This window comes from Chelmon rostratus, chromosome 1 (genome assembly GCF_017976325.1).
Source record: "Chelmon rostratus isolate fCheRos1 chromosome 1, fCheRos1.pri, whole genome shotgun sequence".
Taxonomy (NCBI): domain Eukaryota; kingdom Metazoa; phylum Chordata; class Actinopteri; order Chaetodontiformes; family Chaetodontidae; genus Chelmon; species Chelmon rostratus.
In genome coordinates this window covers 27,143,868-27,215,695 of record NC_055658.1, presented here as the reverse complement: position 1 = coordinate 27,215,695, position 71,828 = coordinate 27,143,868, and the positions used below count along the sequence as shown (strand labels likewise).

At 41.5% G+C, this 71,828-nt stretch overlaps 4 protein-coding genes across 6 annotated transcripts; 2 read left to right on the top strand and 2 right to left on the bottom strand.

The window, feature by feature from the left end:
* Positions 1-30,277: 30,277 nt before the first annotated feature.
* kcna4 (potassium voltage-gated channel, shaker-related subfamily, member 4) lies at positions 30,278-32,365 on the bottom strand. 2 transcript variants are annotated; one of them, XM_041933555.1, is made up of 2 exons: positions 32,159-32,365; positions 30,278-32,101 (listed from the first exon to the last, which is right to left on the bottom strand). In XM_041933555.1, exons 1-2 carry the CDS (start codon positions 32,363-32,365, stop codon positions 30,278-30,280), a joined length of 2,031 nt encoding a protein of 676 aa, XP_041789489.1. The 2 variants fall into 2 exon arrangements, with proteins under 2 accessions (XP_041789489.1, XP_041789481.1); XM_041933547.1 differs by having other exon boundaries at positions 30,278-32,365.
* A 10,910-nt stretch (positions 32,366-43,275) lies between these two features.
* fshb (follicle stimulating hormone subunit beta) lies at positions 43,276-45,852 on the top strand. Its single transcript, XM_041935218.1, has 3 exons — positions 43,276-43,289; positions 44,731-44,914; positions 45,649-45,852. Exons 1-3 carry the CDS (start codon positions 43,276-43,278, stop codon positions 45,850-45,852), a joined length of 402 nt encoding a protein of 133 aa, XP_041791152.1.
* A 4,862-nt stretch (positions 45,853-50,714) lies between these two features.
* Positions 50,715-54,248, bottom strand: LOC121609381 (ADP-ribosylation factor-like 14 effector protein). The gene is made up of 5 exons (XM_041940995.1): positions 54,082-54,248; positions 53,020-53,215; positions 52,801-52,929; positions 52,220-52,260; positions 50,715-51,473 (listed from the first exon to the last, which is right to left on the bottom strand). The coding sequence occupies exons 1-5, from the start codon at positions 54,150-54,152 to the stop codon at positions 51,245-51,247; spliced, it is 666 nt and encodes a 221-aa protein (XP_041796929.1). The 5' UTR covers positions 54,153-54,248; the 3' UTR covers positions 50,715-51,244.
* Positions 54,249-58,625: 4,377 nt separating this feature from the next.
* Positions 58,626-71,578, top strand: nr1h3 (nuclear receptor subfamily 1, group H, member 3). Of its 2 annotated transcripts, none has more exons than XM_041937017.1 (10): positions 58,626-58,822; positions 60,353-60,435; positions 60,791-61,033; positions 62,483-62,749; positions 62,908-63,113; positions 66,120-66,299; positions 66,593-66,692; positions 67,074-67,187; positions 67,359-67,453; positions 67,816-71,578. In XM_041937017.1, exons 2-10 carry the CDS (start codon positions 60,393-60,395, stop codon positions 67,960-67,962), a joined length of 1,395 nt encoding a protein of 464 aa, XP_041792951.1. In that variant the 5' UTR covers positions 58,626-58,822; positions 60,353-60,392; the 3' UTR covers positions 67,963-71,578. The 2 variants fall into 2 exon arrangements, with proteins under 2 accessions (XP_041792951.1, XP_041792961.1); XM_041937027.1 differs by having other exon boundaries at positions 58,626-58,827.
* The last annotated feature ends 250 nt before the right edge of the window (positions 71,579-71,828 follow it).

Genomic DNA, 71,828 nt, shown 5'->3' with positions numbered 1-71,828 from the left:
AACACTTGCTGCCCAGTTTGCTAAATTAAACCGTGCTGGATTAAAATTAATCCAGACTCCGAACCAAGATTGAATTGTATTTTGTCAGAGGTTTGGCCAGTACACCAGTAACAAGCAATTAGTTTGAAAACAGCTTGTGGACAGCATGTTGATCTACAGACTGTCTGATCAGTTTGATTTATCAAGCATGGCCAGCCGCCTGAAACCTACTGCAGGGGAGACAAATCTGTCTCACTACTTAGTACTTAGTGTAAAAATGTATGATTGAAACATGAAGACGAATTGTCAAACACCTCTAAGAGTTGATATTTTGTTAAAATGTCATGCTGCTTTATATGTACTTTCACTGATCAGCAATGCCACATTAAGCAGTAAGATTTTTTCAAGTGATTTTGGTGTGATGTGATTCTACAGGACGAAAAAAGACATGAAACAGCTATGAAGGAGTAGGAGACTTCAAGGGAGCAGCCACATTGGTCACAAAGGCGACGAAGTAACCCCCCCCCCCCCCCCCCCCCCTTTCCTCCCAGTTCACTTGTAATTTTTGTCACTGCCAACTCGTCTGTTTGCCTGGGGAGGATAGACTACCATGTGCCTCCTCCCATACACACGGAGCTGCCAGCCGCCTACATGCAACAATTGCCAAAGAAGCACCACAGACACAATCCCCAACCGTCATCCTACCTGCAACCACTGCCAAGTGTGTTTGTTGTAGTGCTGTGGAGTGATGAAAGTAGTGCATACATCCATAACTGTGGGAGTGGAAATCATGTTTGCCCACATCTGATCTGATTGAGAAAAAAAAAAAAATCTGCATGCATGACTTTCTAAACCTGAAGCAAAGTGTGCATGTGCGAGTCTGACCTCTATCCTGCTGGATATGTGTTTAACCAGCACATAAGCCGAGTGTCACCAAAAGTCAAACGTTACTCTAGCTGAACCCATCCGGTACGGCTCACTGAGGATTGCTTTGTAATGAAGTGAGCACCAGTGCTGAGCTTTGCCTAAACACCGTTTGATGGTCTTGCCCTTGTTGCCCTTTTCTAACCAACCTCCCAGTCGCCTTGGCACGAGCAGAGGTGTGGCTGTATGAGACCAGACATCACGTTACTGCCCACTCATCATCTGCTCTTGCAGAGTCACGATCAGGCATTTTGAGAGTCACACAACAGCTCAGTTAAACAAAGAAGCGCAAAAAAAAAAAAAGCGGCTGAAGGACACTTCAGCCAAAAAGGGCTCACTCGCTCACTCAGTGGTTAAAAAACCACATTTTATCCACAAATGTAGTTGTCCAGTATGTTCAAAAGCTTCAGGTAATTGTGTTGGATTGAAATGGACCACACATGAGTCAAAGCAACAAACTGTGAGGTCCAAAGCGAATTCAGCCTCTGAGGCTGGAGAGGTTGAGAACCGATGACAACCAAATTTTACATGGTTACCTTGGCATCGTAGCCAGAGGTCATGTTTACCAAACGTTTTCCCATCATGACTGAATTTTTAAAAGAGTGAAGATGATTTTGACTGAATTTCTGACTCTGAATGAAAATACCCATGAGAAGGGAAAGACGCTAACCCTAATGAAAATCGCCTCTGCAGCCATCTCCCTTGATGTATTTGATTACACTCAAGCGAGCACCCAGTTCAAGTGCATGCAGACCTGGAGGAAGGTTTGAGTTCAGGCTCCAGCAGGTCCATTGAGTTCTATTTCATTTCTTGATGGTTTGTTTGTATTTTAATTGTAATTTTCTGATTCTGTAAAATTGCATGGTTCCTATTTGCCTGTTTGCCTGAGACACACTGGCCGCTGTGTCTGAGTGTCCTCCACTGTCGCCGCCGGAAAAAGAAATCATTCATCTGCCTCATGTGGTGTTGACATGAAAAGTGACCGCACAGTCGGTCAGTGTCTCCGTGCAGCTTTTCTCTCCACGTCCTCATAAATTCAGAATCTGTAAGTTTGTCCTGTATATGAAATGTTACTGTGATGGAATCGTTTTTTAAAATTAAATGCTATTAAATAGTCTACACTATCATTAAACATGAAAATGAAAATGGCAGGTTATAATAGTGTATGACAGAATTTTTACGGCCTTGTTCGTCACAGTGACAGACAGTGAGAAGGTCTAACACAACCTCTGACTGCAGCCATGTTTTGGTTCTGTCAGTGTGCTCCGCCTCCGAGTCTTCCCATGGCTGGACCACAACACAGAGTCTCGTCAAACAGCTGAATTAATTTGTCTGTCACATCTCCCACAGCGTCCCCTGTCTGCCCTAAATCATGCCTTCCTCAGACATCTTTATTTACTTTTCTTTCACAAGAAACCCGTAATGAGCATTGTCGCTCTGAAGTCTTATCTTCATAGTAAGTTTCTCTTTCTGGCCCTTCATTTGCTGCAAATGGAAAATGTAAAAATTTGCAACCTGGAAGGACAATTTAAGCTCATGCTCTGGCTTCTTTTAACATCTTGAGATTAAACATGGCAACCCTCATCTTTTATCGAGCAAAAATCAAAGCCCTTACACAAGTCTTTCCCACAAGTGCTGGCTGTTTCCCAGATGGCCAACTTCTTAGTGTCTCCTCTCCAACTGGCTACTTCCGTGCTTGTAATTAATTTTTTTCTAAATGTGAAACTGTGGTCATGCATCAGATAGACCTATCCATCCCTAGCACTGAGTCAGTGCAGGAAAAAACATATATTTACTGTTTTCTAATCCTCCCAGTTTGAAACCATATGTGCAAATGCTGCCTGCATGTGTAACAGTGTGTGCAAAGCTGCAACTTGACACATTTTAGTTATTAGAAATCTGTAAACCTGCCCAGCACGAGCATGAGTGCAGTGACTCACACATTGGCCCTGTTCACCTGTTTGGGTTGACTCAGCTCACCTCAACACTGCACTTGGCAATTTGAAAGGATGAATAATGAAGCAATGCTCCACAGCAGGCCACAGTACAGTGATATTAAATCTGTGGTAGTGTGGCGTGCACACAGTGAACTGTTTAGTCGGTGCATGTTGTGCTACAGATGCATTTTGAAGCTAGACTATTACTATTACTATCAGTAACCTGAGGGAGGAGGATTTTATTCACCTGTAATTCATTACAGTAGTAATTTCTAACCTTTTTTTTTTTGGCTTGCGACCCTTAAATGAAATTCATTTGTGACCACTCCACATGCATGATGGCCTTCGTGTAGGCATGGGCTGTGAGCAGTGCAAACCAAGAGTCATTTACCTCCCAGATTGTCTCACTTGAAGATGTTTAGGGGCCTTAAAAGGTGAAAATATCCAGTGTTTCACTCATTAAACAGTAAGTGACCCTTAAGGTTTATCTTCGGACCGGGTCGCAGCCCACAGGTTGGAAACCAGTGTGCTGCAGTATTATCTGCCTAACACTGATTTATTTCTTCCTGTCAGCAATTAAGCAGTAATAATAATGATATGCTAATGAATGTGTTCACTGATGTTTGGGAACAGTAGTCTTCTGCTTCAGGAGAAGCACTCATCACCATAACTGATACACACACTAGAAAACAAAGCAGTTTTTGGACAAACTCTTCTTTCCACTTTGACAGGCTTTTCGGTGCCGTGTTGCGAGAAGTAAGTGACAAGCCGAGATTTTGATAATCGCATTTTTGCTAAAAAGTTCAGATCAGGATACTCTATTGTGTCAGCTGGGAACAGGCCGTGCTTAGTGTGAGCAGAGGACGATCATTATCCTGCAGTTTTCCCACCGTACTCGGTGTCAAACCTCTGTCTGTTTCTAGTTGTGCCTTCTTCACATAATCCTTTCATGGTTTCAAAAAAGTATTTTTTTTACTCTTCATGCACGGAGCACTTACTGCATTTGCACTTAAGGCGTTGTGCTGCTTTCATGAAATTGAGGGAGATACAGCTCCCCACAAACTCCTCGGTCTCTTTGAACTCCTCCATTGTAGATCTCCTTCTGCTCTCATTTCAAAAAGTCTCTATGTTTTGAAAGTTGAAGTTTATTTTCTTCACAGCCTCTCCTATTTATTTTACTACTTCTACCTCTTTCTCTACTGTACACCCGATAATTGCAACCACTCCTTCGAGGGACTGCCTGAGACAATTCCTGCATCAACATTTACCAGGACTTCTATTATCCAATAATATGAATACTGTCAGTTTTGCAGGAATAAACAATACTCAGCAACTCAGTTCATGCGATTAAAGATCCATTGTGTAGGATTTAGGGAGATCTGTTGGTAGAAATGGAATATAAGTATAAGTATGTTCTTATTAGTGTATATTCACCTGAAAATAAGAATTCTTGTGTTTCCGTTAGCCTATAATGAGCTTTTTATATCTACAGAGGGAGCTGGTGCTCTTACACGGCATCTCCCATCGCCATGTTTCTACAGTAGCCCAGAACGGACAAACCAAACGCTGACTCTAGAGAGCGCCTTTCACTTTTTTCTGTAGTTTTGTGGCCACCATGGGTTGAGGGGTGACTGCAATCTCCAACCTCACTGCTAGATGTCACTAAATCCTAAACACTTCCTCCTGCTCCCTCCTCACATTAAAAGTGTTCAACTGGCAAAACACGGGATGGCTTTTACTTTTTATATTGTATTTGCAGGGACTGATGGAGGAAGGAGGAGCAGCTACAGTGAGATGAGGAGTTAACAGGCACCAGGCTGCACATCTCCAACACTAAGGTAACAACTTTACTGTGTCCTGCTCGCACGTTGCACAGCGGGAACTCAGCTCATGTCTTGCTCAAGGCAGGATGGAACGCAGCCAATTATTAACTGACTTTATTAAAACAATGTGAGTTTGTTTGGTTGCACAGCAAACAGCTGCACTTCTGACAAACTCACTGCTCAACGAGTGTTTGCTGCCCCCAGAATTATGGGAACTGTATGTAGTGCTGTCTGTTAGCGCAGTCAACCACAGGCATTAATTTCATCGCTGAATGTTGCATTAAAGTTAGTGACACCACAAAGCATGAATATGAGGCAAACTACACATGCTTCATCTTCTATCCCCACATAACAAGATTGCAGCATTTCTTTCGTCTTGGAGGATTTGTGTAAATATTTGATTTGCGTCAGAATCGTGTTGGATTTTTGTGTCGGGGAAAAAACACACCATCAGCTTGGCACATGGGTTCAGAGCTGCCAGCTCCTCTGTTCTCACCTTTGGTTATGTGCATGCACAGTGCACTATAGGCTGGGTTTAGAAAGAAGAAATGAATGTGGTCATTTTCTTTTGCCCTGAAATGGGTAATGGAAGAATTGCTTGGCTGCTGGTCAAGGCAGCCGATTCAAACATTTGGACTTAATTAACAAGAGAGAAAAGGTGAGCGAGGAGAGAGGAAAAGACGGGCTCTGCAAACAGCTGACGAGGACGACTGAAAAACGTATTTTTCTCTGTGCTCCAATATTGCTTGATTAGACACTTGAGGTTAATTGCAGTGGTATAAAGCTAAGCATGATTGCTGGATTGATTATGGGCCAGCTTCCCGGACTGTCATTAAGCCTCATTCTGGACTCAGAAGTGAATCTTTCAGTGGAGAGTTTCTCTCTGGGTTTGTCCCTCAGTGTCTTCAAAGTTTACAGGAAAAGGGAGACCTGTAGGGACTTATTTGGCTTGCTTCCATGGGGTGAATACTGACGGATGCTAATATGTTTTCATACTTCTGTCCTTTCTTTCTCTTCTGTTTTCATGATTTATCATCATTATGATTATTACATTCGGAAATGTCAGGAAATATCACTGCGTCAAATATTAGAAGGCATTTGCATGAATGTGAAATAAAAGTTGCCGAAGCGTCAAAACATTCCTCTTCTTTAGCTGCTAGAACGCCATTAAATTAGCAAAATAAAATGACAAAAAGTACCCAAAAACCCAACCGGTGATGGACACAGCCGATGTGTTTGTGACATATTCACCTAACCCTGATGTCAGCTCTCTGGAAAACCAGCAAGACAGCTGAGCTTTCTCACACACCTGCACAAGCGATAGTGGTGCTACACTGATTTTCCACTCTTAAGTTAAACTAAATTGAACTTTGACCCCACATACGCTGACCTCCACAACCCGTGTCCAACCAGATTCTGGTAATAATAGTAGTAATTCAGACTATTCTCATCTAAAAGTTCAGTTTGTTTGCTTCTGAGTTCTGCTTCTACTGAGACTTCAGTAAAAAACTTCAGTCGTGGCAAAAAACAGCGAGGACGAGGACACCTGCCAAGAAGATTAGCATCGTGACTCTGATAGTAGTTCATAGCATCTTAATCAGCTCCCGAGCTGCTCTTCATTCTGCCCACTACGTCGTGGAAACAATTCGATTTGGCACATTTGGTCTGAAATTTGCCGTAAGGCACGTCCAGCGTGTACACACATGACATGACACAGTCTGTGTGTGTGTCACACTTTAATGTGGTCTGGGGGAGGCCGTCGATTCAGATGCAAAAAGCAGAAAAGCAGCATAAGCGACAGTTTGTGCAGGAATTCATAACCGCTCAAGTCCGGCGCCTGCGGTCCCTCGACCACGCAGAAGAAATCCCTCGTGAAAACATTTAAGTGAAAAGCTTCTGTTCGCGCACTTTGACAGCAAGAAAATTCTGTATTTTTTACATGAGTGAACCAGTTGCTGTCTGCCTGGACTCATGAATGCGATCTGTAACTTGATAACCTTTCAGATAAACACCTCCAATTACACAAACATGCCACTGACTCTGAGTTCTTGTTATCTGCCGTCTGTGTACATGTAATCAAACCTCACCATGTGGAATTGAAGTAGATCGTAGGCGGGCTTGATGATGTCAGCTGTCAAACGTTACAAATGGTCTGAAGCTGTTTTCCACTCAGCACTTTGTCACCAAACCAAATGAACATGTAATATGTTTGTATCAAAACCAACAGCAAACAATAAGACACCACTTGGTACTGCTGCAGTGTTATAGAGGTACAATACTGACATGATGCTAACTACAAGCTGCACAGAGCAATTGTAGCTCAATGTGCTACAATATTAAAGTCTAGAAATACAATGCATACACTTACAATGAGACTGAAATCACCCTGCAAGAGTAGAGCCTTTTGATATTTGTTTACATCTGCTTTAATAGATTCATATAGAATACGTATTTAACTAAAACAGAAAACAGTGAAAGTGAGGATGGTTAGGAAAACACAGGCCTACTTTCTAGTGCTCACCCAGCATGGAGTCAACAAAGTATACCCCATACACATACCATGACCTTGAACCGAAGAGTGAAAAGGGTTAAACAGTGCAGCATATTATTGTAAACATACAGTAAAAACTCACTGCAGAAGCAGAGAGAAAAATCTGCATATAGTACTGAAGTAGCTGTTCTCTTTTCTCCTGCACACTCCCCCTCTTCATGTGGCATCTACAGCTGAGTAGCTGCAGAGAGAGCGTACACCAAGAAGACAGGACAAGCACTGCATTTAAATAGACATGGTGTAATATTCACAGTATAATGCATAATTCAGCCCCACACTGTGGATTAAACCGTGCTCCCCAGCTGTTGCAGAGAGCCACTTAAAAACAGCATGTAGCACGACAGCCAAGACCCCGAACTGTTACTGATATCACAAGGTTCATTTCTGCTGTTTAGCAGCTGAATTTCACTCCCAGAATGTGCAGCAGATTGAGTCACATAAGAAAATCATTCATATATATATATTTTTTCAAACCCTCCTGTTTGCCAGTGCTCTGTTTGGAAAAACTCTCCAAAACACACATTTTCCAAACTGAGGGTGAGACGTGGAAAAAAAAGTAGAGGGTTACAGAAAGCGCAAATGTTCACACGCAGATGTTTTTTTTTTTTTTTACACTCACACTTACCAAACTCAAACACATGGCCACACAAGGACACACACACACACTCTCATACACACACAGAGTTGAGGATAGTGTTTTCCATAGACAAATATCCTCTATCAGAGATTCCAGTCCATGTTGCCATGACAATGATTACATTTACCCCAAACATGGGTTTCTTTATGAGTTATGGTGCCCTCCACCCCCTCCTCTGGGACACTTTTTTTCAACATAATGCATGGGAATGCGACCCAGGAGCAACGTTACATGGAGCCGATTGATCAAGTCTGACACACGGGGAGAGCCTGGTGTGCACAGGGAGAGCGGTGTGACAACAATAGACCAAAAAAGAGAAACAGAAAGTGCAAACCTCTGCCAACACTGAAGCATTTCTCACACTGGCAGTCTCATTTGAAGACATCATGCCTGTCGCTTGGATCTGAAGAGTTCCTGAACCTGCATGTGGATTTAAAATGGGATTTCTGTCTGTTAGTTTGACGTGAGTTTAATTGAATGCCTCAATTATCCAGATCTCCACTGAAATCTAATTAATTGCACTAAGGAACAAAAGGGAAGGAAAGCCAAACTGACTTAAGTCAGCAGACAGATAACAGTATGAAAAGGCTGAACCTGGTTTAACACAATGTGATGTCAGTCAGCAGTAAAGTAACAAACCGTTGTTGGTGTTTTGGCGTCTGATAGGCCTTCCACCTCACTCAAAATGGACTTCCTGGGTCATATTTTGTCATCGTACCAGTGCACATAGCAACACGCAAAAAAACACTGCCTCTTGCATTTTTTTAGCATGGTGCCCAGGACAAAAGCTCGACCTCCTGGGTCAAAGTCAAAACAACTGATGGTTATATTAAGGAAATTTATATGAAAAATATCCAGAACCAGCAAACATTAAGAGGTCTGTGCATTCATGGAAGCTGTAACTTTACACAAATGGCTGCATTCTGTAACAAAAGCCTGCTGCAATATGTACAGCACAAAGTGATTGAATCCGACGCTGTAAAACTTGTAAAACGTGCTGTCAATAAAAGTGTGCTGTGTTTCCACTTGATTTAAAGGCATAAACGGTGTGAAGAGTTGTGAGTGCAGGTTGACGAGCAGTTCCAGGGAGATGAAATATTATTTAGGAACATGTGACACATGTGTTATGCACAGCTGAGCTTTTTGTCAATGTTTTCATGATTAGCATGTAGCTTCTTGGCAGTTGAAGCTGGCAGGGAACGTAAAAGGGAACCAAAATTAGCCAGTCTGCAGTGGAAAGCTTGTATCAGTGGATCACATCTGCTCAGTCAGAGTGCCTGTGACCTGACTGTGTGTTTTGAGTGGACACGGACATTTCCCAACAGTACATAGAGTACCTCCAGTTGCAGTAAATGTACCAGTATATCTGTACCAGGATACTCCTCCACAGTGCTGTATTGCTGTATATTTTTTTAATTTAAAATAAATACACATCAATTTGAAACTAATCTATTTTTGATTCTGGTTGCACATAAAAATGATAACAGATTTTATATCTGGCACAATTTCACCTATGATACTATGAAGAAGGTGCATCATTTAGGAATATACTGTAAGAAAAAAAAAACAAAAAAGCGTGGTGCGTAAAGTCTGGTTTATTGCTCATAGTGATTTTTCAGTTTCCAAACACTGACTTCAGTCCCAGTGTTGCAGCACAGGCGTGAAAATACCTCCCTTTTTTAATATTACAGTGCACAATGTATTTTGTTCTCATTTTGCACCAGATGCAGCAGCTACCACTAGAATTAACAAGCAGAAGCAAGGTGGGGTCTTTTGGAAACAAATCTCATCCCTGGCACAGCAGGAAGTGCTGTATCTATTTTTAACCACAAACATGCAGTTTTTCAGCTGGGACACATGGGAGGACTCCAATTAGCTCACAGGAAACCCACAGAGGCAAACCCTGAGACAACTAATAATGTGTCTTTCCCCACATGCTGACACACTGCACCAGAAAGAAAAAAAAAGCACATGTCTAGAAAGATCTGACTTTGAGGGGAGGTATTTGATTCTAATTAGAAGATGTTTAAGTACTGAAAATGACAGCTGTGTACAGCATCACGTGTGTGACAGTGTGTAATAAAGCTTCGCCTGTATTTAGAAGACAGTAGAGAATTTATTATTATTACCTCACTGACTCTCATCCATTCATTCAGTGACTCTTCGTTCATTCACAAACTCATCTACTGACTGGCCCATTATGATCTTTCATTCTTACCCACTGATTCATTCTTTAAACCATTCATTCACAGGCTGATCTTTGGATAGTCATTCATTCATTCATTCATTCATTCAATTTTCAGCTCTTTTATCCATTCATTCAATGGATCGGTAGGTTATTCACTGGTCGATGCATTCATTCATTATCACCTTCTTACTTTTATGCACTGACACACTGTTCATTCATTCATTCTTAAATTAATTTATGCTTTCACTGATTTAACCGTTCAACCACTGATGGCCTGGTTGACTAATCGTTACTAATTGATTGAGTGACAAAATTTCATTTACACTCTCATTCACTCTTTTTCCCACACAGTCGATCATTTGTTCATTTGTTCTTTCACTCACTCATTCATTTACCTTTCTTTCCCCTAATGGCTGTGAGCCTGTACAGCAGTGACTGCAGCACTGGTCCAGAGTCACCCTCTCACAGTCTCTCTGTAATTCTGCTGAATTGTGAAAGGAGTTTGGTGTTTGTAACAGTGTGTATTCAAGCAGAGTTTGCTCACAGTGGTTAAAATAAAAGTTCACACGTCTGGGCTCTCTGGATGTTTGACTGTTGCACAAAGGCTCCATCTGAAGAACTGCATGAGGAGCTACTAGTTACCTAAAAATGACTTGCACTAAATCAGTAGCCTCCACTTTGGAACCTACCATGACCACACCTTCAAAGGTCAATTCTGTTCAACCCTCATTCTTCCATATTTACCTCGCTGCTGTAAGCAAATGTACCGATTATTGCAGCTCCGTTTGGTGCAGATTTTCTCTGTTATAAATACAGCCAGGTAAGACTGCTAAGATCATTAATTAACAAGAGCGGTCTGAAAGAAGAGATTAAAGCGAAGGCATAATATTATCTGCGCTGATGACAGATTTACTTAATTGTCTCAGTCACAGTTCAAGAAGCTCTGAGAAGGCGGCTCACACCCTGTACAGTTTAAGGTTATGAAGATTCAGTATAATCTCAAATATAGAGGCTGTCGTGAGATTAAATGAAAACATGGGCTTGTGGAGACATCTGAATAATATTAAAAAAAAGAGGAATGATAGAAAATCTTTGAATGTTTAACTTGTTCTGTGTGGTTATCTGTTATGTCTGTTGTCTAACAGTTAAGCAAAACAGTCCACCGGTCTGTTTTCATTCAGTCTTGGTCTGATGCTTGATTTTGAGACATTTTCTGCACACCAGATAGTGTGTGCAGAAGATCTCTGGCCCACACAAAGAGATAGTGTGGCTGCAGGAAAAATCAACAAATCAACCATTTGTTAACAGTAAAAATTAAATGGAATTTTCCATCAGTGCTGTGGTAGCAATTTAAATCTGCCAACGCCAGAGTCTAACGTCTAATGAAGAGGCAGAAAACCATGACTGTATAAAACCAGGAGTTGGCTGGAATGAGAAAGGATTTACTGTTAGTGGTCTGCGAAGTAAAACAAAAATCCTAAAAGAGGACGTTGTGGTTTCTCTGCATAATCCAACAGACGTCAGTGAAAGCCTTCCAAAATAGCTGCGTGGACCTGGCCCAAGGAAAATGAAACTGCACAGTCCCTTGAACATAGATGTTTTTCACCCTCGGAGGCACAAGCAAAGCCAAAACTGGTAACAGTTGGCCGCTGGGAGAATTATGACCACATCCTTTTCTTAATAACATGTCGTAGCATTTACAAAATCAACTTTTGAATGTATAAAAACACAAGTCTTTGCAAAAGCAGTCCAAGCTGTTTTGTATTGGCGCCCTGCATTATCATCAACTGGTGTCAGATCTGTGAAAGAGTAACCAAATATAGTAAATTAAAGTTCAGTCAGTTATGATTTAAACCACTAAAATAGCTTTTTATCCTTCATCCTTTGACGACTTCATCATAACGTTGAACGTGTAAAAGTGCACCGACCACAACTATTCACCCTCAAACTTCATGCTGGACGTGCACTCACATTTAAATAAGACATGTAGCAAAAGCCTGATTGACAGAGGTTAATGCAGTGGCCACTGCGCCTAATTCAGAGGTTATTCATTTGCACATATCTGCACAGAAATTAAAAATCAAGCACAGCTCTCACCTCGAAAGAAGCCATCAAGAACACACTAATTGGAGCCAAATTGGATGAGATTACAGAGAGCAGAAAGGCACAAGAACAAATTATGTGAATGAGAGGTAAAGCAGCATAAATAAATTAAAACCGACCTGCTGCAGTAAATAAAATCAAAAAGGAGGCAGAAACCGTGGAAGCCAGCGGGAGGGTGTGTGTTGTGTGTGTGTGTGTGAGAGAGAGAGAGAGAGAGCGAGAGATCAAAGTGGGAAACAGGGAGGGAGGGAGGCAGCGCTGTGCCACGCAGGGAAACAGTCGAGCAATTTGGTTAATCGCACAGGTCTCGAGTTTACATTCAGCAGATATTTACAGACGACAGAAGGAAAAGAGTATTTGAGCAAACGTGGCAGCTTAAGTGAAACTTCATCCGGTAACAGAGACATTTTCAGAACCAGTCTCCCAATTCAGCCGCCGCCCCGCCATCATACTGTCCACATGCTTCAGCTTGATATTGGTACAAAATGAAGTTTCACATCAGAGCAGCATGTCCTGAACAGTATGTTCACTCTGTGGCACTTGTGGAATTTAATTACTGTGTCTGGATGTAAAACTGACCGAAATCCAAAAATATTCAGTTCACTTTAACGTCAAACCAAAAAAAAAGCAGAAAATTCTCACACTTCTTTGCTTCCTTGAAGACTTGCATGAGAAGATTGATGCCACTCTCGTGTCTGTGCGGTAAATTTGAAGCTACAGCCAGCTGTTTTTATGCTAAGCTATCTTTCCTTTAATATTTGTTTGTGCAGGTACGTTTAGGCACTCGCAGCTACAGTATGTAATATTTCATTATCATTTTATTTGAAATAACTAATTTTGACCACTGCATGTCACTGACATGGAACTAGCCAATTACAGCAGCTCTGTACAAACAAGGTTCATCCAGGTTCTCAGAGTCAGACATAAGTTGCTGAGCAGAACGGATGTTAGTTTGCTTACAAAGGTTGACAGTGTTGATGTTCCACTTGAAGCCCAGAAAACTGCACCGTTTGGTGGGAGGGGCTTAGCGGAGTGATTTGAAGCATCAGACAGGGGAGGATATGCTCAGATGACCTTCTGCAGCTCAGGGAGGGTTAAGATTTTGGTCTTGGTTGATGCAGAAAAAGTCACCAGCGACATGAAGCATGAGACAGAAGGTCTTCAACTGAAACCAGTCTTTCTTTAACCTCAACCAAAGTGCTTTTGTTGCTTTAATCATCATCATCATGTTATTCGGACAACAAATTAGTCATGTACAAGCATAATTTCTTGGAATTGAAACACAGACATGGAGAAAAAAGACTTGCTGGAGATAAAGTGTGTAAGAACTGGTTGGTGGACATTTCAGTTGCAATGATTCACCCGTTTGCCAGCTGCTGCTTTGAATTAATTTCTGTAAAACGCTCTTCCTTCCCCTCAGCTCCTTATTTCTGTGTATAGTGGCAGTGCCCTGTAGAGAGAGGTGATAGAAACAATGTGTAACACCCGCCATCATGTCTCTTTATAGAAGGCTACTTTAACCTCCGCTCACCAGTCAAGTGTTTAGCAAATATGAGGGTCAAGATATCTAATGCAGCATGATGAAATCAATGAGAAACAGCATAAGCACCGACCATTTCCCCACATCGCAAAGCTTCAAGGCTGAAGATTCAAGACGGGTAAAACACATGAGCACAAAACCAACACAACACCGTGCTGCTTCAGGCAAATCACCTGCATAAGCCATCCATTCATTACCTACACCCAAACCAAGGACCTTCATGCCGTGAGATGACAGTTCTAAACACTGAGCCGCTGTGCCGTCCTACCTACATAATGATAACTACATTATGTGCATTCACACACAATGAGGAAGATGTACCGTCAGTTCCTCCAGTCACTGACAGATACGAGGTCTGACACTGAAGGTGAGCATCATGAACAGGTGCTGCTTAATTAGCAATAAACCAAAAAAAAAAGCAATAAAACCAGTAATCTTTCTAATAATTTAGATTTCTTTATTTTGTCCAAAAGGCAACTTCAGTCAAAGACGACTTCAGCCGCTGTAGACACAAACAGCACTGCAATACAAAGTTAAAAGCAACGTTGGATGAGCAGAAACACAAAGTGAGATCTTTTACAGCCAGGATTTCACTTACTACGAGTACTACAGCTCTTTGATTTATCACCCAGAAAAAAATATGAAGTTCAGTTTTTTACATTGGGAGATGTTTTGATGAAATTGTTTTTTTTTTCTGCACCAGCATTTACTTTTATGAGTGATACGCAGCAAAGTACTACAAAATTTTGCATTGTCCATGGCCATTCTCTATGGGTCCCTCCCCCGATCATCTTTTTGGACCACCCCTCCCATGACGGCCCTGAATACTCAGCCCCCTTTGCCCCCCCCCCCAGTCTTGTGTCACCAGTGATTAGGAAGTTTCACTGACAAGATCAAGACTAATCATGCATGTATAAATGTGATGAATGAATGAAGAGCACATGAAGATGCCGCCACCTCTTTTGATGTGTGTCGACGTTCAAGCAGCCATTTTCAGTCTGGCAGTCTGTTTTAAAATTCCATCTCTTCTTCATCCCCCTTTTCATCTCTATTGGGCAAACAAACAACAACATTTTCTGACTATTTCTCCATAAAACAGGCACACATTGAATGTTATTGTTTGTGGCAATCTGCCCTCATAAGTCTCACCTCCAACCTCCTGCTCTCGCTGTAACTCTCATCCGAGCGTCCGTACATGCGTATGAATTGGCACTGCAGCGTTATGGTACACAGTAACTCTTATGCACAATCACAAATCAAACCATTTGCATGGATCGAGATGAAGTGTGTGTGGGGGATCTCGGTCTTTGCAGACCATGAAACTGACTCATCGTCATGTAAGCGAGTTGAGCCCCGACACGCTGATTGGTTGCGTACAGCATTCGCGTGCACACACACACAACTGCACATACCCGCACACACAGCGAGATACACCCCAGGCCCTTTAGAGCGAGCATTAGTCACTCCACATAAAAGCATCTAGTCACTCCAAAGCAGGAGAGCAGAGAGAACGAGTGGGAGACGAGGTCTGTAGAGGTCTGGTCATGGCAGCCATTTTCCAACATGTACAATCGCTGCTGGGGCCGGACAAAGGCCGAGGAAGCTTTAATGTTGGAGAGCCGGGCTCAAGTTTACGCAACAGTGATCGATACAGGAGGAGACGCCCCCTGATCCAGGCTCATCTAGGATTTGTGCTTTCCATGTCCACGCCGGCCTAGACTGTCCATGGGGTGAAACATGAGGTCGCCTGACTGTAATAGATGTTGACTGCACACGTGGCACTTACATAACTGGATATTACCTATCAGCATTTAACATTAACATTTATCAGACGGCCCAGAACGAGAGGAAAAAATACTTGGATATGAGGGGTGTGTTCAGTTGTACATTGCACTGAATAATGCTCTGAATTTAAGCCTAAGTTGTCTCTTTTTAACAGCACTGCAAGTGAGTAATATACCATGCCCCTGTAATGTCTGTTAGATAATGGTGATGTACTGCTTACTGACAGTGCTATCAAACTGTGTAAGATTGTAATCATTGAAACGTTTTGTCAAGCTGCGGATATCTGACAGAGCAAGAAAAACTGGAAGAAAACCAAGCAGGTTTTGAAGAAAATGATGGAGGAAGAAGAGGGATCGTTGCGAGTATTCGAGACTGTGCAGCATGACATTGTGGGTGATGAAGAATCAATGCGCTGCTCGGTGCATTGAGATTTCTAACTGCACAGACGCAGGTGTTGCAGAAGTTGTGGCAACAGAGTGCAAAGATTTCCAGTAAATGATATGTAAGAGCACTCTGTTCTTGGCTTAACTGGCAGTCATACTTTTATTGCAGCAATAAAGCACATTTTGATGATAGCTACTAAAAGTTAGCTGTGTGGCTCGCTGCGAAGCTAAGTCACGAGTCCAGTTGGTGTGAGTGAGGTTGACCCCACGGCATCTTCACTCTGACACTTCTTCTGGAAAGTGAAGAATTTGTTTTATTGGTGTGAAAGGTGGTGTGTGATAGTTTGTCCCATGTTCATCGTCTTGCACAAATCGCTCAAAAAGAAATGATGTGCTGAATGAGTAACTGACTGACATCCATTAACCACTGTATGTCCCAACCGCTCAACCACTGGAACTTTTGGGAGAACAAACTTAAAGCTGCATTCATGGATTTTTGGAGATTAAAGGCTGAAGAACTCCCAAACAAGTTGCAAGATACACAACCTTGACGTATTAGTACGCTTTAAGCCTGGCAAAGCTAATTTGTTAGCGAGCAGTTTACACACGCGGTAAACGAGGAGCAACATTATCTTCCCATTGGAGTCGTGTATCTGTCCACCTGATGGATTTAGGCCCATTGTTTACTATCCACCACTAATTCCAGTGAAATATCTGGGTCTTTAACTTTCTTCACCAGCTGGTCATTACTTTGTCTGCCGGTTGTGGTAGGACAGGTCGTGCACAGAGAGTTCATCAGAGCTTGTTTGCTGTAAATGGGATTGATGTTAGCAGTAAAATGGAACCATATAGTCAATTTGCAGCCCTGAACGCCCCATAGAGATGGTGACAATTCCTCGCAACTTCATCAAGTGCACATTTGCAACATTCCTTTATGGACCTTTAATTTTGGCCAAAAATATTCCTTGTCATTCAGTTAAATGCTCAAAAAGTGGAAGGACCAGTAGGCTCAGTCTCCAAAAAGATTAAAAAAACAAAAACAAAAAACAACACGATACTGCTGTATCACATTCCAGCCTGATGTTTCTTAAAAAAGGAAATCTGATGTGAAATTTGCTGTAGGATGTTGTGTTGCTTAAGTTAAGGCAGCATGAGATGTATGCTGTAGCCTAATATAGCAGGACTACATTAATAATGTAATTCAACTCATCATTAGTTAGAGCCTCACTAAAGGCTACTCCTGTTATTTGGCTTATTCAGCAATACATGCACAAAGACAAGATTTGTTGATGGAGAAAAGCTGCACAGTTGTCATAAACCTACACGTATATACAAGTCAATTTGTATTCAGCCATTGTATGTTGTTGGTCATTGTTGCTTTTTATACATATGTATATATACACATGTTTCTTCACCCACTTGTATGTATATCCAGTCAGAATTCTGTTTATTTGTACCCATCTTTTAGCTTTTATATTTCAAGCTCTGTTTAAACTGTGTGTAACATTGAGAGCAATGAAACACTGGAGTCATGTTCCTTGTATGTGTACACATACTGTATGTTTATGTTATATATAGTAGACAATGATATCACATTAACATGACACCCCCCCCCCTCGTCATCAGGTCTGCTCTGTCCTACACGAGTCCTTGGTGCACAGGAAAGGAGAATTTGTCTCTTGCCTAATCTGATCATGAGCAGCTTCAGGTATTTTTAGACAAACTGTTTTAACGGCAGGCTGGATGCTTTCAATACGGCCACTGATCCAACGAGAGATAACGAAGAGTAAAATCAAATAAGTCAATAACCGGTCGATCCTTTTGACAGGTGAAGGCTAAAGTCTTCTGACTAAAGTAACTTTTTCTTTTTCAAATATTTACACATCCAAGAGCCAAAATAGAAAATTAACTAACAACTGTAAGTCCAGACGCATACATTTACATACTACAAAGTAATGTCAGCTTTGAAAAGAGGCAGAAACAGGATACGACCACATCCTTTCAAACAAAGTGTTTGTGTGTGTCTCATGTCCGAATCTACTATTTGCCTTCAATAGTTTAGTTTATTTTAGTGCATTTCAATGATACAACTTACATGCTTTCCACAATTTCCAAATGATGGTGATGTATGTAGGTCAAACACACCTGATGGGCAGCACTGTGTGGCCTTGTGCCTGAGCATTTTCATGTTTGCTCAGAGACTCAGACAGAGATTTAAGTTTGTGATTCAATCGAAGAGCCTGAACTATACTGATATTTGTTCTTTATTCTCAAAGCCAGCTCCTTTTTGCTGCTCTGTATATGGTGAAGGCTTCCTCTGATGGGTTACAGGTCATGTTTCATGAATTTAAACAAAAACAAACTCTCTTGACATAATTCTGCCCTTCCTGGTGACATAATGCACAAACATCATTTGCTTTTCTCTCGTTCTGTATCACTTGCAGCAACCCGTGGCACAGTCAGGGAAGCTGCAGTGTTTGTTTTGTTGCTTTGTGTTTTTCTCTAATCCTAATTTTTGTTCAAGAGTAGTTTAAATGATACGAGTCATGCTCATTTGTGGGAGCTGATGGATGACAACAGGGTATTTCATCCCTCATTCTACAAAAAAACGCTGTTTTTAAAACAGCATTCATCCATTTGATGATGCAAAAACACCACTGAAGTGCTGCTAAGAGCATGCCAGACCAACACGGTAAAGGCATAACCCGCCTTCGCCATAATAGGATTTGTAAATTCACTACCGGGTCTTGTCCAAAACCAGAGACGTTGGCGGCGGTCTGTGTCCTGTGAGTGTTGGATTATGTAGCAGTGAATTAGAACCCTTTCCTTATTTTAATATTCTGAGCTTTATTTTTACTTAAATTATTGGTATTTACTTACCATTTGCATTTCTGCATTACCATTGGCACATACATGCATGTATTTGCACATTTTTACTATTATTAGTAGTAGTAGTATTATGGTTATGTTATCTTTATAGTACTTTCTAACTTTGTAGTTTTTTTTACCTGTTTTTTTAACCTTTTTAAGTATTCCATCCTTTTCTAACTGTGTGTCGAGCAATTTGTACTGCAACAAAGCAATTTCCCTGCAGGGATCGATACAGGTTTTCTGAATCTGAACCCGACATCCGTAGCACATTCTGACGCCTCTGACTCTCATTAAACGTGGAAGAGTAACTGTACATTTCTGTGTAAACATGCAGAAAGTCCTTTTGGCAAGATTAGCATCGGCACTATTTTGGCCGCATCCACCACTGCACAAAATCTCCTGATGTAAACAAGGAGATAAGGTGCACACACACTGAAGTCAAACAAAGGCGATAACAGACACACTCGGTCCTCTCAAGCCAAAAACTCTTTTTTCCTTGTCCACACCTCAACTCTGCATCAGACTCTGAATGTCTTCAGCCTGGAAAAAGTTTTCCAAAAACTCCATTTTCATGATTTAAGACTGTTTGTGTGTGAACAGTCTTACAGTCTTGTGTGTGAACAGTCTGTGAGGGAATGTGGACGAGGCAGGAGACACTGACAGCATGCCTCGCATCCTCACATTTTCAACCTGCTCATCCCTGTCCAGGACACACTCAGAGCATGCAAACTCAAACAAGAATCTCAAAAAAAGCTATATAAAATCCTAAAGCGTTGAATGTTTACGTCCTGCAGTGCACGCACGGCCATCGAGTTCACTCTCCAATGATTTTCCAGACACATACTGATGTGTGTGTGTGTTTCTTGATCCCCACAGCGTGATCAGCATCTGCGGCCCCTCAAAAGTTTACAGGACCAGCAGGGAGCGCGTCCTCTGCTCACCAGCTCATCTTCACAAGGAGCAGCAGAGAAAACTTTTTTATGGTTGAGCAGCTGCTCCATTTAATCAAATCTCAAGCTTGTTCATAAAAAGCTGCAGCGCTGTGGGGTTTTAGGTAGCACTCGGGAAAATGAGGGGAAAAAAAGCCTAAACTTGATATGACAAATCTTTGAAATGCTTACCTTTCCCAATGCCATAACAAATCTGTAATCCTCTGTTGCCCCAGATTGTCTATGTGTGACGGCACACTCAGTCACCATTTTGACCACACATACTGGACCTCTGTGTACACTGCAGGTAAACTGACAAACCCTGATTATATTATAAATATTGATTTTGCAATCTATATTGTGTTTTGTTTTTGCCGTTATTTTGGAACGTATACAACCAAATCAGCATTTCTTTTATAAACGCACAGCATGCAGCAACTGCTGTTTTTCACATAACTGTAAGACAATAGCATAAGCATACAAAAGCAGCAGATTTTTCTGTGGGTGGAGAAACCCAACACCGAGGCATATGTGTAATTAGCAAAGCAATCTATACGTCTAGAATGAAGTAACATAATAAAGCCTGGGATCCTGTCAGATTAATGCAGCCAATTAGAAAGAGGGGATACAGTGGAGGGTGCAAAGAATCAGGTTGCTATCCTTCAATAGAGGGACATTATGTAACTGCTGCGTGGAAACAGAGCTGGTTTAAACTTACACCGGGCCTGTAATCCCAAGAGTGTTTTATTAACTGCTCTCGTCAGGCTGGCCTGTGAACATTTTGTTTGCGTGGAAAATGGGAGGTGACAGTCTTTGTCAGACGCATGATGGCCTGGAGCAAGAAAGATGTTACCATGGAACAGTTAATTGGTCAATGAAAGGGCAATCGACTGTATGCTACACACAGTTTACAATAATGATAATAAATGTAGTCCTTTTGGAAACAATACCGCCTTGATCTTAGACAGAATTAGACGAAACCAGGCTTCTTCATTCCATCCAGTATCTGGAGGTTTTGCTGGCTGAAGTGACAGCTGTCTCAGGCTGAGTTCATCAGCCGTTGCTAGCTTACTAATTAGGATGACATTAGTTTCATGAGTCAGGTGAAAACTCTGTCTCAGGCTGACTTTTAATGTTTCCAGCTGACTTGTTTTAAAATGAGAGCCTTGTAAAAGCTCTTGATGGCTGCATACAAGCCTGATTCCAAAACAGTTGGGGCGCTGCGTAAAACATAAATAAAACAGGATGCCATCATTTGCTAATCCTTTTTGACATATGCTCCATTAAAAACAGCACAATAGACAATATATTTAATGTTTGAGCTCATCAACTTCATTGTTGTTTTTTTTTGTTGTTGTTGTTGTTTTCTGAATTTGATGCAGCAACACATCTCAAACAAGTTGGGACAGGAGCAACAGAAGACTGGGAAAGTTGTGGAACGCTCCAAAAACACCTGTTTGGAACATTCCACAGGTAAACATGTTGATTGGTTGATTTTTTTGCACTGGGGTTGTACGTGAGCTAAAAGACACAAGCTAAAGCTAACAGATCCCATGCAAAATGTTGGCAGCCTCACTGGCTGAAGACATGGAAACAAGCCTCCAGGAGATGTGCCTTGACAAAGTGGCCAAGCTCTGTAATTCTAGTTGTACACAGTGGATCAATTTTTTGGTGGTTAAGCATTAATCGGTTCATCACCAAGGATATTTTTGACGCATGTCAATCTATTGGTTAATTTGCATACACACACACAGAGTTTGATGTACACCAGGCTAAGACCATCACCCAATTGGTCTGCTGAATGATTGAGACTCATATGCTGCCAGTCAGTGTGGTAGAGGGTGAGGGGTTCAAAGAGCTAGTTCTGTACCTCGAGCCTATGTACATTATACCATCAACAGCCATTGTGCATTGAAAAGCAAAAGAAGGCCAAGCTAACTCTGACCACCTCTGACAAACTGTCACTACATCAGTGCATGCTGGGAGCAGCGTTTCCACTATCTGGTAGTTACCGTTTTCTACCAGGAAATTCTGTCCGACATATTTAAATCTCTCCTGTCATAATGTCTGGTAGAAGTTAGATGTGAAAACATTACGGCCCTACACACTGTTTCCCCTCTGCGTCTCTGATGTCCACCCTCCACTGGACCAATTTCAAAAATTGTTGTCCCCATTAGTCACTTAGACACAAAAACACGGACAAATAGGGTCCATAAACACAGATAATATTTAACCTGAAAAGCTCCCATTTGTCTGGGATTTTGAACTCTTCCAGGACACGACTGACTGGGAGATACAGTACAGCAGGTTCCTCAGCTCAAAGTAACCAGTTCTTACTGGTTATTGGCTGAAAGGCTATTGACAGCAAAAGTAACCAAAACAGTAAAAACCCCACGAAAAAACTCGTTTCACAATCAGAGTTTGATTCAATCGGTCTGATAACATATGGAAAGTCTAGAAGAGCCACATGATTAAAGCATTTTATCCCCATTCCAGTTAGCGGAGGGCTAAACTGGAAGTTAGCTGGTTCGGCTGGTGGAAATCTCTGGTCCATGTGCTCTGTGGTGGCTGGGGCCCTCTGAGAATGCACAGTATGCATTCATCCAGGTATTTCTTTACAGCAGGAAATGGCTTTTTTGGCTTCACGCACCACTGAGCAACATTCATAGAAATGAACGGCACCCCGCCTCCAATGCTGTATCCACTTCTAATCATACATCCATGCATGGAAATAAAGAAACAGCATCGTTCTCGTCGTGCAGTGTGGAACCACCTCGACTCGTGTTTGTGTTTTCAAACTGTTTCACTTTTAACGTTAAAAGGGAAAAAGCTTGTGTTTGGCCAATGTAATGCAACGTTTTGACATATAAACAAACTTTTTAATTAATTTCTAAAGATGCTTGTGTGTTTTTGGATTGGCTACAGACAGCTTGACAGGCGTGCAGTGCCTAGCAACGGTCGTTACGCTATGATTGGCTCATATTTGTTCGGCGGAGGAGTTTAGCGACTGGTCAGCTGACCCAACCACCTGGTTCAAAGCCCGTTATCTTTATCTCACTGCCAGGCTTGGACGGCAGCTCATTAATAATCAGCGTCAACGGCCTTCTTGAGTTAAAATTAATGATTCAGTCCCATCCTCTTTGAACCATTTGTTAATGATTTTACAAGAAGGTAGCTCAGCCGGCTCATTTTTTAAAAGGGCAACAATTATCGTAAATACTCACATGATGTCAACAGCTGGGATCGTCTGTTGTGTGTTGGCAGCGCGGCCAGCTGACAGCCCTTTATCAGGCCTGATTAATGTATTGGCAAGACAGATGAATGGAGAGACATTCCAGCCTCGTAAAATTCCACACTCTTTTCTTTTCTTTTCTTGTTGCTTTGGTTGCTTCAAAGGAAAAGATTTTTATCAGTGAGGCATGACGTCGCATCTGTGAGTAGATTATTTACAATAATTACTTAAAACAATACATATAAGATTCTTTTCTCGAACAATCAGGCATTATTTTGTTGTTGCAGTCGATGTAATTTGCTTGATTAATGCGTTTTCCACAAGATCATTATATTTATGAGAAAATGGCCGACTGGATCGGTGGGAAAACTGTGAGGGCAAGAAGAACTTAAACTCTTAACGTTTAACCTTGTGCTTTTTTTTTTTTTTATAGGCAGTCATGTGCTGATCAAATGTTTTAACGTCCTACACACTTTGATTTCACTTATTTTGGCTGATTGGACCTTTCTGCAGTGCGGGCATGTACACATTGTTTGATTGACATCTCCCTCTCTCTTACACCTTGGTCATACTATTGAGAATGGAGGGAATGTACGTGATATTACTGACATGCAGAAGTTAAACTGAAGTGGCAAACACACTACAGCCAGCATTGCCATTGTGAGTGGGAAAATCATGAAAAACACGGCAAAAATGCCTGTTCAAAACAGATTCAGTTAAAATACTAATTCATAGCGGCGCCGATATTGGATTTAGTTAGTGGTGGTCAGAGTGGTGGCATCACATTAAAAGTAGCCTGCAGAGATTTTGACCACTATGCAGCAATGCTTTGATGCGTGGGTGCCACTCCACAACTGCGCCACAAAGATGCACACACGACTGCGCAAGCATGCAAGTGACACAATAAACATTCCTTCCAATGGTTTCACACCCATCCACCGAGCGACGGGTGGTGATGATGTGGCAAGAAAAACAGCAATGCACCAGCAAGCTAGCAAACATGGAAGCAATGAGAAGCTCTTCTGTTGGTGCACAGTGCCGTTAAAAATCCAAAATGTACACGGAGAATTTAAATGTAAAACACTGAGTCTGCCCACGATGTTATTTACTTTTCATTGCTTCCAGTGCCAGACTCCCGATCAGTGTTGGACACTGATGTGTTTCAGATGCTGCTGCTGCACTAAAAGCATGAACACATCATGGAGGCTTACATGCGGTTTGAATAGCTGTGTCACGTAGCTGTCAACCAGCTTTTTTCAGCATTGAATATGATGAAAAGTAAGAGGTCAGTTTTAAAAATGCCTTAACTTTTAGGCAAGAGCATCAGCAAAGCTGCCACTTTATTAGGTACACCTATAACGAATGCAACACATGTAAACACTGACTACATTTACATGTACACTAATATTCCACTATTATTCCCAATGTGACAATATTCCAGATTTCTTAAGGGTCACGTAAACAGCACATTGTGTTTGGATACTCTGAACAACTCCTTATAAATTGAGCATTTTCCAGTTAAGACACGGGATATGCCGATATTATTCAGGTTTTAGGAGCACTCTAAAAACCAAAAGGCAAATTTGTGCTTTTTTGCCATATAAATAAAATTCATTTGCTTTGGCTGCCTTCATGAAGGTTGTAATGTTCATTTTTTGTGAGGGTGTTTTAACCTGGTGTTGATTCAACTTTCTGGTACTTTTGAAGGCTGCAGTTTGTGGTGCTGTTCAGTGTATTATGTCACACTGACACTGTTTTGTTTCTGCCTTATTTGATATAAATGGGGTGGACAAAATATTCGAAACAACCCGGCACATTTCAACCAAGCCACAAACTCCGGCCTCCAAAGTAAAGTTCTCACAACACTTTCAACAAAAACTGAACATGACAACCTTCATGAAGGTCGGATTTACTGCAGGACTGTTGCATTAGTGTTAGCGGGGTGTATAGGGGTTGATGCGATGTCAGACACTGTAAGGCTGTCATATGTGGCAGAGCATCATCCATCCATTCTCCTTCTCTTTATAAAGGTTACCTACCAGCCTAAAAACATGCAGGTCAGGTAAACCTGAAACTCCAAATTCCCCTACCGCATGAAAATGAGTGTGGATGTGTTTGTCTTTATACTAGCGCTGTGACTAACTGGCATCCTGTCCAGAGCGTTCCCTGCCTCTCGCCCAGTGTTTGCTGGGATGGGCTCCAGCCGCCTGTGACCCTGAACAGGTATTAGTGGATGTAGAAGATGGATGGCTGTCTTGGCTCCAGGTAGCAGTCATTTTCTGAGCAGCTAAATGAGCCATTTGTCAGCAGGGTCAGCTGTGACTCTGACCTATGGCTGTCAGCACAATTTGGCTTCTGTTATGCAGAGCAGGTTGTTTCAATCTAGACGAGTCAACTGTCACATAAAATGCGGAGTGTGGGGCGTGAGGAGCCTAATTCAGTGAAGCATTTGTAAATGTAGATGCCAGCGTGATAACCACAGTGGAAAACCTCAACACTGCTCTGTTGCATTTAATCCACACAGTTTAAAAAGACTTGATTAACTCTGAGACGAGTCAGACATTTCGTCTCTGGAGCCGTTCTGTGTTGTAGCAGCCTTTTCCCATCTTATGAGCATTAAAGCTGTGTGAAAGGTTGCATGACACGCGGGTGTGTGCACTCATGTAAACCTGAACATAATTATACCCAGAATATTAATAAATTCATTCAATTGTATTCATTTTTTCCTCTATATTTTGGTATTATAGGGGATGTTTTCATCGTCAGTTACAGAGAGCATCATGTATGATGAGTTATCCTGCAGGAGTCTCACCCTGTGGATTAAAACGCTGCAGACAAGCTGCACACGATGGCTAAAATATCCACATTTTGTGACAGTCGTTTTAAATTTGTGACTTTGCACTGGTTGAAGTCGGCTTTCTTCAGAAAACATTGTCAAACATTCCCTAATGTGTAAATTACACACTAATGAAAGGCACTTCCTGAAAGCTTTGGTTGGGTCCAGGACAGTAAAATGGTTAGGTAATGGTGGTTAGGGCCCCTGTTGAGCCCGGACACACACATTCCCACAATGCATCAGTATTTCTAACGTGGAATATGACTCTCGCCCAGGTTCGCTGTTTGTTTGTGACATTAACTGTAACACTAAACATGTGCTTCATTCCTCTCATGTCCTATGTTACTGTGCTTTATCGCTCATCAAAAAGATAATTTCAAGAGACTTCCTGCTTAAATATAAAATAATAATACATTTTGACTGGGTGAATATGGAGAACGACCGGACTTTACCTTTTCAGTTTTTAATTGTGCTGTATAGTTGCTTGTTAGCAAATAAATTTGTACTGGATTAAATTACAGCAAGCTAATGGCTGCACAGAAAACCAACAAATATGAGTCTGACCAGTGAAGTTCACTCTGCAAGAAAACCTGCATCACTGTGGTTCATTACTGTCTGTACTGTCTGTGCTGAGTGAAGCATTATAACCAGCATTTAATCACTAAGCATCCATCCATCCATCCATCCATACATACATACATCCATACATACATCCATCCATCCATCCATCCACAAGAGTATAACACTGTAGCTGTGTCATTACCTGTTTGAGTTGTGACTTATCACTTTGAATACCAGTAAATCTATCAGTTCAATCAATCATTTAGTCCATATGAGACAGTAATATTGACAAACAAACATCACTAGCACCTGTAACCCAAAGTCAATCTTGTCTGACAAACAGGCCAGAAGTCTTCTTGTTACACTGGAATAAAATACAGCCAATCCACACACTGGAGAAGCCAGAGTCAACAAAGGTTTGGTGTCTAAGTCTTTGACAGATAAGTGACTCAAACTATTAACTGATAAACAAAACTGGCGATTAACTGTCTGTCGATCAGCCCCCCTCATTTTTACTCTGTCCTTCTCGTTATTACATAACCTAGCCTGACATTATTCAATTCAGTTTTATTTATGTAGCGCCAAATCACAACGGATGCTTTCCATATAGAGCTGGTGCAGATCAAACTCTTTATCTACAGAGACCCAACAATTCCCTCATGAGCAAGCACTTGGCGATGTACCGCACACTCTCTTTCCACCTCTCCTCGATGTCCTTTGACAGGCATGGAAGACTTTTTGAGAAACAACCATAAATAACTCTCACTTTGTCACACGGCCCGGCCATATGGTCTAAATCTGCACTACAAAGACTCGCCGTGCACGTGACAATGGGACGCTGTGAGCAGTCAAAACCATTCAGCTCTGTTCCGTGGCTCAGGATGATACAGGCTGTTTTTCACAGTGAGCTCAGCAGCTACAGGCCTAAGAATATGCCTGACCCACACACTTTGCTTGAAAAATGTTTTGGATTGCGCCTCTTGCCATAAGCCACATTATGTAAGTGTGAAGTGTGAGGTATCAAGAGGAGCTGGCTCTGTGCCAGGATGCTGCTGCGCGTGTGTGTGTTGGGTTGTGGGTGCAAGTGTTGGAAATATCTTGTATGAATAGCTCTTCTGAGGATATAAACACAGTGCAATAAATTATTATACGCTGATGCAGTGATAATGTGCTGAGGAATGCTGAGAAGCACCGATGGGGTGAGTGACAGCGTGGATGGATCGACCGTATGAATGCAAATGGCTATTGATTGTGACAAAAGTTGGCATGTTTGTAAGTACAGCATGTAGTATCTTTTGATGCATTTTATCAATACTCAAAATACAGCAAAGCGCAGTGAGGTTATACTGTGGCTTTTCAACTTTTCTGAGAGCAACAGTTATGTTTTCTCAACCTTCTCCTCAAAGTATGACACAATTTGTAGGACCAAGAATTTTTGGGGATTATAAAGAAATAGTGTCAATTTCAAAGTTACTATATATATATATACTGTGTTTTTTGTGATCCCATGTGGGACAAACTTTGCATGACTTAAACACCCCCCCTCAACACCTGTTTTAAGACATAAAAATAATCTGCTTTCAGTAATAATGATTTCTGTCTGATATATTTTTCCTCAAAAAGGTTAAATTACTGATTGAAAAATTCCTAATTGCAATTAATGGAAAAAATCCACATCTATGAATATGCAAATATTTAAAATTTCACAAATTTAACTGCCGGACACAAGATGTCTACTCGACTGTAAAGTCCACTCTCAGTGTTTGTGCACTGGAAGGCTTCAAGTTTCCACACCACACTTGTGTAAGTTGCATATTTGACCACGGCTGGCTTTCAAACCGGTTGTGGTGTCTCAAAATCCTGCTCGTATGTACGCGTCTTAAAGTGAGATTTAAGGTGAGCACAGATCAACTTTGCCCCCAAAGCAGATGAATGTGAAAACAGCCTTCTGCTGTCAAAGTGCAAAATGAAACTCAAACACCCAACTGAAGTGACAAAAAGCAGAACACACTTTGGAATGGAAGGGGCTTTACGTTTTGCTTGGAGACCTGGAGGACAATGTGTACAGATTTAGGATGTAAAACTGTTTCAAATACACAAGTCATAGAAGGCTGTCATGTTTAAGGCTCATACTTAAACAATAAATTCTGTCTTTATGTGTCACAGTGCCACCTGCTAAACCTGCTGAGGAAGGTGAGATCACTAAGATAAGTGGACAGCACTAAAACCAATTATCTTTTGATGTGAAGACTGTCCACTAAAGCAGGGAGTAAACTCCGGCGCACTTTAACGTTACTTTCAGAGTTATTTTCAAATAACTGCTGCTCTCAAGCTTTAGCTGAGGTGCTGCATTTGTAAACTTCTCAGACACTCTTAACAATCAGCCACAGAATCCTTCTCTGGCACAAGTTCTCAGCAGCCTGACCCGACATCACTGTCCACGAGATAATTACAGCTGTTACAAATGAGAGGTATTTGTAATATTACTGGCTGTTAGACCTGAGTGAAGCATAAACGTTGCACATGAGAAATATTAATTAACCACATGACGGCTGAAACGTGCGCCATATACCGCCAGCGCCCACAGACAGTATTTTGCGCACTATTACGCACGCGTAATCATGCGTCATTCTTTAGTGTAAGGTACATCCAAGTGTTGAAAATAAATGTCAGAGTAAGACATTATTAAACACGATGTGTATCTAAATTTGGCACGTAGCAAGTGTTGTATTTGTTGTATATAGCATCCGTCGGATAATTATTGGCGTTGGAGTTGTTTTCATCATAATCAGTGGCACACGTGAACTGTAGGCTACATACCTTGGAAGACATCCACATCCCGAAGATCCTCTGAGCTCGGAGATGATCAAAGTCCTCTTGAGAAAAAAAAATTGTGCACGAAGTCCAGCGGACGGGAGAGGAAGTTGCTCGTAAACTCCCCTCCAAGGAGTTTCCACAACAGAGTCATTTTTGCTATAGCTTTCCATCTGCGTCCGTGTAAAGGGATATTGTCATTTTGAGGTGGTTTAAATGAAAGTGGGGAAACTCTTGTCGCCAAGGCCCCAAGCCTGTCCGTACAAAACCTGGCGGGGCAAGTCATTTCTCCAGCCCGTTTGAACTCCTGTGCTTAGCTCTCATGGTGGCTCGACAACACAAGGCTTTTTTTGGCCTGTTGTGGAAAAACGTTTTTATGTAGATGTTATAGAAGTAATTCTAGCCCTGGTTTATTTGATGACTGCTAAATGCTATGTCTTATCAATGAGCTTTTTGTTATTATTAAATGTTGGAACAGTGAAAAAAAAATCAGTCTATCTGTCCGCTTTTTCCTTTCATGGAGTCCAAATTTTATTGGCAGCGCATGAAAGAGGTTGTTAATATCCTTCGTTTGCTCTCTTTGAGGAAGTTACTCAAACATTCTTCGGTTAAGTGGTCAGCTCAGGATGACTAAGATGTTGCCATTTGCATGGCCTACAGTTTCTGTCTCTGAAATAAAAGTCGGCCAAACCCAGCGCAAATTCTACATTAGTGCAAACAAATTTTAACTTTATTGCATAACAGCAAAACGATCATCCCCACCCTCTCTGTTATTGACAGATGAAACTTATAAAGTGCGAATGCATAGCCTGTCTTGTCTCGAATTTCGATTTTGTGTCAGATTTGGAAGCCCGCACAGGTTCGAGGAATTAATCAATCAACCCATTCGGCAAATATCGGTCAGAATTGTTCCAAAAGGTGCGTCAACGTGAGAGGATTTGGGAGAAACTATTGTTCTGAGATGGAGAGAATGAAGCATTTTAACTTGCCAATTGGTGCGTGTGTGTGTGTGTGTGTGTGTGTGTGTGTGTGTGTGCGCGCGTGTGAGTGTGTGCTTGTGTGTGGGGGGCTCTGAGGCGTGCGTAAAACTTGTGTTTTGGGGACCACCCGCTCTTGGGCATACAGTATCTTTATAGGGCGTATTCTTCCTCAGAAATAAAGAAAAAACGAAACTCTACTTGTAATCACACGTCAGTCTGAATGGATTTTGAGTTAGTGCTGTTTTTCCTGCCTATGTCCGTGCCGTTTCCTTTACTGGGGCTCTTGTCCAGCCCGCAAAGCGACTCCGTCACCCCCTCCTCCATCTCCATATACTCCGCTTTGTCACCCAGCGAGGAGCCAGAGGGCGAGCCTTTGAATTTCCTTAGAAAGTCCGGGAAATACGGGCAGCCCGGGGGCATGCTCTCCACCGCCGGCGTCTGGTCGTCGTTGTCGGTCTCCCTGTGGTAAAAGTAGTTGAAGTTGGACACTATGACCGGCACCGGGAGCGCGATGGTTAACACGCCCGCGATCGCGCAGAGGGAGCCCACTATCTTCCCACCGACGGTGATGGGCTTCATGTCACCGTAGCCCACCGTGGTCATGGTCACCACCGCCCACCAGAAAGCGTCGGGGATGCTCGTGAACTGCGAGGTGGGCTCGTCCGCCTCGGCGAAGTACACCGCGCTGGAGAACAGGATGACACCTATGACCAGGAAGAAAATGAGAAGGGCCAGCTCCCTCATGCTGGCGCGCAGGGTATGGCCCAGGATCTGCAGCCCCTTGGAGTGCCTGGACAGCTTGAAGATGCGAAACACCCTGACAAGGCGGATTATTCTCAGGATGGCAAAGCTCATCGCCTGCTGCCCGTTGCCTTGGTGCTGCGCCAGGTCCGTGCCGAGAGTTATGAAATAAGGCAAAATGGATACAATGTCTATTGAGTTCATAATGTTTTTAAAGAAAGCCGGTTTGCTTGGACTCGCAAAGAAGCGGACTATAATCTCAAAGGAGAACCAGATGATGCAAACCGTCTCCACGATGAAAAACGGGTCGTTGAAAGGAGTAAATCCGTGGTCAGGTTGAGTGGAGTTGTGTCGTGGCTGTAGATACTCTTTTTCATCCCTGAACTCCGGCAGCGTCTCCAGGCAGAAGATGACAATAGAAATAACGATGACCAGGACGGAGACGACTGCGATCCCCCTGGCAGGGCTCGAGCTCTCCGGATACTCAAAAAGCAGCCAGATTTGGCGTTTGAACTCGTCCTCTGGCAGAGGTTTCTCCTCCTCTTTGACGAAACCCTCATCCTCGCGAAACTTGAGGATCGCCTCTTCCCCGAGTTCATAAAACTTCACCTCCTCGGAGAAGATGTCAAACGGGACGTTGACGGGTCTTTTCAAGCGCCCCCCTGACTGGTAATAGTACAGAATGGCGTCAAAGCTCGGTCGGTTCCGGTCGAAGAAGTATTCGTTCCTCAGCGGGTCGAAGTACCTGATTCGCTTGTCGGGGTCTCCCAGGAGCGTGTCCGGGAACTGAGTGAGAGTCTTGAGCTGAGTTTCAAACTTCAGTCCCGACACGTTGATGACAACTCTCTCGCAGCAGCCGCACTCGCTGTAAACGTTTTCGTACCCGGACTGAGGGCGCCTGTCAGTGAGCGAGACGGTCTCCTCCTCATCATCCATGTTACACAGAAAACTCGACCTCTTGCTGCCCCGGTCCCCCTCCTCCTCCTCCTCCTCCTCCTCCTCGGCTCCCTCGGCCTCTTCCTCCTCTATCATGATGTCCTCCTCGGATCCGAGCAGCGCCAGCTCCGAGTGGCGCAGGTCTCCGCCGAGAGTCGTCCGGCTGCGTCTCCACCGTCCGACGCCGCGCTGCTTTTTCCGCTCTCTGAGAACTCTCTGCTGCTGCTCGGGCTCCTGCTGGTGCTGTGGCGGCTGCGAGGAGGAGGTGGAGGAGGAGGAGGAGGAGGGGCGCGAGGCGGTACCGCCGCTGCTGATGTTGGCGTTCGTGGAGGAGGCGGCGCGAGACTGATGCTGGCGGTTGTTAAGGAGATGCGCGCTCGAGGAGGAGGTGGAGGTGGACCCCCCCACGCCGCCGCTGCCACTACCGCCGCCGCCGCCGCCGCCTCCTCCCTCCGCGCCGGACCCACCTTCGGCAGCGGCCGCCGCAGCCGCAGCTCTTGACTGGGCAGCCTGGCGCTCCCTCTCACGCTCCCTCTCCCGTGCGCGAGCTTGGGCATATCCGTAAGGCAGGTGACTGTTGCACCCGCCGTCCGCACCCACCATAGCAAACTCCATTTTAAGTCAACGAGCAGTTCGGTCCGTGAGCGCTACAGGAGCCGCCTCGGGGCGACGTGGATGCAGGCCAGAGGATAAAAGTTGCAGCTCGGAGCGCGCAGAGAGAGAAAATGAGGCATCAACCGCTTCGACCAATCAGTTGTGAATATGAGAATTTCAGAATAACAAACACACCTCAATTAGGTCCATGCTGAGTGCAGTCCATGTGGCTACTTACATGATAGGAGATACTGATCAGCCTGTCTTCCCGTTTAGGCACAGGCCTCCAGTATTTTATGACATCATTACCATAACCAAAATCTGTAAGGGCCGGTGGCACAGCCTGTTACGCAGACGCTCTGTGTCAAAACTTGCAGCGCCCTTTATTTGTTCAGCATTATAAATCACCAAGTCAACAAGCGACGCCAAAGCAGTCTCTCCTCGGTTTCTCCGGCGCCCATCAGGTGGTTAATTTCTCCACGACCGCGGCTTGCGCCCAAATGCGTCTTTTGATCCTCCGTGGTCACTCCTGGTTGCCATTTTATGTGATGAGATAAAAAAATAAAATAAAAAATAAAACTGGATCTTTGCTGTTATGTTATGGCGCTCCGGCGAATCTGAATTGACTTTATTCCACCGACGCTCTCTGGAGCTGCGAGAAAAAGACAAGAGAAACCAGCAGTTGGTTTAGGCGAGAAATTTCTGTATTCATATGGATGTCCGTTGTTTTGGCGATTGCATAGTCCAGGATACTACGCATCTTTTGCTATATAAGGGCGGTAAAACTTGACTGGCATATCATTATTATTATTGTTATTGTGGAGTGAACATGAAGGGAGGCTTTCGGAAATGAACGCATGGAATATATTTATTCTATGTTTACAAGAGACATTACGCACGGAATTTTGCCCGTTTAAATAGCGTCCGTCATTCTGACATTCATACTTACATGTGAAAGGGGCCAAACGAAATCGCCTCAGCCCCCTTACAAACAAATCTGCTGGAGGAGGATGTGGAGGAGGAGGGAGGCTATGTGAGGATGCAGGTCTTCGCTTTTGCCCAAATTCCCTCTTGATTTTGGGGGCTGATATCACCAATCCCCCGTCGGATCCAGCCAGCGACCCTATCATCCACTATATACATCCGTGCTCTGACGCACTCTGAGGAGGACACTTTTCGGCTGCGTCTCGACGTCTTGTCTCAATTCAACAGGATCTATTGCCACTTCAGCCCCCGTTTCTGCTGCATCGCTCCTCAGATACTGGCAGCAATAATCAGTGAAGAAAAAGGGGGGAAAAAGAAGCAGGTGTGCGAGCAGCGACTTGGCATCAATGACAGCGCCGCGCGATCACCGCGAAAAGATGCGAGGGTGGGTAAAAGTTTAGCTTCGCACAGGCGAGGGGAAATGGCCCCATGGTTGAGTCTGAGCATCACACATCTGTCTGTCTGCCGCTGTGGCCCTACCTTTTCCCCGGTATCCTTCCCATTGTGTGTGTGTGATGATGGAGAGCCTCGGTGAGAAAGTCGTTCGTGTACCGCAGCGCAGGCGGTGCTCGGTCCTCCCCCAGTGGATGCAGCCGGTCACTGCGCACCGTGCTGCAGTCTCACACCCGAGCCTCCTCTGCCCTTCATCATCACTGCTGGGTGGCAACCGGTGTCCTTACCCCCAAAAAGTAATGCATTACTCTCCATTCATTCCTAATGTAACGTCGGTACTTATAACTCGCTGCGAGTGGAGCGTTAAACGGTCGGTGCACTTGCAGTTTTCAGGTAAATCCGTCCTCTCAACCCACCAAAGCTCTCGGCGAATTTCCCCCGTTTTACCTTTAGAAATTATTCTGGAAGAAAGTACCTCCACATGTTAGTAATCAGCGATTGTTTATACATTGAGCACTTTTTCAATAAATCCATAAAGATTTCACCTGAGCCTGCACAAGTGTGGGTTCCAAATCAGTTTATGTTCAAAATGTGTGAATTTAAAGCAGTGAAAATACTTCGACAAATACATTTCCTGCATTTTTCTGCATGTAAATACATTTTAGCATCAGGCCATACAATTCATTATTACATACTGTATGTCACCCCCAAAATGCACGTTTCTTATTCAAACATTCAGAATTCTTAATATTCCTGCAGTTTACCCTGTGAGTAAACAGGAAGGCTAACCCTCATTAGTGTCCACTGTTTCTGCGCTCCCTTTGATATTTGAGTAAGTGAATGTCACCCAGTTCAGAAGTGAACTCATGTGTTTCCATTGTGTCCCAGAGCAGTTCAGTCAAAGGAAGTCTGAAAGAAAACCACTGTATTTGTGTTGACGCTGCAGATGTAAAATCAGCAGCTGCTCACAGAGTTAATGGGCTGTTATAGTACAATACAACACAACTGTAGTGTCAGTCCTCAGCTGTATAAAACACTGTAACATCCCAGTACCACATGTAAAAACATCACTGAAGACATGAACAACATGCAGCCAATTAAGTGTTGTATTGACAATTAAGGGCTAAATATTTGTTTTATTCCCTTCAGTTTTGTTGCAGAGGAACATTAATACTTTAAAAGGAAGTACCATTTTTTCGGATGTTTCCCTCTTAAAGATACAAACCCTGATCCAAATAGAAACATAAGAGCCACTCACATCACCAGCACCACCCTCACCACCGCCACCGACAACTTTCAAAACACTGATTATGTTTACAAACAGCAAATTGTGTTATATTTTTTAATCATCAGCTGACAAGAACACAACATGCAGATTTTTAATCATTAATAGAAACTCTTTAATTACTTATGTAAATATTATTAATGGTAAAATCTCAATGGGAAACAAATTTGGGTGTCTAATGAGTCACTGAGATTAAATCAGTAACTCATTACACTATTTGTCACTAGAAAAAGTAATTAACATAGGCCACTGGAACACAATACAAAGTTAGCATAACCATGTAAATATTTGTGATATGAGGACGTCGTGTCACAAGCAAAAGGTCTGAAGTTCAGGTGTACAGCCACGCGTTTTGTGCTCCATACAACAAGAAATGACTCTTTTTCAACTACACCTTGTTTTCCTCTCATCTGCACAGAAGTTTCAAAGGTTTTCAGGTTTGTAGTGGAGGGAAATAAACATCTAAAACATTCATAAATCCATATCCAACAAGTGGCCAGACACTTCAGCAGCCCTGTGCTCAGGGGCCCTGCCATCATCAGGTCTCTGGTAAAACCCCAACAGCAGAAACAACAATGTGTTTGTGTTTCTGTGGCACCCAAAATGACTAAAATGTAATGAGCATAGTGTAGCTATACAGCACATAAGCTGACAGCAGTGTCAGACACTTGCCCGTCTACAAGTGAGGATGCTGTAAAACATGAGTGAAAACGGGATGCAATCATTTGCAAACAAACTGTTTTCTAAAGTTTCTGAGCCCATGTAGTAACATTCTTTATCCAATCATGTGTTCACAAAGTGGTGAATCTTGCTCCATCCTCGCTTGTGAGCCACTGAGCCTTTCCAGGATGCTCCTTTCATACCCAATCACCTGTTAGAAATCAACCTGTTTACCTGTGGAATGATCCAAACAGGTGTTTTTGGAGCGTTCCACATCTTTCCCAGTCTGTTGTTGCTCCTGTCCCAACGTGTTTGAAACGTGTTGAGTAGATGTCAAACAGGATCACATTCTGTTTTATTTTTGTTTTACACAGTGTCCCAACTTTTTTGGTTTTTGCTTTCATTCACATAAATTAAGTATATAGTGCACCAAGTCATGCACTGTATACTATAGTGGTCATCTTCTCACCATAAGCCAGCTTGTAAAAGAAACAGCAGAACACTTTGTTCTTTAAGTTCTTCATCTTTCACATGAGAGAAACCTGAACTAGTTTTTGAGAGCAGGAGAGAATGTAGTCATCAATTGTGAGACTGTAACACAACAAGCAGCCTGAGAAATTACCGTGCTCAGGTGTTAATTAGTCAAACAATGCATTACTATTGAAAAAGCAATTAAGAATGCATTACTTTTTTGAGTAATGAGTATTGAAAACAACAGACAGGTCACTATATTGAATATCATGGTGATTTTTCATTAAGGTAGCCACAGTAGCTCTTATAAATGTACAGGTATATGCAACAGATGTGTGTAAATAACAATACTTAACAAAAGGAAGAACACATTAAGCAACATGATAATTAGTGGCCACGTAATTACGACATATGCTGAAACCTGCAACTGAGAAAAATAAATGAATTGTCAGGGTCTTTCACCACAAATACAAGTAAAGCAGAGCTCTAAACAGATTGTCAATGCAACAGGTGTATTATCATACCTGTGTATTATTCTATAATAATAACTTAGCTTAATGATCTTTTATGTTGAAAAGCAGATGTTTGTGCTGTTGGTCATTCCCTGAGAAGTCAAAAGTGCATGCAGCCTTTAAAAAACAGACCTTTCAGTACCTGGCGAGGTAACTGTTGAGTCACTGTTATTGATCATCCTATTGCCACCGCAGATTTATTTGGATCATTTCGAGCTATGGGACAGTAAAAGTCTTATTCATTGCACCTTTGAAACCTCAGAGGTTTAATTTGATTGTGCAGATAATTGCTTTTTCTGCAGGTACCACTGCAGGCCTGGTGCTGGGATACACCGCAATCAGTAGCTATAGCCCATTCAGTCCAGTTCATTTGATTCAAACTATCCGTTTGACTGAAAAACTCTAATTAGGACAACAGCCTGTTATTCCAGACCTGAAAACCGATGCTATATTCCCCTAAGGGATCCTAATCATTCCCTAAGGTGTTTTTAAAATCTCTAGTTGTAATATTCCTGTAGGGATATTTTTGGTTGCTTGTGCAGTTCCCTTCTAAAATGACTCATCCAATCAGTGTGCTTCTTTTCCACAAGAGGAAATCTGAAACAAGATGTAAAATCCAATGCAGAGGCTTTTGCTAGTGAAATAATCAGTACTGCTGACAGTGCAAATATCACTCACTGACTCTCTAAAGAGCTCATCTTCACAGCCATCTGTGTTTCAAATACTTACCTAAGACATTAGAGGAGCTCTTTTCTAGTCTGCACAACGTGTAGGCAACCTTCCACCCACCACACACACATCAAGCACACTCACCCCTTGCACTTCATTGAGCATCCACCTCAGTCAGCACCAGGGGGAGTTGTGAGGTCAGTAATAACAAGAGGTGATAGAGTGAGGATAGAAGGTGCCTTATTACTCACAAGTTTAGATGCACTTTGAACTGATGCCAGATCTGCAACATAACAGCATCTGTTGACAGTGTCCTCCTGCATCTTATTGAAACCTACAGTAACACTTTATATGAAGGTACATGTATTCATCCATTAACTAGCTGTATATTAGCATGCATGTTAGTAGCATATAGTGGTCATTGTGAATGACTTATTAATGCCTAATTCTGAGGGTTAAGGGTTAGGTTATTAAGATCATAATTCAACAACTAACAACCTTCTAACTTACTATCAATAAGCAGTAATTAGGAAGTTATTGAGGGACATTGCTTAGTTACTGGCCTAGTAGTGTATAACATGGTCATGCAGAATAAGGCATTAATACGTTCTTTATAATGACGAATAAAAAGCCAATATGCTACTGATATGCATGCTGCTAATGGTGAATATGTGCACCTTCGTAGTCTTAACCTACGCTTGGGGACGTTTAACTCAGAAAAATTATGCTGCATTCAAACGTAATTCTGAATATTGTAAAAACACAAGCGTCATTCAAAACTGGCTTATGAAGTCAAAAAAGTTGGAGACTTTTGAAACTAAAGTGTAAGAGTTAATGATGCAATGATAACCTTTTACCCTTGTCAGCATGATGGAAAGTCAAGTTTTGCATCAGCGGACAGCAGGAAGGTTTTTATTCAGTTGGGTACTGATTCCTGAGAACAGGTTGCATAATACTGCATGAAAACATCTTTCAGATAAACTATTCCGTTCACGCAGGACTGGGCAATATGGTCAAAATCAATGTCATAATATAATGAGTGTTTGTGCTGCATTGATGTATATTATGATATAGCAAATTGTGCTAATATACAATAATGAAATTTAAACAGGAACTAATAACCACACTAGTATGTTTTTGTTCACTTCCAGTGGTTTCACTTCTCACCTTGCTGCAGTGATGTACAGACGTACTGCAGGACACCGTGATGTCACTGCTGGGTGTGGTTACAGGTACAGCCAAGCACACCTATGACCACACCCGCCTGTGATGCTGCATGTGTGGTCACAGGTGAAACAGACATGGAACTTTCATATGTGTATGAATATATATCATCTATATAAAGCTTTTTGTGACTCCAGAGGGAGCTGCGGAAAGTAAGCTGCCTCATGTGATGTCACTTGAGTCAATGTTGATCAGGTCTGAAGACCACAAGTTTGAAAATGAAACAAGTCTGTGGGGGTGGAGTTAGAAAGAAGTGATCTGACCAGACCTTCTCCTTGCTGAGGCTAGCAGCTAGAGGCTACATTACCCACCACACCTGAATTGAGTTGCATCGTGGGTAATGTAGGCACCAGGTACAAGCAGCAAGGGACAGGTATGAGTGCTTTGTATTATTCTTACATTATTCTTATATTTGTTAGTCTAAATATCTTGAAAAACTACATACCTGACAGTGTAGAGGAGCAGCTAATGTCAGAGATTTAACAGTTAGATGAAGAAATAAATTCTTTTAAGCAACTAGTCAAAAATATTGGAGGTGGGTGGGGTTGTGTTGGGGCAGTTTGGACAAATTACCTAGTAATTTTTAAATCCTGGCTACAGACCAGGACCAGACAGTTTAAGAGACCACACCAAGAAAGCCATGAACATTCTGAACTACGAGATATTTAACAGACAAAGGAACACAGATGTGTCGATAAGAGAAATCAAACAATAGATTGGATGGAAAAATGGAGAGAGAACAGAGAAAGCAGAGAACAGAAGACAGTGAAGAATCATCAGCAGCCGATACACATAAACAGACCTACCACCTACGTCCACACTCAGCCAGCACACAGAAACATCCAGTACAGTCACCAAACAAAAGTCCTGTCCTTGGCAGTGCTGTGGAGGCGTTTTGTTTAGACCTGATGGAAGGAGGGTGAGAACGTGAGTGTGGGGTGGTGCGGTGTGTTCAGGGCCTCGGTGAGTGTTTTTTCATGCGACAGGATGATTTGAAGTCTCTGTTTCTTAGTTTCTGTCGGTGGCTGTGATCAGGGACTCGTACGGTAGCAGATGGAAGCGGCAGAGGAGGCGAGGCTTTGCAGAGATGGGAGCAAGGTGTGACTGAGTGGGTTTGTGGATGCTGTCAGTCCTGTTATGGCAGTGTTTACGATGTGTTGATAAAAAAAAAGTGAGAGGACTCAAAACCAATGACCCGTAACTCAAATCTGTGATGTCAGCAAGATGCACGGCTCTGAGGTGTTTTTATGTGTGGCTTCATATAAAGCTTGTTAGAGCTGCTATACCAAAATGAGCTTTTTTTCCCCTTTTATAGTAGTGCTTCGAGTTATGAACCAGAACATCATCCTGGCCATTTAAACCATCGCCTCGTCCATCATTTCCAAATTGATTGCCAGTGGACATTACAGGGCAGGCCTTCTCTTCTTATGGCTGTTGTAAAGGGAAATAAGACGCTCACTCTGATATTTATTTTATTGCTTCTTTAGAGCTGTTTTTTTTTTCAACTTGCTGCAGCAGCAATAAGCTATTTTTAGGACCATGATATTGAACTTAAAAGCTCTGCCTGTCCTTTAGTAAATAAAAGAAGGTGTTCGTGTAATTAGCATATCAATGCAGTGCATGCGCGGATGTAATTTTTCAGTTCCACACTCAATAAATCAAGTTTCAGTGCAGATGCGCTCATTTTAAGAGGAATTACCAGCCGTTATTCAGACTACTCAGAAAGTGACTAATGAAGTGTTCTACTCTGAATACAAGATTAATCAACCATGACTGGTGTTCATTAAGGACAAAATGCATGCTAACAATGATGTATTTCAGCTGAGGTTTCTGAAAGGAAGTAGTGCCTTAGAGGACGAGGGTGACACTCAATAAAAGTCCTTGTTAGGCAGGTACAGCAGTTCGCAGGATGCTGGGGAACCTGAGTCCCTGGTGGCTGCAAGGGCAGACGGAGCAGCATTTGGATGAACCGTGGCTGCTGCCCAAGTACTTATACTCTTTTGTCACTGCAGACCGTCCAGCTCGTGGTGCAGTGCTAACTTTTTACTGAATGCAGCAGAACACAGAATTTCTCAAAAACAGAAAGTTGCAGGCTCAGTGGCTGCTTCAGCTGTATGAAAGGAAAGGGAGACGTTTGCTGAAGTACTGTACTTTTTGAGGTACTTGTACTTCACTTGAGTTTTGTCATTGTACGTTACTTTATAGCAGTGGTGAAGGACGTATTCAGATCCTTTATCTGCATGAAAATGATACTTAAGTAAAAGTATGTAAGTACAATCAAGTGAATGTATTTAAAGTAAAAGGACTTAATGCAGAAAGATGGCCCGTTACTGTGACTTGGTTGAGGTGGAGCTAAAATTGAACTGTTTTCTATTGGACTGCAACTAATGAGTCCAAACTAAAAATCTTCATGATGCTTGTTTGTCAAACAAACCAAAAAATGGATTTTATGGCAATCAATTAATTTTACATCACTCCTCTGACATGGAGTCAAGTAGACGTGTAAAGTGTCATGAAGTGTCATGAAAGAATCAAGAGTGCAAGTACATTAAATGTACTTAGTTACATTTGACCACTGCTTCATACTTCTGCACCACTTCTTTTGTCTTTTGTGCGCCATACATTTTTCTGACACCTTTATATACGTACGGTTTGTTACTTTGTTTAAACCATGACCAACTACAATATTAACACACATTAGTGATAAAGATACAGTGCTATACAGTATGTGATAATAATGTAATACTCTGAAAAGACCCATTCTATATTACGAGTACTTTTGCATTTGATACTTTCTTTAAGTTCAATGCAGAAGTTCTACACGTAACAGAGTGTTTGTTCAGTGTGGGACTGCTTTGAACCTCATTAATATGGAAAAATGTTGTTGAGAAAGTGTGGAGTTGTAAATTTCTCATTCATTTTCAGTTTTTACATCCTGCACACAAAAGACTTAAAGCCACTGTGGGAAACATTTTTTTGCTTTGGCATCATAGTGGTGGGATAAAAAAAGATGGTCTTGCAGTGGTTTTTTTTTCTCACAGAGTCTTGATGTCTCTCATTTTTCAATAAACAAAACCCAATGCCAGAATGATGATGGAATTAGTCAAAGTTTATTCTAGCCTGATATCAGAAAGTATGTCTCAAAGGCCTATACAGTAATACTAAAAACTACAAACTATGAAACAAAACAATAATAAACAACATTAGCAAAATATATTTAAATGTAACTTTGTATGCCTGGATAGAGATGAAAAACACACATATACAAAAATGTGTAACATATGTTGGCATGTAACCATGCACACATAAACTGAATACAAGGTATTCCTCCAGGCATCAGGGTTAGTGGAGATGTAAAGCCGAGTATTATCTGCATAGGAATGAAAACCTAGTTTGTAATGATTGATGAACGTACCAAGGGGCAACATGTAAATAGAGAAAAGAATGGGGCCAAGCACAGATCCCTGTGGCACACCTTAACTGAGCTTCTTGTGGTCTGATGAATAGTTGTTGTGTAAAACAAATTGAGATTTGTCACTTAAATATGATATAAACCAGGAGAAAGCAGTGTCAGTGAGACCAACATAACTCTCTAATAGAATGTGGTGATCAATCATGTTGAATGCTGCTCTGAGGTCTTGGAGCACTTGTGCTGAAACTGAGCCAGAGTCTGTAGAAAGTAATAAATCATTAACCACTTTTGTCAGGGCTGTTTCTGTACTGTGGAATTTTCTGAAGCCGGATTGATGAGGTTCAAACAGATTATTGAATGAAAGGTGATCTATGACTTGTGGAGCCACTTTTTTTTTCAAGGAGTTTTGAAAAGAATGGCAGATTTGTGATTGGTCTGTCGTTGCTGATCAAATTGGGGTCTGGGTTTTGTTTTTTTGAGAGTGGCCTGATGACCTATGTTTTAAAAGATGGAAGCACAATTCCACTAGTAAGAGAACTGTTTGTTATTTATAATAATAGTGGGCTGAGAATTGGAAAAAAAAGTACAATACAATGTATAATGTAAAATACGAGGTCTGGACAGTGTAACCTTCAAAATGAATAGGTAGTGATCTAAGAGAACAGCAGAATCTTTGAGATCAGGATAGCTTTACTGAATGACTCAGATTTGTCATCAGCATGAATATTAAAATCCACCATAAAGACCACAAAGAAAGGTCAAAGGCTCTGGTGGTCAATATAAAATTACTATCTATATAAAATGATTGCATCTTAGAGTGCGCAAGAAGCCTCAAACAGCAGTGTTAATTGGGTTTATCATTAATAATCTGGAGTCATATGTAACAGCTGTGCCCCCCACCGGTCCTTGACTCATGTGACACTTGTAAACTGGCATAGTTTGGAGGTGATGCGTCATTTAGTCCTACAGTCATTTGGCTTTAACCTGGTTTCACATAAGACCATGAAATAAAGACTATGTTAGTTTGCAGTGATTTACTAGAAACTGCTAGAAAGTGATCTAATGTTAGTAAAGCCAAAGCAAAGTGGCAGGTGATGGGAATGTGGATGTATGAAAATTGTAGCTCTTATATTTAAGTTCGCTGATATCGCTGATTACAGCAGGGATATAACTATATTTGTGGAGTAAATGTTGATCAATACTGTCGGGGTTTTCTGGGACTTGGCAGCTATCATACCAAGCTTTATCATTTAAATGAATAAAAAGAGGCCATGTGCCAGCAGGATCTTCTCTATCAAGAGTGCGTGTATTTTGAATCAAGATGAGGTTGTTCAGGTCTTGATGAGATGTGGGTCAGAGGGAGATAAAAGCTATATAGTTGATCAAATTTGCCATCAGTTTCCTGGTCCCTTGCCAGTTTGGGTGTCAGCCATCAGCTTTATATAAATCAATTCAAAACGAATCGAAATGTCTGATAAAACCGTGACCTGTTGCTGTACAGAAGTTCTGCAACCTGGAGACTAAAAAGACGTTCAGATCTGGTTGACGTAGTGGGAACAGGACTAGATAAAAGAATTTGCCCAGGCTCTCAATAGTCAATGCCAATGATTCCATGTCGCGCTGGAACTTAATTGATTGTCTGGACCTGACGTCATTTGTTCTTGCATGGACTATGGATCCACCACATTTCAGTGCACCGCTTTACACGTAATGGCAAGGGCCGGGAAAACTGCTTAAATGGAGTATAATCTCTCAGCCAGCCAGCGGCAGCAACCATGTAACTGTCAGATGACAGAATAAATTACTATACATACAGTGTATATATATATTAAATTACTGCATTTACATAGGAAAGATGTGTTACTGCCATCGCCAAATTAATTACTGATGCTAATATTTTCCATTCCACTGCGGAGGCAGATTTGTGTTTTTTATTTCTGTGGGCCGTCTAAGCCTTCCACTCATGTAGTCTAAACAAAATCTCTGTAGATAGCGTCTCACTCCTCCTCCAGTGCAGAAGGAAAGGCCTTGAGCCAAGAGCCATCGCTGACCTGTTGAGGGAAAGAGGCGAGGATTTGCTTTTGAGTCCAGTCAGGTAGGAAAAACAGTCACCGAGCCCAAGGTTGAATAGATTAAAAGGATTTATGAAGAGCAGTATTTAAGCAATGGAGAGGACAGCCACAGGTTGGAAGCTGTTACAGATGTTTAGAGAGTGACAGAAGAAACAAGGTTCAAAGCAACAACCGAGCTCTACAGGTACGTTTTCTTCATTTATGCAGATTAAATGCAAATGCGGTGTTGAGACAGTGATTTAAAGTTACATTATGTGACAGTAGTTATAATTCCATCGCAGTTTGGTAGATATGAATCTAATTGGGAAAAGTCTTTAAATGTTTTGGTTTCCAATCTGAAAGTAAATTTGGCACAGTTTTCTAATCAAATCTTATCTTCTGCATTGCATATTTCATTACAGATTATACATACAGGCTACAAGCACTGTAAAAAAACTAATTTACACAGTGATATAGATTTGAAAAGCCTAGCTGCTCTGGATGGTGTTAGACATTAACCAGAGATGATTTCATGTAATTACAGAGCTGTTTCAAGCAGATGCAAATATATGGAGGCTCAAGAGTCAAACATAAATATCTCTCATGGATCTAAAACCACCATTAACCCACATGCTTCAGAGAGCCACGACGACACACTGCCTCGCTTTAATCCACATCAACTTGTTGGGCTTTTTGATGTGAGACCTGATCCCCTCTTGTGGCAGGTGTCTGTGTTGCACCCGGCGGAGGATGCAGCTGGTTGTCATGGCAGCAGTGCTGGCACTGGTGGGGGCGGGGCAGGACTGCAGCATCGGCTGTCGTCCAACCAACATCAGCATCCCGGTGGAGAGCTGTGGCAGCACCGAGTTTGTCTACACCACCATATGTGCAGGACAGTGCTACCTCGAGGTATCGGAGGAGTCCAACTCTGAACAAACTGCCTCTGAGTTTCATACGTTAAGTTCCACTCTGCCAGCTGATCATGCTGCGGTGTATAAAGTTGGCATAATATAAAATATAAGCCTGAGGGAGTTTTTTCATTTAAATGATTTCACCTCAGTTGAGTTTATTCAACTTAACCACAGATTTATCCACACTACAAATGAGCCAATGATGGTATGTCAATGAAAAATATAAAATCTATCATGTCAAAATGACTTGAATTATCTGTATAACTTTACTGAGTGAAACCCAGAGCCTTCTCACACCTGGAACATGCACTCACACATATAAAAGACCTGTCGCATGTATAAACCTGCTTCCTGAAACAGTCTGCAGGCTCACTGTTGCATTTACAAACAGCGCTAATGTGAAAAAGACTTTGGCAGCATCTATTAGATGTTTACATATGGTCAAGTTTTACTTCTTTTATTAAAAGCCCTGCCAATCAATTGCAGATTATAGCCTGTGCTTCAAGGTTTAGTGGCTAGACAGCCCTTTTGTCTCCATTTGAATCGTACTTCTACCTGTTTGTGCCAGTCGGTGCAGGCAGGAGTCCTCACGTTATAGTTTATCTGCTGTTTGAAAACTGAAGATTTTTATTTAAAACGTCCTGGCTCAAACATCTACTCACGTGAGGGGCTGATTTAGTTCATGTCCATCTTTTTCAACCGTGCACTGTTGTCTGTTGGCGTTGATGACAGGATCCCGTCTACATGGGCCATCATGACTGGGCTGAGCAGAAGATCTGTAACGGGGACTGGTCCTATGAGATGAAATACATTAAAGGATGTCCAGTGGGGGTCACCTACCCTGTGGCCAGAAACTGCCGGTGTACTGCATGCAACGTTGCAGACACATACTGTGGACGCTTCCCTGGAGTCATACCTAGCTGTCCGTCCTTTTAAAGAAAACAATCATCTGTGCGACATTGGTATTTAAAATAAATGGCTATCACGTAAGTTTGTGGTTTTTGTGCTTTATTTATAAGTTTGAGTGCTTTATTTGTCCTTTTATGTCTTGTAAGTATTATTAGCAGCACATTTCAAACTGCTGTCTTCCTTAAATGCAGCGGTGAGATAGCAGAGTGGTTTTAAAGCTATAAAGGCCGACAGAGAGATTAAATGTCCCACCGATAGTTTCCCATTTGGTCCTGACAAAAGTCACTGACTCCTGAGGTTCAGTAATCCTGAGATTCGAGTTTTCATGCTGAGAACTGGAGGTCATCCCATAAGAAAAAGAGCAGGCCTCACCTCTTTCCTGACAGGTGGAAATGAAAATATAGAGTTTGCGGTTTTCCAGAAGCTGCACTAAAGCGCCTGCTGATCAGCGGCTCTCTTCAGTGGGAAACACTAAATTTAGAAATAGCTCTGCAGGCAAAATCTTCCTCACATCAGGACTCCGCACATTGTTCGGGTGGAGCAGATACAATGTCAGGAAGATGGTGTTTAGGATAATGTTATACGACATGAGTAATAAATACCGTGTCAACAGATTTCTGCACTTCATTGCAGTGTGACCCTGTGTGATGATGATCTGCACTGTTGTTGGAGGAGAGTTTGATATTTTGGCTTTTTTTGCTTATTTATTTTGTAGCTGAATGCTAGATGAGAAGATCTACACCACTCATGATTGTCTATTATCTTATAAATCTACAGCCAGGAGATTGTTATCTTATTTTAGCTTAGTTGGCCTAAAGGCAGGAAACAGCTGTAGTCCAGCACATAACCCTCTAAAAGTTCTAATGGATCGATCTGAATCTGGCATTTATAGTGGCTGACAAAACTTTTTTGGCACAATTCAGACCAAAGCTCTGCATCAATTGTTTCATTTAAGTCAGACTCCCACCTCTCTCTAGATTTATGCAACCTTTGAAGCGCCATCCATCAACAGAAAATACATTTTTGAAATAAACCCAAATACATTTTCCTCATGAAGCGCCGGTGAAGTCATTCTGGGTCCTAGAATGGTCTTCAGAAAGGATCTTTGTGGTAGATAACTACATTTTTGCTGGACTAGTCGTACTTGAGTTGTTCAAAAGGATCCATTCTTCATCCTGTCTCAAAGGTGTTTTGAGTGATACACTAGCTTCTAGTCCAAGACTCATGCAGACCTCTTGCCATATTTTATTTATCTGTTATATTTTGTTCTACAGCATTAGGAAAAAGAGTGTTAAAATCAGCCTGATGTTGCCGTACACATAAACAAGCTCATTAATCAGACACTGGTACTGGATCAGTACTCGACATGTGCCGATACTTATAGCCCAGGTATCGATTTCAGGTCTGAGAAAGTCGGATTGGTGCATCCTTAGTTTATGGTCCCATTTAAGTTTTTCCATAGAGATCCTTGGAGTCTTACCCCATGTGAAGCGCCTTAGATCTTAACAAATGGTTTTAAAGAGCCTCTGTAGTGCTGGAAAGGGTCAGGACCAGAAAGGATGCTGTGACATTGATGATACAATCTCACTGACACAATTTATTCAGCCAATCAAGGAAATCGGTAAATGTGTCCATTTATGTAAACCCACCTCTATTTCACTAACTGATGCGTGGAAATTAAGTTTATACAGATTGATAAGATTATTATCTATTATGACTCCAAGGTATCTTACCCTGGATGGGGACCAGTTACATGGGCTTTGCGGTTGATACTAAACATAATCAAAACTTGTAAGTGGGATAATTTAGCTTTTTTCACAATTGGCCTTATATCCTAAGATGTCTCCGGAAGCATCTAAGAGACTTTGTAATTCAGCAAGGGAATTTTGTCAAATAAAGTGTTACATCATCGAGAAGATTCATTTTGTGGGTTGTTGGACCCACTTTATAGCCCTTTATGTCTAAGTCTTGCCTGATTTCTTCTGCCAGAGGCTCATTGGCCAGGACGAAGAGCCCAGGAGACACCCTGTCTGCTAGATGTACTCAGAGGAAAGGCCGTGGACATTTGTCCATTGGTGATAATTATGGCTTGAGGTTTTTTATAAAGCGTACTGACCCCATTAATTAAAGAAGGGATAAAAACCGAAACTTAGCTGAGACCCTGAACAAATAAGGCCACTCAATCCTGTCAGAAGCCTTCCGAGCAGAGCAACAGTCATACTAAGCTCGGCCCTGGAGGTTTTTCAGTGGATAATGTTAAAGAACCTGCAGGCAGATCCCTTTAGAATAAAACCAGTCTGGTGGGTTGAGTTCATCAGTTTTGATAAGCCTGTTGGCGAGATTGTTATAAATCAATTTATCATCTGACTTTATCGTTGAGACGGGTCAGAAGGAAGAGCATTTTAGCATTTTATAGGGTCTTTGTTTTATGAGGGGTTTTTTTGTCTGTAAATATAACCATGGATGAACTCCTGACTGGTCCAATCCAAAGACTCAGGGAGGCCTTGAGTTTGGATGCTAGATTAATTACATCTGTAAGGAGAGGAATGAGTAAATCCATTAAGGGATAGTTTGGGTTTTTTGATGTGGGGTTGTATGAGGTACTTTTTCATAGTCAGTGTGGTTGGCACGCCCCCAGTTTGGAGAAGCAGCAGGGCTACTGGTGTAGGAAGTTAAGCAATGTGGTGCTGTGGACGGGGCAGCAGCAAAACCCATTTTAGCCACCTGAAAAAACTGTCTTTTAAGTAAGTGGTTTAAGATTTTGTTTTGTATTTTTTATTGTCTATTTGTTCTAGTTTTTCTGTTTTTTACCTCTCTTTTTCATTCTGCAGCTGTAACAAGTGAATTTCCCTGGAAAGCCTTATCTTATCTGATCTTATCTTTAGTGTACGCTATATTTAGAATATTTTTGCTGGGCGGCGGCGGTGGTGGTCGGGGGTGTCACTTAAACTTTTTAAGGATTTTTATATGTCTTACAATTAGTTTTCCGTAGTACAAACAAAATTGTGGATGTCTTCAAATCCATTCTCTACTTGGAAGAATGTTATTGTGGCTATCTTTAATTACCAGTCTGACCAGTAAGAATTGAAATCTGGTTGGGATATTTAAGATGGTTCGATTAAATGTTCAAACGTCTTGCCATAGTGCTCTCTGGGATCTGTCACATGTCCAGTTCAGTGGGAACGCTGCAGGCTGGCTATCTGCGGACAGATTTCGGGCCGTTCAGGTCGTTGGTGTCCTTTAATAGTGGCTTGTTTTTATCCAGCGGCTCCCTGGAGGTCTGCACTCTCCTCTCACTAATGACTGCCGCAGCCAATATTTAGATGGACGTTTTATCAAGTTTATAGATGAGTCTGTTGCTCCGCTGGAGGGGGGAAATGGACATGGGCGGTCATGTAGTGGATGGCTTTGTGTCTGGCTATGATGAATTCTTCCCTGAGTTAAATTTTCTAAAAACTAGGGACAGTCGATTCTTCAGAGGGTTACGGTCCAGAGCAGACTATTGTCACTACTATCTTTTATTAACGGCTGTTAAAGGCACACAAGGTGTGTGTGTGTGTGTGTGCACGGCTTTTACATGTGCTATGCAATTAAAATACAGTTTTCAGTATCAGAAATTGCCTTTTTCCAGTCATTTGGGAATCTGCTAACTGATGAATTGTACTTAACATCATTACTTTGCTAAATTGTCCTTTTCCGCATTTGTTTCTGCATGTTTGTTGTTTTTGTGTGCTATCCTGATTTGGCATCTTGCATTTAACTAATATGTGATTTAAGCCTGTGAGAGTACTGGTGTGAGTGAGTCACACCAAACTGAAGTGTTTGAGGATCAAAGCTGCAGCAATCCACTGAAACAACCAGTAATTTATTCATTCCCACAGCAACTGGGCTGCTTTGTGTTAGCAAATGAAATTATGTAGCCTATTAAGAAATCAATGAATCTGCAGCCATGATAGCAGCTCTGTGAGGCTCTACGCAGGCACAGAGGTGCTTTGAGCTAATGTGAGTATGCTAACAATAGTGTCGTTAGTCTTGCAAGTATGTTGGTCACTAAATGCACTGGACAAATGACAATCTGATGATGGTACTCTATAGAAAGTTACATGATTGCTAAAGTTATTACAGTTCATCCTGAGAGGAACATGTCTGCATCAAAGTTCATGCAATCTGTCCAATAGTTGACGAGAACTTTCACTAAAAACTACATATGTAGCTCATGGTGGCACTTGAGGAAAAGCCACCAGTCGTTAAGATTCATCCTTTCAGCATGAAGGGTAACTGCACCAGCTTTCATGGCCGTGCATCCATCCATGACTGTTTGTACTGAGTTTCATGGCAATGCGAAAGCCATCCAATAGTTGCTGAGATATTTCAGTCTGGAGCAAAGTGATGAACTGACCATCCACCCCTCGAACCACGTTGCTAGTGTGGCTAAAAACATGTTCCAGAACGTCAGACATTTGTCATTGAGAACCTTCAGGTTATATTTGGAACTCAAAAGATTCACCACTCAAGAAATACTGAGCTGAGTTCTGGATGCTACTCACACCATCAACATAACAGTAATTAATATTCCTGCCAGCAGTCAGAATGGGAGAGTAGTTGTCATTTAAAGGCTGATATCTGGTTTTGGTGCGTCTCCTGTTCTTGCAGCTGGTGCAACACAAATTGTCCCACTGAGAAAATATTTTAATTCAAATTTGAGTTTGGAGCAAAACTTCAGCTGCTTTGATGAATGGCTTATTTGCATCGACTCGCTCTCTGCTCTCATCGACTAGGTTTCATAAATATTAATAAGCTTCATTTATATGTAGCCCTTTTAAAAAAGAGCAATAAATGCATTATGGAGACAGTGGCAATAAAAATTGAGCAAAACAGGACAGCACACTTTTATTTATTTCATTTACATTTATTAAAACAAAATGGTTTCGGTGATGTTGTGGTCAGCTGACAGCACACCACATTTTCCATGCAGGACAATGAGGACTAACATGTAATTTACATAAATGTCCACCACTGTAATTCCTCAAAACTCAAACATGGCAGGACCATGTTTTCTTGCTGCCTCGCTGCTAATATTCCCTGGAAACAAGCAGAGGAAATAAAGGCAAAGCAACCCTGGACTGCATGACACTTAACCTGAAGCTGAGCTCATGAACAGCGACATGTGTATAAATGAGACATTACTGTCTGAGCAGTTCTGCAGCTCTACACATCTGGAAGGGCAGGGCAAGTGGAGGGTGTTCACTTAGTTGCAATCTGCAACCTCACCGCTAGAGTCCACTAAATCCTACACACTGGACCTTTAAAGGAAACAGGAGCAACATTTTGAGAGCAACAAAATGAAAGGTAAAGAGCGTGTTTTGAATCTCAGAGGTGCCCTGATACCAGCATATAAAACCCCAAGAGTCACTGCTAACTAAACAGCAAACTTGTTCCGGATGATCTCTCCACCCTCCACCTCCACCTGCTCGTAAAGCCACTTCCTGTCGCAGCGGCACTCCACTCCACACTTGCGGGAGCCGCATTCAGGGCAGGGGTAGAAGCAGCCCATGCAATCCACATCCAGACAGTCGCACATGTCCTTGCTGTTGGAGAGCAGTCGGCCTTTGTTGTCGTACACTCTGCTCTTGGCTCCGAAGGCGAGTCTGCATGCGGGAGATGAAAGACCGACATTACTGAGTTTTGTTTTTTTGTTTTTTTTTTAAAGAATTTTTGTCATTCTTTGTGGTTTTTCTGTAATTACTGTTTGTTTTATTTATATCTGACAGTATAAATTGATCGCAACTGAATCTAAACTCTGAATAAATTTACATCTTTAATGGTTCAAGCCAGTCGGCACGCACCAGTCTGGCAGCAACAATTAATATTACGAAACATTCACTGAGGGGACATTTTTGTCTTTGACATCATTATGAAATGATGATCAAATCTACATTCACATTTAATTAATCTCATTACCGAGCCCGGTGCCTGAAGGAAAAACACCACCTCTGACTACTCCTACAGAACAGATGCAATCAGATTGGGATGTTCAATGTACTCCAGCTGTTGTTTGGTCATAAACTGTTGCACTTTCTGATTTTTGTCACCATTTGTTCAAGTCTTTTTGTGTGTATGTGTCTGTTTCATAAGAAAGTCAGTGAAGGCCACAATACAAATGGAGTCAGAAGAAAAAGTTTTCCTCTTCAGCTCAGCATTGGTTCCCGCACAAACCAAACTAGTGCCTGAGAGAAACAGCAGCAGGTTTATCTGGTATGGGCTACATGTTTCAAAGGCCTCTCATTCAAATCACAAGCAGAGATAAAGAGGTAAAAACTGTCAAGAGATACTTCTATTGTACAATTCAGTCGAGCTACTGTGAGAAGGATTAAACACCCACACACTGTCTCACCTGTCAGACATTTGCTTTCCTCCACGGCCTCCTCGTCCACCCTGTAACAAAATAAATAAATACATTTTATGTAGAGGTAAATTATCCCCATATAGTTTACTTGCTGTAGCTGATCACAAGAAAGGGACGGACATGACAAATGTGGTTTAATGCTCTTCGGGCAGCACAGACACAACTTTGCTTCAAATGATCCAGTTTAACCAGTGGATGCTGGTCAGTCTTATACTGTTGCTCTGAGTGGCTCCAGTGATGCTAAAAATAACACGAATTTAAAATAATCATTAAAAACATAATTATTTTAGTCTGATGTACAAAATAATTCTCCTGCATGCTTGGTTAGGGAAGGGTGTGGCAAGAGGGATTCAGTTGGTTGCAATCTGCAACCTCTCTGCTGGACTCCACCGATCCTACACAATGCACCTTAAAGGATGTAAAGTAGTTTTGCAGGTTTCGGCCCATTGACTACTTAAAACTTAAGGCATCCTTCAAAAAATAATTGTCTGTAATGTATATGCAACTTAAAGTAAATGAGTATGATCATTATCTACTCACAGTACTAACAAGGGTAACAGAAAACTCACCCTCATCCCTCCTCTTTTGTCTCTGCGTAGACCTCCAGCCTCTTTCATTCTGTCTCGGTCTGCTTGTGCTCCCATTTGATTCACAATGTTTGTCTCCTTTGGTATCACCCCTCTTTTGCGAAGTTCAATCTGTGGAATATTTGCAGTTATTTACTGAATATAAAGTCCAAAAACAAAATTTTAGAGAAAACTAGTATATACAGCGTTGTGAACACACACCTTTGAGGAGTCCTGCCCATTGGTGAATAGAGTGGGCACCGCATCCTCCCTCAAAAACTGTTTGCCATTGTAGTCCCTGAAGCAGTCGTTCCGGAAATGCTCTGAGCACAGGCAGGTGTTGGCAGTAGGGATGAAGTTTTTCATCCCCAGGCTGTGCACCCATTTGCTGGCAAGTTCAGGTTTACTGAGCGGGAACCTGACACACAGGAGAAGGAGACAGCTTCAAACCACGCTGCAGGATTTCAACCAACATGCCTGACAATGATAATGACTAACAGCCTGATGGAAGTAGACGATAACAAATAAATCCTGTACACCCTTAACAAGCATCAGCATACTGTTACAGTTCATCTGGTTGTCTGTCAGTTGTGTTCACAACATCAGACAATTATGCGCGTTGGAATATAGCAGTGGAAATAGCTGCAACTGGATGTACTATTGAATTTTGACTCAAACTTTGGGTTTTCTTAAATGAATTCAAATTGTTCATTGATGGTAAAGCTCTATACTGCTATGTATTTGAATAAGCATATGTCCATGCTGTACGTTTAAAACCGGTTTATCCAAACGCGGTCAAATGTTGCACTGCAGTTTAACAGGGCAAATGTGTCTGTGTGCTAGTTCGGGTAATGAAATGTTTCTGTGTGCTAGTTCGGGCAATGTCTAGCTCCGTTTGGTCCTGGCTCATGGCCGCAGGGGAGACAGCGGTTACCTCAGCAAAAACGCACAATAAAGCAGAGCAGAAAAGATGACAGGCGAGGTAACAGAACGATTTTCTTGGTTAATAAAATAAGGTTATCGTAGCTACAGGAACCGGCGTTAGCTCGGTAGCACCTTTATACCAGGACACGCTCATTAAAGTTGCACATTTTGTTTTAATGTTACTTTAAAAATTTCATTGACCAAGAGGAGATATCGTCAATGACAATATAAGTTAGTTAATCAAAAAACAACGCTATTCACTTCGGTTTCTGAGTTCTGCCCTATTAACGTAAAAGCTAACGTGAAACTATTGAAAGATCGGCCGTGCCACAAACTTCCGTTCAACCGGTCAAAACTTACCTGTAAAATCTTATTTCTGACCCCTTGACAAACTTATTGTTGCAACCTATTGCCGCACAAATTACGGGCATGGTGTCCTTTTATCGAAAATATATGATGATACAAAATTGGGCTGAAAGAAAGTCAGAAAAAGGCTGGCGATTTGTGATTATTTTCTTCCGGCTTCTTCCTCGGCGGAGATAAAAAATGTACATTCGCTCCAACTTCCTGTTTTGGCATGGATGAGTCTGCCCTCTGGCGGCGGCTCTGATAATCAGAAGACGACGTACCCAGACGTTATCTTTTCCTCATTGTCGATGACAAATAGTGGTCTGTGTTTTAGGTCTGTGTCACAGCTATGAATATTGTATAGATTCTACACTGGTCTAGATGTTTTGGTTGAAAGAACCACATATAAACTTGTCTTTAAATGTTGAGTTGTGTACAAAGGGAAGGGAGGCTACTGGTATGCGGGGGTGGAAAGTGCATTTACTAAAAGCTGTGCTATTGTAATACATTTTCAGGCACTTGGCCTGGAATATTTCCATTTTGACTATTCATACTACATCTTAGAGGGAAACGTTCTTTTTACTCCACATTTATTTCACACCTGTAGTCATTAATCACCTTACAGACTTGTATTTTTACATACGAAGAAATTAGGATAATTTATGATTTGTACATTGTTGTAGATTAAATTACCCAGATTTCTTAAACTTTCATACAATAACCACATATGGCCCTCCCATTTAGTGCAGCTGTTAATTTTATCAGCTTCTAATTTACAAGGCTGGACCACAATCAACCGGCAAAGTAGGTAGCTAAACCCCAATAATTCATTTTTTTCCTCCATGCACACTGATAAATGAGTCTGACCATGGCAATGTCCACCCAGTGTCTTGTTTTTGCAGTTACTGGTCATGTTATATGTTATATTGTATTTTGCTTTTTGAACCTGAAGCTTCTTGTATCTGGTTTAAAGCTTACCGCTTGGTTTGGGGACCTTTACATACTCAGGCTGTCTGTAAGACTAAACACTGGGCAGTAAGCTCCCCAACGTTTCCTTCTCAGCCTGATGAAACCTGTCTCCTGCTGCGCAGCTTGAGCTAGCCGGGGCCGCTGAATCACATGATACAACTACGCTGGCTAGCGAGCTAACATGCTAGCACTGGTAGTTCAAGCTGCTGTCAACAGCCACGAACGGATGGAGTAGCTTCCCCTAAACGGACAAGTCGTCGAAAACTCGTGAAGTCTCTGGCAAGTCAAGCAAGTTTTCCTTTTGTCATGTTCGTGGTGTCCGTGATGTGGAGTTAGCTAAGCTAGCTAAGTTGAAGTTGTTAAAAGGGAGTTCATTTTGAGTGCGGGGGTGTTAGGCTAACGTTAACGATATTGGCCTTGTTTGGATCGACTTTGAAGCTAATCTTACCTAAACATCCAGTTGTATTTTTTTTCTAACAGTATTTCAAGGCTAGCGAGTTAAGGATTGGTTCAGCCAAATATTGTTGACGTTAGCTAGTGTTTTCAAGCCGAACTTGGAGCTAGCTAACTACCCATTTGTTTGCCTAACGTACCAGTTAACTGACAGCGAGGCTGGTAAACTAACCTGGCTAATGTTAGCAGCAAGCCTGCGGTGAAAACAACCTAGACACACACAGCATTGTGAACAGAAAACTTGTCAAATGTGTTCGAAGTTGCTACTCAAATGTTTACCCAATTACATAATGCGGTTGCGAAATAACGCTAACGGTCCTAAGCGTTAGTTGACAAAGCCCTTTAAACAGTCAATCAGTACATATTGTACATATCATTCATCGTTTTTGACCAGTTTGAATCTCAAGCTATTATGCATAATGTGATTTTTCAGTCAGTTCTAATTAGATGTATCTGCAGTTTGTTTCTCAATTGTCAACATGTTAATTCTTGATACCCATCTTATTTCTTAATAGTGAAAATGTGCATTGTAGATATCTCTAACATATGTACATCATATCAGTTTATACCATTCGGCTCAATTACATATCATATCTATAGTTATAACCTATTATATCTATAATTCAAGTTTGATGTATTGTAACTTCAAGTCTACATATCCATAACTTAATAGTGAGAGTAGTACAAATTAAAGTATTGAAGTCGGCTTGGAATTGTAACTTGTAATAATGTGTAATGTCAGTCATCGATAATTGTGTTTTAAATATCTGAAATGCAGTTATAACTCGTGAAAATGACATTCGCACTAGCAACAATTATATTTGAGATATTTGCAGTTCATCTTTTAACTAGTCAGAATAGAATTTTAGATATGAAAAAGAGTTTTCACATGTCAAAACGTCATTGTAGATAATCTTCAGTGATGCACGTCAATATCCAAAATGAATCTGGTAATGCTTTAACATTTGTTCAATATTCATGAGGTAGACACATCTATTTAAAAGTTAACCAAGGCTTTTTGATACTTAAACGACGTGATGCTCACATATCCAGAGTTGTTGATATGCCGGACATATTGGAAATACAGTTGATAACTGAAATGGGAAATTACATTTCCACAGTTCTTTTTCAACATATGGAAATTCATCGTAAGTGTCCATCATTGTTATTCTTACCATGGAAAAATTATTTACTGATTTCCATTATTACATTAAGATTGCAAAGAGGCCAGGCTGTGACTGTTTGGTCTTGCATCTTGCTATAAATGCGTGTTGGTTGTGTGTGTGTGTCTAAACAAACTTTTAACTGAAAGCCCCTAAACATCTGTGGTCCACCCGCACAGATGGTTTCTCTTATTTTGCCCGATTAATCCTCCGAGACCGTTGCACCTGCTGTCAGTGCAGGATGGTTTACATCTTTATCATTTTTATTAGTCTGGTGACCTTACATATTTCCCAGCACAGCTCCACCCAATGTTAACCTGGGCAGAGTTTTCTAGTGAGAAGAAGTGAAAACATCTGGGTGGGTCTGCAACGCCTTGAAGCACTGAATGTACTTCTTCTTCCATCAGTTTGTTGGTGGGAACGCTGGTTCATTTTGGAGCCTGTGACTCCTGAAAACACTGACTCTTTGCTTTCACACCAAGTTGTTGCTGAGTATGGTAGTCTGTCTTTGCTTCACTGGAGAGACTTACATCCGTTGGTACTCTGAGACTTTGAGAAAGGAACTTTTCCCACTCAGTCATGCTGACTTTATTTGTACACTGATGTTTGCTTTACTGACTGGGAGGCATTTATGAACACAGCTTTCTCACAATCACTCTGTAAGCCACCAACATCGTCACTGACAGTGACTGGGACGTTTTTGCAGTTTTTTCAGACTTTGTTTATATCCTGAGTTGTTAATAGGACTGCGAATAAGAATGATTTTCATTTGCCATTTGCCTAATTATTCTCTAGTTATGTTCTTTATTGATCATCATGTCAGAAATGGCCATTATAATTTCCTAGTGTGTAAGTTTGCATAAGTTTTGTATATTAATTTGCTATCGATCAACTGATTTATTGATTGAGTGTTTCAGCCCTAGTTGCTAAATAATCTCAAGTCGGGAGTTATAGTTACACTTTCTTGTCTTATAAGAGGTCTGAATTTCAGTGTCAACAAAATATTGTCCTAATATTAAAAATTTAGTTGAATTATAATATTATTATGGAGCAAACTGTGGTTTTACTTGTATGACTTGTATGATAAGAACTGGACCTGTGTTTTAAGTTAGATGCAAAGGTATGATACTGACTTGAAAGATTTAATCATTTCTAGAAAGTGATAATGACTGTGCCATTGTAGCCATAACCGTTTGGGTTTTATTCAGCACTGTATTGATTTTGTTGGTGCTTCCATTTAATTCCCAGGGTCTATGAAAACACGCACATGGACAAAGGTGGCTGGCTGATAAGACGCAGGGGACATTGGACTTGAACAGAGAGTTTGGGGTGGGGATGACATGAGTTCACAGTCAGAGTAGAATGGTTTTACAACCAAAGAATGTAAATTCACCCAATAAAAGTTGATGCCTTTGATTACTAGACCTATGGTCTATAAAAACAGATTTTAGAGCTTGTATAACACAAGTCAAACAAGCTTAGACTTACAAACCGTTATGCTGACATGGCGTTTGACATATTGATTTGTGGTTTCTCAATATGTGAGTATTAGACCAGTTCTAAATCTCAGTGCCTTCAGGTTGTAGTCTTCTCTTTCAGTGGCCTGACTGACACCTTTAAGCTAGATGTATTATTTGTGAATTTTCTTTTCATATGCTGTGTGACATTTTTGTGACAGACCATGAGTGCTAGCAGCCTGGACTGACTGGGACCTCAGTGGACGACAATACTGCTTATATTTTGAAAGAACTGGAAAAAAGATGGGAACATCCTCAGGTGTCTGAGGCTGTTTGAGTAAAATGGGCTGCTTAAATACTCAAAGAGGCAAAGGCTGGAGCACCACAGCCCTGTGGGGATTTAAGAGCCATGCACATGACCAATAGTAACCTCTTGTGTTCTCTCTTTCACCCTCCCTCCCTCCCTCCCTCTCTCTGTTTTCCCTCCTGTCTCCCATTGGGCACTGTAGAAAGGGACTCGTCTCCTTTCCTACTCACTCTCTTCAAGATATTGAGTCGTTAAACTTCCGCCAATAAGCCACTGGGGTTTTGGCATCCTCAAGGTTCCTCGGGCAAGCAAGTCTTCCATCAGTGCAGGGGTATCGACAGACTAAGGTTGTGGACTCACATGGGCAAGATGGATAGGCGATAAATAAGACATCAACTTCAGAGGTAAGGTCAGTTCAACACTAAGCCCGTCACAGAGCAACTGTGGCAGTATAATTTGAGTTAAATGGGGCTTTGTATTAAAATGTTTTTATGGAAGCATCGATCGATGTTATGGAGAGCGAGGTGCCTTGTAATTGTCAGTGGAAACATTTAAGTTGTATCATGGAAAAATATAGGTTATTATTGAAAAACTGAAAAATAATTTCATTGCATCTTTGCAGCAAATTTGTGTGAAAGCTGTTAACTTGGTCAGCTGCAACGATAACCAATTTACTGGTTTACTGTGGTCTTTAAAGCTTATTAGTTGGACTTTATTATGGCTTTCCTCTTTATTCGTCACAGCTGTTGATAATGATTTTTGTTGTGAGTGTCTTGAGGAATCTCTGAAGTAACTTTTTGTTGTATTACTTGTCTTGTAGTATTGTATTGCAGGGCCTGACAGTAAGTTTTAGAAATCACTACCAGGCTGGCACCTGACATCAGTGTTTGATTTCCAGAGTTGACAGACCAGTTGTTATATTTAAGTTGTTTAGAATTGAAGTAATATTGGGTAGTTCTGTCCCATTAAAGAAAGTTTGTTTTTTCACGCAAAGGTACACATAAAATTAACAGGACTATTAGCTGGCAGACCAACATTACTTATTAGGTAAAAATACTGCTAGACTAACATTAGCAAACCAAATTTAGATCTCACAACTAGTTTGTAGTCTGTGCTGCTCAGCTCAAAGCCATTTTTGTCTCTAGATTCAGAAAAATGTTGTTGTATTAAAGGCCCTGTCTGTGTCCCCGTGATTATTGCTGTCTGCGAATCAGGTGCTAAACAGAATAGCCGGTTTCCGACATAACTTCACTTACAGTACAGTTTAAAGACAGCACCAACTACAGCCTCCAAAATTACCATAAAGTTGCATTTTAGTTAGGTGGACCTGATAAATTGGCAATTGATAAAACAGGAGATTGGCATAAAATGGATGTTTAAGCACTGTTCTGTATTATATGACATAATAATAATAAACTTACTAGATATTGTTATGAGTTATCATTTTTATTTGTCATAGTAGATTGGAGAAAGCCCATCATTTTAAACTGGGATTTCCTTCTTTCGGGCTAGTTAAGAATAGCCAAAACTCATGCATGGAGTCTGAGTCTGCTGAATCAGTTTCCTGAAATGCATCCATATGTGCCACATGACAAACTTTCATTTCTGCTTTGGAGCCAGTTGGCTTTCCTGTACATGCGTTTTTATGGGCAGGATCTGAGTCAATTCTACTTGTCATATTTTAGATCTTTCGAAGAAGCAGTTTGTGCTGTGTAAGACCATAATTGCACCAACATTCATGTAATTTAACCACATCCCTGTTTTGAATGTGTTCACGGCCTGCATATGAGTACTATACACAATGTGCTTGATGGACTTTTTTGGTTATACTTTTCTTTGACTTACACTAAACCAAGGTTGAGTTCACAGCTCTGGCTTTGGTTTGGTGAAATTGCCATTTTAAATTGAGTATTACTGTTGTTTTTATTGCATAGGTACACGTTGATTTCGTTATGACAAGCTGCTGTGCAGAAGATGTCCACGCTGTCTGTGACTGATATCCCAGATGTTGGTCATGGTAAGAAGAACTGTCTGTGTTAGTGCACTGTATGAGGTCAAACTGCACAGGGATCAGTGCTCTCAGTACATCTCTTTGTTTTACTTTGCCACAAAGTTTGTATGCATGGTTGTCTGTTGAAACAGTTTTCTGAAATGCATCCATAAGCGACATGTGACTAGTTTGAGTTCTGTAGCCTCAGAACAGAGCAGTTTCATCAAAAGTGTAATATTATAAGCTTCACAGAATTAGTATTTATACCATGAGTATTACTTTGCATGTATGTTTCTGTCGTGTGCCAGCTTTTGGTTGATGAATGTGTCAGTGTTAAAAGGTGATTGGTGGTTGTTTTGAATGTGTTTGTGTCCTCTGTCAGATGAGAGTAAGGTGTTTGATGGGGCCTCTGAGCTGCAGCTGGACTGCATAGTTGAGGAGAGCAGTGGAAGCACCACAATGAAGCATGACGGCCTGCTGTCGCTGGCTGACCTCTCTCACACAGATGACTTCCCAGTCCCCCCCCATAATGGCCCTTCACTGACTGAGATGAGCAGCCCTCTGCCAATAGAGCCGAGTGACATTAAGCTGGATCCAGCTGCAGGTGACACATCTGCCAGCACAGGTGAGAGAAAAGTACTCACTTTAAATAGATGCAGTACACAACTTTTAATGCGTTTTCCCAGAACTTATATATAATACACAAAAATACAGCACATTTAAACTAAGCTAAAGAAACTAGCACACATCCTTTTTGGAGGTAGTGTTTACATGTGTTTCTGGTAGAACAATGTGTAGTGTCTGTGAATGTTTACTGCTTTAGTCAACATTAGTCATCGCTAATGGAAAACAGGACATCACTGATTGCATCACCATTCACTGATGAAATGTGAGACATGAGAGCAAGCGTCCTGGTCAGGATGCAGGGAAATGGTGATCTTAACATTTTATGGAAGTATATTTTCAACTACATTCACTGTCAGCCCCCAATATACCCGCTTTAAATCTGGAATCAAATGTAGAGGCATGTGTCTCTGAAGAGTTTCCTCAAGTATGACTGTGAGTTTAACTGGACTGGCATGACAACTTCCTCAGACTAGACCAACCTGTATCCTCCACGCCGGGAACAGCCGTGCCCAGGGGCACTATGTTTTTTCGCAGTATGTTAGGAACCCCTTGAGGGAATTTACTCAAATTTGGCACAAGCGTCAAGTTGGACTCGCAGATGAACTGATTCGATTTTGGAGGTTAGAGGTCAAGCTAACTGTGACCACAACTGCTCAACTGGTGACTTGATTGGTTGGCAGATACATATAGCCTCAAGGTGTTAATTCTAATTTCTGCAACTCTTGTGTCTTCACTCTTTTTATGATACAATAACTAGCATACTTAATATTTCAGTTTAAAAGTTTCTTTTTAATCTCTATCCTAATTGCAGGATACGTTTTTCAAATAAAGTTGCACTCTGGGGTGTACCTGTACAACTTAGTGTAGTCCTTTCGAGTAGCCCTGCAGTTTTTCTTGTATTTATGAAACTTTTGTGTATTAATAGGGGTCAAGAGACTTAAATGCAGCCCACCACTAGTTACAGCCTTTAAAAGATCAGATTGTGGTGTATCTAATAAACTGATAACTCAGTGCATTTATTATGTTGCAAACAGACTCACAGCTGCAAAAAGGTTGATGAAGTACTGTGAATTTTAGCCACAAAACCCTTTTTTTTCATTAGAAATAAACTGTATTTTCTTATGCAGATGTATGCAGACGATCTGGATTCAGAAGACATATGACAGGATGTGTGTGACTCTGTGAATCTGCATTATGTGTCTTGGGTTTTGTACCTGCATATTTGCGTACAGAGCTGTCTCTGACTTATCTCTGTCGAGATAGGATGCCTAGAAGTACTCCTCTTTCTTCATTCAAATGAGAGTGGAGAAGCAGACATTGCCTAGCCTCCAGCACGTATCAAATAACCCTCTACATACAAATTGATGCTTCAGAGAATTTCCATAACTGAGATGGTTGAAAGTGCTTAATATGGTTTATCTTCTCTCTTTTTTTTATCTGTGTATAGATGGTCAGCCGGTGAAGAGAAAGAAGGGGCCTGCTCCGAAGATGCTTGGCAATGAGGTGTGCAGTGTATGTGGGGACAAGGCCTCTGGTTTCCATTACAATGTGTTGAGCTGTGAGGGCTGCAAGGGCTTCTTTCGACGCAGCGTCATTAAAAGTGCCCAGTACTCCTGTAAGAACAACGGTCGCTGTGAAATGGACATGTACATGCGCCGCAAGTGCCAGCAGTGCCGCCTGCGCAAGTGTCGGGAGGCAGGCATGCTGGAGCAGTGTGAGTGTCTGAATGCCAAATGAATCAGAGGTAGAGAAAAGCTAGATTGCACTCCATTTTGGCATGTGGGATTGCAGCTCGAATGAAAATCGTGACAGCATCTCATTAACTCAGGGTTTCAGCTGTAGTCAAGATGTGCATCCCTCTTTTACCTGTAGGTGTGCTCTCTGAGGAACAAATCAGACTGAAGAAGATGAAGAAGCAGCACGAGGAGGAAACAGCCCGCACGTCCACGGTGGTCACCCCCACCCCTCTACAGGAAGCAGCCGCACTGGATCCGCAGCAGCAGGAGATGATTGAGAAGCTGGTGGCCATGCAGAAGCAATGCAACAAGAGGTCTTTCCTTGACCGACCAAAAGTGACAGTAAGTGAACGTCTCAGAGGATAGGTTTGGATTGTTTTTGACCAGTGAATTGTCTCTTTGTAATATGAACCATATAGTCACCAGTGAATGTGTTCCTAAATTCATTAGGCAAACATGAATAACTTCAAACTGTCGGGTGGTTTGTGGTACTCGCTATGAATTGGGACAATAAAATTAGCTTCACTTAAGAAGTAACAGGGGTTGCATTCAAGGTAGGTATTAAATGTGGGTGATCAGTTTCTGCCAAGACATGGCAGTTTGTGGGAGAAAGTACGAAGAGGGGTGACAAAATAAAGGAGAAAACAACATAAAATGTCTTACTAAGGTGTTGTGCTAACCAGAACAGCTTCAGTGGACCTTGACATTGATTCTACAAGTCTCTTGAAGTCAAACCATGGCAGCAAAATGTCCCCACAGTTTAACAGAGCCACCGGATCCCCACACTGTAGGGGTCAAGCATTGAGGCTTGTACTGTTCTCTTGGTGTACACCACACATGTGCTCGCCCACGAGTCGAGAATATGGTGAAAGATGACTCATCTCACCATATCACTTTTTTTCCCACATCTCTGTCGACCGGTTTCTGTGTTTTTTGCACCACTGAACTGTCAAATGTGCATCCATCTTTGTAATGGGTGCTTTATGTATCGCAACCCTGCTGTAATATCCCTCCATATGTAACTGTCAATAGACTTCTTGCTGACTCAGTCGGATCACATACTCCATTGACATTCTCAGTCACCTGAGGAAGAGTCGCTCTTACACATCACACTAATGCGTCACTGCTATCAAATGTGTGCCGTCAACTTCAATTTCCAACGCTATCTGCTGATGTCTGTCTCGTAGATCTACGTGCAAATGGCAGTTGAGTCATGGTTCCTATTGAAACACTAGTCAGTTGAGCAGTGTCACTGAAGCTCCTGCCATCGGTGAGCAGTGAAGCCTGGGGATGTAACTATACACTCAACTTCCAGTTTGATGATTCATGATACTGGGTGACTGATATGATTTCTGATGCTTTCTTTGTCTTTTTTTTTAACAAAATGAAATTGTAGGCAAATTATGGATGAGGTAGGGAATAAACTATGCGAAACAATACATGTTTCAAATATATTTTGTCTTAAAAAACAAAAAATAAATAAATTGAATTTTAAAACAAATCCCAAATCAAATAAATAAATAAACAGTACATAAAAGAAAATCTCTTCAAATAAGCATACAAGGCCTGTGTTTCTGGCTTGGTATTCATGTCTAGTTTCGTTTTTGTCAGGAATATCAGCATCTTTACATTGTCAGGCAGAAGCTGAGATCTCTGGACATTCTGCTGTCCCTGTCTCAAGGGACAGATGTGGCTGGTGTGGAGAGGTATGCTTTTGCTAGAGGGGAATGTAGTGAGTACAGCTGAGGATTTTTCCACCACATGAGTTGTCAGGGAAGTGGATGTTTCACTCCTGTGCTTATTCGTTTCTGCCTAAGTCCCACTGATGGACTGTGCTGAAAGTCCGCCCAGGGATGCCTTCCAATGCTGTCTTCTTGGGAGGAGGTTGTTCCAGCTCAGCTTCATTTGCTGTGTTTGGCTGGTTAACAGGTTTTTCTGCTGCAGGTATGGGGTTACTGGAACCTACTGCCCCTCATCTGTTTCCTCCACAGTGAAATGGGTGCGTATTAGCAGAGATGGAAAGGAGAAAGTAAATGTAGGCATCACAGAGACATGGGTCTTATCTTTTTATCACAGAGGCAGCACTTGTAAGACTAAGGCACAGTTGAGTTTGTTCCATAGCAGTACGATGGTGGCTTGTGTCAGAAGTTGAAGAAGCCTTACTATGTCCTCAGCATCACTGATGTCTGAGCCATCCAGAGCATCGATTTCATGGGCAATTTGTCAGTCGTCTGTGTCTTGGAGAGCTGCTGCGAAGGCTGCTTTCTGTTCGAGATGGCTTCGATCATATCCAGACTGCTGTTTCATCACGTGGCAACATCAGTGATTAGCTTGTGCGATGGAAGGCTCCAGCGTTTTGTGTTCAGATGCCGGCACAGTGGCGGCTGTTGAGCTTCGGTGAAAGAAGGCTGCAAACTGCCTCGCTTGACCCAACAAGCAGCTGATGCGGGCTACACTCAGACTCACTTGGGTGGCCAAGTTTAATGTGTGGGCAAAACACTTGATGCTAGCCAGGCCTCTCTCACTGCAACATGCGTGTTTCTTGCATTGTCTGTAATTACAGCAATTCTGTGATTAGCCCTTTGAAGCTCCCATCCCGTAACACCTCATTTTAACACTTGTTGACCCCAATGTGTTTCAAAGACAGGGCATGTTTGAAGAACAAAACCCAACATGCTCACTGCACAATCGGATCACGCTATTATTATTATTAACTTCTATTTGTGTAGTTCATTTTTCTCCTGCAACGGTTTGAGCCAACATGCTGTCACACCTTCGATCCTGCAAACAGGATTGTGCATTGCAGTTTTGGGACCTTCACTTGCATTTCTTCGCACCTTGATACAGCTACTGATGCTAGTGATGTGCAAAATCAAAAGTAGATGCTTAAAAAAGTATCGTAAATCATTTTTTGTTTGAATCATCACATACTTGTATCACAAATTTATTTTCTCAACAAGTATCATCGCATTCCTAATGAACCCTATTTCAGAGTCACTTAGATCTTTATCTCTTGCCATCTTAATTCAGAATCAACTTAATTACACCATGCAATACACCTGCGTGGAAGCATCTGAATGTTTCTTCATTCATTTAGTCAGATTTTCCCTTTAATTTGTCACCCATCTGTAGCTGCTGCAGAGCCAAACTGTAGTTACTGTGTGACAGCTGATGTGTTCACGGACATCTGTTGTCAATCTCTGGTCAAAGCATATTGTATTAGAGCATCTCTGTCCAGGTTTAACCCACAATGTTCTGTGTCTGAGTCTGTCTGTCTTTTTGAAAACACATCAAGGGAATTGTTAGTCCGTGCAAACCAGTTCATACATATGCTTGTGCATCCAACAGCCGTGGCCACAGAGTCAGGACTTGCAGAATCGGGAGGTGCGTCAGCAGAGATTCGCCCACTTCACTGAGCTAGCAATCATGTCAGTCCAGGAGATTGTGGATTTTGCTAAGCAGCTTCCTGGTTTCCTGGAGCTCACAAGAGAGGACCAGATCGCTCTACTGAAGACATCTACCATTGAGGTTTGTCATAGTTCATCTTGATATATTATTTGATATATTATTATTAAAGCTGTAGCTTTAATTTTGAAATCTTAGCTGTTAATGTAAGGCATTGCAACTGTACATCACTGATTGTAAATCACAGGAATTCTCTAGAAGAAAGAGCAATGGACTTATTTCAAAATATGGTAGAAAGGTCATAATCAGTAATGCTGTTGTGCAAACTTAGTTGCTACCTGCATATTTTTGACAGCTTCCCGTCGTTTGACTGTATATTAATATTCCACTCACCGAGACGTGTTTGTCTTCCTCAGATTATGCTGCTGGAGACATCTCGGCGATACAATCCTGCTATTGATAGCATTACATTTCTGAAAGATTTCAGCTACAATAAGGAGGATTTCGCCAAAGCAGGTATATTTGCCCATTACTGCCTGTGAAATGTTTATGGAAGATAAACATTCTGAATGCCTGTATTCCATCTTACTTACATGCTGTTTTAAAAACGTATCATCAGACTAAATCAAGTTTTTCTGTCAGTGTAAATATTAATTTCTTACTAAGACAGTCACCATCAGATATGAACTACAACATATGAAACTCATAAACGCAGGGTTAGGGTGTTATGGTATGTAATTTATTTAGAAAAATGAACATTTGTCACTCTACTGTTTCCAATCATTACTCTCCTGTTGCTAAGGAGGCCCTAAAACCCAGATTGTGTTATTGCACCATGTTTCCTTCTTTAAAGTGACTTTTTGTTTACTTGTCCTCTCTCAACTCTCACCTCCTCAGGGCTTCAGTTTGAGTTCATTAACCCCATCTTTGAGTTCTCAAAAGGAATGAACGACCTGCGTCTCGACGAGGCCGAATATGCCCTGCTCATCGCCATCAACATCTTCTCTGCAGGTCAGAATTTATAAACTACACAACCTCGAGTGAATCCTCAGTAAACACAGAGTGCAGATGTATTTAAAGCTAATGATGCCCCTGTCAATTCTTTATGGGACAAATCAGATAACCTGTAATAAAAGAGATTAAAGGGTGTCTGTTTGTTTTGTTGGGTAAACATCTGTTTAGATCGGCCAAATGTTCAGGATCACGATCTGGTGGAGAGGCTGCAGCAACCCTATGTGGACGCACTGCGCTCTTACATCATGATAAAGAGACCAAATGTAAGTGCCCAACGGTTCACATAACCTCCTCTCTTGTGACCGACAGTATGTCAGCATAACCTGGTTGTCGTCATCACAACAGGCATGTTGGGTCAGGGCTGAGGTTACGTTGTTTTGTTCAGACTGTTGGGAGAACTGGATGAGAAAGGCTATTGATTTGAAACTGTTTTTACTGCAATGCAGCTACTACATGTGAGAAACTTCAATTCTAACGTTTTTACATCTAACTGAAAACAGGGCTTCTGTCCAACATTATTAATCATTCCTACAGACATGCTGCACAAGTGACTGTAGGGCAGAAGGTCTCCTGTCCTCTTCTAGTAGTATTTTATTTTTTTTAATTGTTGCAATGGTTTCCTCAGGATCACTTGATGTTTCCCCGTATGCTGATGAAGCTGGTGAGCCTTCGTACACTAAGTAGTGTCCACTCGGAGCAGGTTTTTGCCCTTCGCCTCCAGGACAAGAAGCTTCCCCCGCTGCTATCTGAAATCTGGGACGTCAATGAGTGACTACAAACCTGATGTCACACTTTGGTTTCATGAAGCCCGAGACAGACAGGACATCGAGCAGGAACACTGACTCCTCTCTGCCCATCCGGTCAGGGATTGGTTATAGCGTTGAGATTTTTTTTTCTGGTGGGAGGAGAGCATCATTGCCCTTTGCTCTCAAACAGACTGCTAAATGGCTTTGTGTTAAGACGGAGAACCCCGAACACCTAGTTTTCTTTGAGCGTTTTGTTCTTTTTGTGTAGATGCTGACATGATTATGGCGATATTAAATACCAGCATCAGGCTCTTTAGCCAGTTATCTGATCTAATATTTGTTGAAAGTTACATCAATCTCTAGTGCAGTTCTATACTCATCCTCTAAGAATTATAATAAGAAATCTCTGAGCAGGTCTTGGCTGTGGCTCTCTCAAACATCAGGATTACAGCTGCACATTCGGTTGAAATTGTGATTTTTGCAGTCGTGCAATAGGTGGAAATGGATACAGTTAAGCATGAGCGGACACATATCCGCTATTCACTTTATTGATGTTAGGCTAAAACGGTAGGCCATCTGGTTGGTATTGTGCATTGTGATATGGCAACAAATAGTTTGTGTTCCTTGTGGAGTAAGTGCAGAAATCAAAAGGTTGGCGTAGTCGCTCAGGTAAAGTAATGTGAAGTAGACCTCTGGGAATTGGAGGTTTCTTTAATTTCTATTAGATTAATTTAGTTCTCTTCCAAGTGCATAAGGGACCCTTTTGGTCATTTATAGATGCCCATTAACTTTGATGTAAATTGTATATTTATTTTCACGAGACAACTATATAGAGTGCACACATGAAAAGCATCCACAAGATTGTACAATCACATACTAACGCACAAGAAAGTAAACCTCTGCAGGTGACTGGGAGACCACGCCCTCATTTACAGGAAACAGTGATGCGACAAATTTTTTTTTTTTTTTTGTACACGGAGCACTAGTACCTTGAAGTGGGTGGTACTAAGGTGTCTTTAAATTCCATGTAAAGATTAAATGTTGTTCAAAAAAGGAAGTCAAACTCCTCCTGTCATGAATAAAAACCCATCCTGGCAAAGTTGTATTCTGAAATCAACATAGAAAGGACTGCCACTATTAACAGCTGATCCGTCATTATGTGTGTGAGAGATGTACTTTTATTCATTTCATTACAAAGCAGTACAGTTATTTTCCTATTTGATTTAGTTTTTTTTTTTTTTAACACAGGCATTTGAAGGTGAGATATAAGCAACATACAGGTAGTTTGAACAGGATACAGAGAATTTCACATCCTTTTATTTTTGATAATATACTGTATGAATGGTACTGAGGAAAAGATAACGATAGTTGAATATAAGGTGGAAAACTAGCTTGATTTAAAAGTCTTGAGTATCTTCCTTGAATGGGTACTCCGCACCAACAGCTTTAACTGGTCAGACTCTGGAAAACCTCGCTAAAAACTACCAAAATCTTCACTAGCAGGAGCAGAGAACAACAGGAAATGAGTTGAAACATTAAAACTTCAGAGATTTAGATGTTTATATTCATGCTGTGTTTTCCTGTGCAGTGTAAACTTGAATTGCATAACGGCTGATAAAGGAATGTCAATGCAAATTCAGAATTGTGAAGTTTAATCTCTCTTCATACTCATGTTGCATCAAGAGGGCTATAAACTGGATTACATGATGCCATTGCAGCCCGTTTTTCTGAAATGAAAGTAGTTTCAGTGCCAGTTAAAATCAGGCATTATACATGATTGTATATTTTTTTTTTTTTTTTTACCAGTTTCAGATACAGTTTCTAAAAGGCTATTAATTAATAAAATTCTATTTAACAGCTAACATGTTACATGATTCTTCACATGAGCACAGCTCACAGTAAAAAACACGTGGTGTCGTCCTCAGTTATGCTGACAGGCAGGCCTAGTTCTGATTCAAGCTGAATTAGATAATCTTGTCCAAAAGCACTTTGCAATTGATCTTGTTTGTTTTAATGATTTGAATTTCGATGTCAGACTTTTTAAGTCTTCTGTTCTCTTACTTAATCAACCAACGTCTCTGTATTGCATAATGTTTTTGTTTAATTGAATGACCCGCTATGGATCTCCCAGATGGTCAGACTGTGTTTTTTATAAACAGGCCTTTTTCACAGCGGATATTTTTGCTCGTCACAGTAGGAAAAGTGCATGTGTTACTAATACCATTTAAAAACATGACTCTATTCTATTCAGACGTCCCAGTAAGCCATGTAGACAGTCAGCCACCATGCACAGTAACAGGACACTGAAACTGAAGCGGCTGAAATGAATTCAGCCATCGTTAATTGTGTTTTCCTACTGTGACATGTTAAAATGTCTGACTCCATTGCACAGGATGGGAGCATGTGTCTTGGAAACCCAGTCTAAACACATCAAAGAAATACTGCAATGCTTACTAATGCAACTCTAATAATGGTAAAAAAAAAAAAAAATGGAGTGAACTCCCTAGGTTGTATTTTCATCCTAGCTGGATGAGCACTGGCTCAGTCTGGCCTCTTGCACCATAAAGATAAAAGATTGTAAAGGGACTACACGCAGCAAGCTTCACCTATTGGTTGGTTGAATGAATACAAACAAATGGATGTTTTCCTTCCAAGTTCTTTATTGTTTGAACAGTTGTACAGTATGTTCTTGAGCCTGCAGAATTATCACAGAAACAATAGCAACCAGAATGTGTTTCCTCCTCTGCCCAGCTGCTCGGAAAAACACCTGATGAAAGGCTCCAGTTAGGTAACCGTTGCAGTTATGCAAGACAACATGAAGTTTAATTCTCAACTTGAGCTTTATTGTGTTACATTGCCAATTTGAGAGTTGTCTGAACTCGGTGTCGAACTTTAGAGGCACACTTTTCATTCAGCAGGAACACATGAAGACAGAAGTCAATGGTGTCCTGGCATTTTCTGACCACATACTGCATCACGCCTTTAACCTTCCCTCTCAGAATCTGATTTACTATTTATTGATGCTCTAAAAATGGGAACATATTTTTGTTATTAATTTTCTTACATCCTTCGAACCCTTTAGTGCCGTATTTAATGGTTTTGTTTTTGACAAATGGATCAATATTAAAAGAAACGGGAGTGTGCAGCATTTTGAAACCATGCCGGCGCTTTGTTTCAGTTGGATATGCAAAACTTTCTTTTGGGTCCCTTTGCAACGAGATGTGAGGTTTGCTTTTGGGTTTTGGTTTGCCGCTTTCAGGGTATCTCTAGCCAAACAGTCACCATCAAGTTTAAAACTAGTCTCTGTGATACTGGGGTACATTTTCCACCATGTCCCAGTGGAATCCCATCATTATTTTCTCATAGTTTGCTGAACTCTGATCAAATGAGCAAAAAGCATCAATTGTTCACTCTTAAATCTTTGTTTCTGACTGTACATGTTGTTTTAATGCTGTAGCTGTCAAGTTTAATTGTACTGTATATACTGTAATTGTCATCTCTGATCTCATTTAATTCCTGTCTTCAAAGGGTGACACTGTAAACATTATTGATATATAGAAATGCAAACCTATTTTAATACTTGTAACTCCTGAAGACCTTCTGTTTTGTATGTACAGTATAAATTAAAGCTATGCTGTAGTGCTGATATGTTTGGAATCAAATTCACTTGTTCGCTGCTCAGACTTACGACGGACTCAAGTGCAGAAAAGGCCTTAGTGATCGTTTACATGTAATCCGATTTATTTGCCATTTAAATGGGACAACTCTGGCTCAGGTCACTTTGGTTATTCAGGATTTCAAAATTTCAATATTGCTGCTGTCAATATATACGTTTTCCTTAATTAGCTACTCTGTATGCCTTTTTGATTTTCATAGACGATGATTTTAAGTT

Bases quoted from the DNA above. Each gene is read 5' to 3' on its own strand.
- nr1h3 (XM_041937017.1), top strand. From the start codon at position 60,393: ATGTCCACGCTGTCTGTGACTGATATCCCAGATGTTGGTCATG. The intron at 66,300-66,592 runs GTTTGTCATAGT...TGTCTTCCTCAG, and splicing joins TGAAGACATCTACCATTGAG to ATTATGCTGCTGGAGACATC. The intron at 67,454-67,815 runs GTAAGTGCCCAA...TGGTTTCCTCAG, and splicing joins TCATGATAAAGAGACCAAAT to GATCACTTGATGTTTCCCCG.
- LOC121609381 (XM_041940995.1), bottom strand. From the start codon at position 54,152: ATGCCCGTAATTTGTGCGGCAATAGGTTGCAACAATAAGTTTGTCAAG. The intron at 52,930-53,019 runs GTGTGTGTTCAC...AATATTCCACAG, and splicing joins ATGGGCAGGACTCCTCAAAG to ATTGAACTTCGCAAAAGAGG. The intron at 52,261-52,800 runs GTGAGTTTTCTG...ATTTTGTTACAG, and splicing joins ACAAAAGAGGAGGGATGAGG to GGTGGACGAGGAGGCCGTGG.
- fshb (XM_041935218.1), top strand. The intron at 44,915-45,648 runs GTATCGGAGGAG...CGTTGATGACAG, and splicing joins CAGGACAGTGCTACCTCGAG to GATCCCGTCTACATGGGCCA.
- kcna4 (XM_041933547.1), bottom strand. From the start codon at position 32,365: ATGGAGTTTGCTATGGTGGGTGCGGACGGCGGGTGCAACAGTCACCTG.